A 72,089-nucleotide genomic window follows, 5' to 3' on the forward strand; every position below is an offset into this window, starting at 1 on the left:
GATATGGACTTGACCAACTACAACTATTATATTTGATATAGAAAAATATTGATTTAATCTAATTTAACTCTTGATTAGATTTAATTAATTTTTTTAATTAGTTTATATTATATTTGATTCTAATTTTAGATCTAACCCAATTAAAAGATTTGACTCAAGCTAACCCATTGCCCATAATTTATAAAATATCTTTAGATCTTTTATTCTCAAATCTAGATCTTTAATTTTTATAACTTAATTCTTAATTAAGTATATGACCATTAGATATTGAAATAGTTTCATATTATAAATTTTTTTTTAGATCTAATCTAAACATGATTTCACATAGAATAATTTCAGATTTACTTCTGAATTTTATATCATATAAAATATTAATTTTAGATCTAAAAATTTATGAAAATATTTTCAAAAATTTAAATCTGAATATGAATAAAAATTTGATTCTAAACTAATTTAAAAATTTATAAAAAATCTATGCAAAATAGAACCAAAGTCCGTGCTAAAACAGATCTGAAATCTGTTCAAAATTTTTTGCAAAATCTATTTAAAATAGATCTAAAATGCATGAAATATTTGTTCAAAATAAATTTAAAATTTATTTTAAAATAAATAAAAAATACATAAAAAATTTGATCAAAATCAATTTATGATTTCAAATTTCAGCATAAAAAAATCAGCATGTGAGATCAATAATTGATTAGATCTAAGATATCTTATATCGGATTATGTGACAATAAATTAATTAATTGCAGATCTAATGTATCAAATATCAGATCTAAATTAATCTAAAATTATTTTGTTATTCTTTTTCATAAGATATAATCACAAGGCATCCCAGCATGTCATAAGAAAATTCCATCAAATAAGAAGAGAGGGTCTTTAAACTCTACTTGTTCTTATGACTAAACGGCCTGGTGATCAACTAAATCTGAGTACTTGGCTACTCAGATATCTAATCTAACATATCATATATGAAAAATATTAATTTCAGATCTAATATGTATATAGGACATGTCATAACGAACCTAGACTCTGATACTACTGATAGAAACCGACAAAGGTTTTATGCATATATTTTTAAAATTTTTGAAACAAATCGTAGCAGAATAACTAAAGATTAATCATATTAATCAAATCATACATATGATCTGCTCATTAAACTATCTACACTAGGATCTATGATATGATATATTATGCATAAAAATTTAAAAATCGAAAACACAGATCAATTCTATGTGATCAAAGCAATACTGTAGATCATATCTATGGTAAACCTGAGTTCAGAACTCAATACCTTACGTGGGTTGTTGATCTCCGCAACCAAGTAAACATGGTATAAAGTTCTTCCTGAGCCTCACAGCAGCTGCACAGCATGTCCGACCTCTCCAGCAAGTCCACACAAAGCCCTAGTGCTGATCAATCTTTTTGAGGGTGCTAGCTTGCACAGAGACCATGGGATGATTGATTTGTACACCTTCTTCGAACCACTCGGGTTCTTCTGGAGGATGGAGAAGGGTGTTTAGGAGGAATAAGAGGTGGAGATGAGAACTCTTTCTCACTTTCCAGAACCTAAGGCCCTAACCCTAGAACCCTAGGTCTAACTCCACGTCAAAGAGATGTCGACCACCCCAAGAACCAACGCTCACAAGTTTTGTCGCACACCCCAAGGACCTCATGGTGAAACTCCTTTATCAGATATCTCTCTCAGACATCTGTCGCATGCCAAAAACAAACCCATAAGTAGATGGCATCCATGAGAAGTAAGGATAAGATTATGGTAGTTTAGTTTGAATTCGAAACTAATCTGAACTTGAATTCAAAATTCATGTAGAAATTAAATTCAAACCTAAACTACTCTAATCCTTATCCACTAAGGGGCGATAAAGGGAGCTTTATGTGTAAAAAAGCTTCATGCAAAATCAGATTTTGCATATAGACAAGAGGGGCATGAGTATGGGGTGGCGCATGGGAGAAGTCCAACTTAGTTTGGACTCTTTATGTTAATCTATTTAGGTCCAATCCAAACTAATTTGGTTAGAACCTAAAAGAAGATCAAACTTAATCATATTAGGTCCCCTAATTTACTCCATTAAATCTTAATCTAATTAAGAATTAATCAAGCACAAGTCCTGATCAAATCAGAAATCTATCTCCCTTAGCAATTAGGTTATTTTATAACCTAATCGGTTCAAACCTAATTGAATCCAATTCAATTAGACTTGATCCAAACCATATAGCTCAATCAAATTGAGCTAATCAATAATCTAATATCAATTAATCCTCATATAATTCACTAACCCTTAGTGAATTATTATATTACAACTTTTGCACAAGATTAATCATCAATCATATTGATGATTATACCTTTGAATAATTCTCAATCATTGATCAGCCATCAGATCAGATAAAAATTTTTTTTGTGTGTGATCCCAGAGGTTTGAATCTAAGTCGGTAGCATAGGAATAAATTTTTATACTAATCGAAGTGACCATTTAGTAATGGTACCCGATGTTTGGATAAGCCGAATGATTGTAAAGCAACATTCAAAAATCTTTGGCATATAGTTACCATATAATTCATCACTTTGACCCTCAGTGCCCAGGATGACTTCAGAGTTAAACTATCAGCTCTTAATCAGTACATCCATAATGTGTCTCAACCTCATAAGTCCCATGACTCCTCACAAGGACTATCCTGATCAAGATTTTGTTGAACTGAAATACAATATAGCACTAATCCTGAAATCAGAAGCGATCAATCCCATCTTGATCACACACTAACTTTGCAGATACTTGATTATACCTAAAAATCTTCTGTCACTAAATTAAAAATTCAGATAGTCTGATACCAAAGTACAGTGAGTTGCTTGTAAGTCACCATGATGATCTCAGATCGGAGGGACACTTATACCCATATCCTTCGCGAGCTACTCTTGACAGTAGAGTATTTCGAGATAGATCATGTTCAGTAAAATATACTCCTATATTTTATCTGCATGCCATACCAGTGTCTTCACACTCCTTGATTACGAGAACAACTAACCCATATGGCATACAATGACCTACACTTGATGAACGTTAACGTCCTAGTTAATAATGCATTGTTTAATCGCGAACTAGTTTAAGAATTACACAATAAATCCTTCTTTATCGATTGAAAGTAGTTCTAAGGACTTCATCATAACACAAGAGTTCAATAAAGAAGATGCATAATTTATGATAAAAATATAAAATAATTTTTATTAATAAATAATTCATATACAATTTACAATGAGCTAAATTATCAACAGATTGACGATTAGCTATAGGACATATTTTTTAATAGATGGGCTCCTATCCTGGAGAGCACCCTATCTGGCCATCCGACGTGTAAATGCTTCCATATCCAAAGCTGCAGCAACACCAATGGTCCAGCTATCTTATGCATATGTAGCCTGATGGCTCTATAGAGCTCATGATACAAAAAGACCAAAGTAGCGCTGTCCCAACTCATATGCCCATATATGTGGAGATCACATAGCAAGGATAAGTACAACAACTGCACATGAAAATCAGACTTATCGATGAATAGATAGCCACCGATAAGGCATAGAATGAATGCTCGAGTATGTCTCTATATAGTCTCATCATCTGTATCATCCGATAAGTAGTGAAACGTGTTGCAAAGCCAGTGAAATCTCAGCGAAGACCCCGACAATATCCTCTCTAACGGTCTAATCCTAAACAACTCCTCGTAGAGGTTCGACTAGATAATCTGTGTAGTACCGATGATGGCAAGCTCATGCATCTGTGATCCAAGGAGAACAGCAACGTCCTGTAATGTGATCGTCGTCTTCTCGATATGGAAGTGAAAAGTATGAGTCTCCTAATGCCATCATTTTACCATGACCATAATGAGGGTCCAATCAAGCTGTATGTCGCAAACTCTAAAATTTTCGTAAAAGTTAGCCGCACAAAGATACTCTATGATCCTCTCATGTGGCCATTAGGCATGCATCGCAGTCGAGCCTCTGCGTCTACAGCATAAGAGCCCCATGTCCTCTCCAGAATATATATGGTCACTACGGTGTCGGGTTTGGAGATACAGCATAGTAGGGTTAGTTGGCCCTGGATGCACGTCGGAGTTTGAACCAATCATGTCTGAGGCATAAAATAAAAAGACAAGCTAACAACAAAGATAATAAGGAACATCAAAGATGATAAGAAATATCAAAGATGATAAATAGCCAACATTAATAACATGATCATTTTATAAATTTTTTTCAAATATTTACACGATATTATTACATAATCAAAATAGTTTAAAAAGAACACAAGCGATACATAAAGATAGTCTACATGTTACATGAAAAAAAAAGATAAATCAGCATCATTGGAGACATCTGCTCTAATTGTGCTCCATCTGCTTGCACAATCTACAACAAACTACATTTTGGCTCTCCATTGCGTTCATATCATTTCGAATCCTCCTGATTGTGGACACCCCTTTTCATGTCACCTTATGAACGGATGCGGTATAAGTTTAGGTGTAGTTCACTCAAGCCAATAATGAGGGCTCTCTAGAGGGTAGAAAGTAGGTGCATAGGACTCCTCATAATGATCAATAGTATAACAGTCATCAACAAATTACTTTCAATCCAGATTCTTACTAGTACATACAGCGAACAAATGGGAGCATAGATAGTATAGTAACTGTCACTTCTGACATATGCATGTTTTCACTTCTAAGTCGACTGTTTGTATATAATCAGTTTCATCAGGGCTATAACACCTGCATTTCAATCGAATCTCATATAAATTCTGTTGGTTATTGTAATTAACTACACCATGCTCCCAAGACTTTAGCTGACGTTCATTTAACTTATATGTAATTTTATCAGTGAACACCCTACCAGCCTCCCTCTTTAGTGTTGCTATTGCACGTCGCACACTAAACTACTTCGACAAGCATTTAAAGAAAAGATGGATAAGTGCATTAATTGGCAATGAGCGACCTCTTTCAACATCTTATTAAAACTTTCGGATAGATTTATATTCATTATTCTATACCTATGTCCACTCGTGTCATGCGCTAGCGACCATTTACTCAGATCATCAAGTAGATGTCTTTTAAGGTATTGAAAGCAATTGGGCCATATTTTCTTAATATGTTGCATGCTTCGATCGAACTTTCAAGGCTAGTTTTGCTCTGCAGTTTGATAAAAATAAGTCAAAAATACTACATCATGAAATCGACCATTTAGATTTGCCTCAACATGTCTAAGGCACAATCTGTGATAACCATATGGCATTGTCCATCTAATAGATTCATCTAAAATAGTAGCTAGTATTTTCTTATGCCGGTCTGAGACTATGCTGATCCTCATTTGATGATGTGCCACATAATGGTGTAAACATCATGAAAACTACAACTAACTACCATAGTTCTCATCTTCACAAATGGCAAATGTCAGAAGATAGATACTCTCATTTTTATCCCTCTCCATGGCTATCATGAGTCCACCCTTATATCGGCCATACATATGCATTGCGTTGATACTAATCAATGGACGGTAGAATTGGAAGCCCTAAATGTATGGCCCGAATGCCTAAAAAACTTGATGGAACACCTCGATATTCGGCTCTGTCATAGAAAATTTTATAAAATCTACCATAGTCTCCTTGTTGGCATGATAAACTACAGCTAGCTAAGAACCTAATGTGTTATAAGACTCGATCCAATCTTCAAATAGCTTACTGATAATAAGTTGTTTAGCTATCCATGTCTTTCTGTAAGATGCCTCGCACTATCATATATTACGTACATAAGCCTGACAAACTGATATGGATATGGATGTCTCTGTTCTAACTGATCCTCTAATAATATTGGCTTTCATACATGCATCAAGCTATGAATGATCTCGTATCACATCTGTATTCAAGCATGTATGTGTCCTTTATATACAATAATCTCTCATCATTGTGTCTTGGTCCAACAATATGCCCGAAGATACTAGCTGCAACTCTTTGACTATTTACATACGACACTCCATTTAATTCTATCTGACTTGACAACTTTGAAAGGATGGTGGGTGCAAATGACATATTATTTCATGGCACGTTGGACTTATTCTTTCAATCTGAATACTATTTTCTTTCTTAACTCTTCATTCCTACCAAAAAATGGATATTCTGACAATGCTCCATGAGATGCGGTCTCATCGTCGTCGGATGCATCAATTAACCCGAATTCAAGAATAAGAGGTGCCTCATATGGTGGGACATCCTCTTCTACAATAAACTTTCCACTATCACTGTCATTAGACTCTGCATCATCATCCTCATTTTCATTATCAGTAGGATTAGGATCATAACTAATAGCGACTTCATTTCAAATAAAATTGTGTAGGCCATTATTGTTCTCAATCCTCCACGTCCGGCATGTGTTGTATGTGGCTGATTAAGTGGTATAGGATCATAAGATTTATACTCCACATGCTCCATGGTAGTTATCACATAATTAGGACCGGCCCCTATATCATCAAATACGGTGTTACATAGATATTGATATGCAGACTTTGCTTGTATCATATATTGAGGATTATTAATTACGAATATTGCTGGTCCACCAATGGTACATACAGAGATGCCTCCATACCTATATCCAACTCATCATCCATTGGAGCTGCATCAAATAGAGATCCCCCCATCTCCAACTGTGCAAGTCGGTCAGATACAATCTGAGACACACTCGCATGCTGCTCACCACCATCCGAAACTCCTATCGTTGCCGGCTCAATGAAAATCTCAACCACTAGAAAAACTCCCTATGATGGGATGTTCAAGACGGTGTTCATGTTCTGATCATCTTCAATAGGTACACTAAAATATTATCCAGTAATATGAATCAGAAATCTACATACTAAGAAAACTTCACAATGATTGAGGTTTCTTCCGGTGACAGCATAATAGACTCATACAAGTTCTTGGTATGTTATATTACGGTCCATCATGATCATCCGGATCCTTCTATCATCATAATATGCACCATTAGCATCACGAGTGATCCTCCCATCCCAATGAAAGATAACAGTGATAAGATTTGGATTCATTTTATTGAAAATTATTGTGAGAAGTAACTACATGAACATATGAACATTTTACTAGAAGGAAGTACTTAACATTTAAAATGGCTTATATAATAAATGAATCCTATCATCAACTAATAGGTATTGAAAGTCCTATCCCATTCAGAAATTACATTTAGAGCTGTCAAAATAGACTGGCCTGATTTGGCTTGGCCCTAACCCCATGTGGGTTGTGATTATGTGGGCCGGACTGGGCTCAGCCCACTTGTTAAAAGGGGCCATAAAAACTCATCTCGGTCTTAGCCCACGTGGGTTGTGGGTTAGGACCGGATCAGCCCATATCTTTTTTTCTTTTTTTTTCTAGGGCTGGAGTCCACACCGCCTGATGCGATATGCCATGAGTCTGCTCCCTTGTCATCACCTAGTGTCATTGCTTCTCTCCTTCAGGGGCCATCGGGAGGGAGGGTGCTTGGGACTGTTGAAAGGAGGAAGGAGGGGGTCGGGGAGGGGCATCGTGGACTGTCAAGAGGAGGAAGGTGGGGTGGTGGTATGTCAGGGAGGAGGGGGGCTGAGCCGAGAGGAGGAGGAAGGGCCGTCGGAGATCGAGAGGGAGAGGAAGGGGCTCGCATCGAGGATCGAGAGGGAGAGGAAGGGGGGTTTTCGTGTCGGAGATCGAGAAGAAATTTGAGGAGGAGTGCAGGGAGGGGCACGGGGATCGCCGACTGTCGAGAGGAGGAGAGAGAGATGGTGGTACGTCGGGGAGGAGGAGAGAGCAGGCTGAGGGGAGGGAGGGCCGTCAGGAACCGAGAGGGAGAGGGAGGGGGGTTCTCACGTCGGGGATCGAGAGGGAGAGGGAGGGTGTGGGTTGGCCCATGGGCTAATCTGGCCCTAACTCGATTCAACCCATGGGCTACAGGGGTTGGGCCAAAAAGCCCACTTGCACAAATGGGTCAGAATTTCTCAGTCCGATCTAGCCCATTCTTAGGGCCAAATAGGCTGGCTCATGAGCTCTGGCCCATTTTGATAACTCTAATTGCATTAATTCTATAGGTTAATTACAGTAATCAAATGATATGCAATAGGAACCGAAAAAAATTTCAGTAGTATTTTTTCTTAATTCTTCCCATATGGCTGAAGATGTATAAGGAGAACTAAAGAAAAATACTGTCCAAAATTTCTATCAAACCCTCAATATACCATTTGGTTACTGTAATTATCTATAGAATTAATTACAATTCTCAAACTATTCAAATTGGACATTCAATTGATCAATATATATAATTCTTCCATCCATGCAAAAATATATAAATGTACAGATGCCGTAGAATATATACATTAATCAAAAGATGGATCTATAGTTCTATACAATACAAAATTTTTAAAAATAAGCGACTGAATAGGAAAAAAAGAAATATAAAGAAGAGCAAAACAAGAGCAAAATGAAAAGCCAATCTAGCAAAATGTTATATTCCTTGATTTTGATGTTATGTTTATCTAACATTCTTCATCACATTTCATCTTATAATTTCTTGTCTCTCCCTTTTTGTTATATGGTTATTATAAAAGAAAAGCCTAGTCTAGCGAGATTAAGCTCTCAAAATCTAGTCTAGCAAAATTAAGCTCTCAAAACCTCAAGGGACCAACTTGCTGCCTTGAGAGAAAACTGGAACCTAATAAACCCCTCCAATCTCAAGCTCTCAAAACCTAATCTAGCAAGATTAAGCTCTCAAAACCTCAAGGGACCAACTTGCTGCATAGAGAGAGAACCCCAACTGGAATCTAATAAACCCCTTCAATCTCCCTCGGGTGCTCTCCTACCCCATATATCTCCAAAAAAGAGGATGAAATAAAAAGAATAAGAAGCGAAAAGAAAAAAATAAAGGGTCAATCTATGTGGGTAAAGTTCTTACCTTCTAAATTTTTCCAGCCTTCCCCTGCTTTGTTGATTTTTCCTATTGTCTTCCTCTGATGGAGAAGAGCTAAGGGAGGTTGCTGACGGATGGGAGATGGAAGGGGCACAAGAGAGAGAGAAGCTGAGGGAGACTCACAAGCGGCTGGAACCCTAGAGATAGAGAAAGGAGGGAAAGGGGAAGCCCGGTTGCAGTGAGAGATATAGCATGAAGAAGGGGAAGAAGATCGAGTGGGGATATAGCAGCTAAGTGAGTCGTCCTATGGTAGGGCGACTCATATAGTCACTTTATCATAAGGCGATTTATCGAGTCGGTTTATAATAGGACAACTCTTAGTTGCTAATTCAGTCTTTCATATAGCGAAAAATTTGCTGAGTCGACATAAAAAGTCGTGCTATAATAGGATGACTTTATTTTGAACAGTATTTTCATAAATATTTTGATCAAAATATTATTTTTATAATTTTTTTAAATTAATATTATTTAGATAAAATTATCATTTATGTGTGGTGAGGAGTTATATACAAATGCCCTTAAGTTAATTTTGAACCATTTCCAGGAATTCCATTGCCGAGACTAGTGTAAAAATTAGCATCCGATACGAGGACATTTACATCTAACCTCTCATCGAAGTTGAAATTACTGCATAGTGACACGTGTTTTGTACACGATATCATGGTGTCACGCGCGGCCGCGAACGTGACCCGAGGGCTGTTCGCGTGTCGCGACTCACCAGCGACTGAAACCTTGCGTACTTTTTTATCCCCCCTCTTTCTCCCTCACTCTCCCTCTCCTGTTCTCAGTCCCAGACTCGCTGGCCTCCCTTCTCCTAAGCCACAAAATGGCTCTCTCTTCCTACTTGATCGGAAGCCAAAGCCTCGATCGCTCTCTTTTCAAACCCTTCGCGCTCCCGTCGCTTTCCTCCTCCTCATCCTCTTCTCATCCTTCGTCTCCATTCGCCGTCGCGCGACCCCGCCCCTTGGTCTTCCCGCTTCCTCTCCCCCCGTGGGGTTCGTCTCGCCAGAGGCTCAGCTCCGAGAGATGGCGGGGCGCCGAAGTTATCACGCGCGTGAAAGAGAAATCCAAGAGCTCGTCCCATTCCCCTCTCGAGCCAGGAACAGGCCCCGAAGAATACGAGGTTCTCTTCCATCACCCCACTTTTTGGAGCTCCGGACGTTGGACTTATGTGTAGTTATATACTTATGCGTGCATCAAATTTCGTTTTTTCTCCTCTGTTGTCGATTTGCCAAAATTAGATGGTGCTCTCAATGGTACCATCTAACGGTGCTATCTATTCTTGATGGCTTCATTCATTATATTGGCTTTCATATGCATAAGACTTCATAGTTCTTTAGCTTTGTAAAGGCTTTGGTAGTTAGATTCTATGCTACACCTGCAATTTTCTAAAACCTATTTGTTTCTTTTTGTGGCAGTGAGGACTTGCCCGCTAAGTTCGCAATTTCTTCCTCATTTACGGCATTGTATCTCAGCTTTGTTGCCTTTGTGGCTCTAAATAATTTGAGTGGTTGAGCGCGAGTATGCTCATAGTTGAGTCTATTCTATCTCTCATCCTGGGTTGATTGGTCTTGAATACTACTTTATCAATTCCAGAACTTCATGAATTAGTATAAATATTTGCTTTCCATTGACTTTATTTTTGTATCCGCGCTGTATTGGTTCCTTTTGTCAAGCGTACCAAGTCCATGGCTTCGTCTGCCATGCGTGTCTTTCTTGTGGGTGCAGTCCTTAGCATAGAGGTTGTAGTGCGATGATTCCATGTCTTTTCTTCGATCAATTCTCCAAAGTTTGACCTTTTCTTGGTCCGTACCTTATTACACTGGTCCTTGTCCTCTTACATGACCCGCTTTCCTATTTTTATGGTATGTATTATGCCATTTAAGATGAGTCAACTTTCTATCCTCCTCCCACTAAGCATAGTGTGTTTGCCAAAAGGGCGTATGGTGATCCATCAGTCTACTGAGGATACTCTTGCAGATTCTGACATTCCTGTCGTGTTTTGGACAGATGATGACGTTGCTTCTCGTTTGTGTTCTTGTGAGCATTGCTATCTTTTTTATGAAAACTTATCACCAAATCCACTGCCTACTGCTTCTAATGTATATTGGCCTGGCATTTACTATTCGCCTATGTCCACCATATACCCTCAGTGGCAAAAGGCTCTCTATGTGAAGCTTGCTGCTTTCTGTTTCGATCAGAATCTTATTCTGTTCCACATGGGAAGAAGTGCTTCTCATTCAAGTTAGTTTTCAGTACAGAGACTTACTCTAGTGGTTTGATTGAGTGCACAAAAAGAGGAAGAAGAAGAAAATTGAGTTTGGCGGCTCCTGATTTTATGCGGGAGTATGGTGTTGAACTACTATGTAACTTATGCTTCTATAGCCAAGATGATCGCCAGTTGTTGTTTGTGTCATTCTGCTATGAGTTTTTTACTTAAGCATGTAAAATGCATTTATTCATGGTAAAAGGAGGACTTTATACATTTATTTGTGGTAAAAGGAGGACTTAATACATTCTATCATCTAAATTCCCTGCAATATGTTCCCTGTATGCATTGGGCAATTTATTGTATCAAAAAAGTCGCTTCAGCCAAACCCAAGCAATCATTAAAAGGTTTGTGCAGAGTAAGATGACCATTTTGTAGCATTTCTCTTATTCAAAATCTGGTTGAGCTTATTACATATCACAGTTTGTATTAGTAGGGAACTTCTATTTTCATTTCTTTTATGTAATTCTATGGATGTTGTAGCCACTTATGGTTGTATCATAGCCATCTTATGGCTCCTAAAGCATAAGGATGTCTAAATTATATGTAAATTGCTTTTGCAGTTTTGCATCTCTCTCTCTCTCTCCTCTCTCTCTCTCTATCTCTATCTATCTATCTGTCTGTCTGTCTGTCTATATATATATATATATATATATATATATATATATATATATATATATCCGTCTCATGCAACTTTGAGTCTTAAATGCAGTGAACATATTAATGTAAATTTGTACATTGTTATCCTCACTATTAACTTGGAACTATTACATTGAATTAGGAGTTGATGGATGGATCTGGAAGTTGTGATCCCTTATGTTCGCTTGACGAAGTAAGCTCCCAGGATTTTGAAGCTAGTTACCAGCCAAAGACTGATATACTGAAAGCTCTTACTATACTTGCATCAACTTTGGCAGGGGCAGCTGCAATCAATCATTCTTGGGTAGCTGCCAATCAGGTTGACTCTTTTTGCTTGTCTTGTATTTCTTGGGATGATTGTTTTATGTTCAGTCAGAAATGATAGTTAATTTTTTAGTGATTGAACCTCTTTTAGTATACACTTTCTTCACCCTCGTCTGCATGCAGATGATTTTGTGAACATGGTGGGACCATCAATAAAGATGTTTTAATTGAAGTTTCTCATGGTACAGGATGTTGCCATGGTGTTGGTATTTGCAATTGGTTATGCAGGCATTATTTTCGAGGAATCTCTAGCATTCAACAAAAGTGGAGTTGGATTGTTGATGGCTGTTTGCTTATGGGTTATTAGAAGCATTGGAGTGAGTCTCACCGGTACCCTTTTATTTTATTAAATAATCATTTTTTTCTTGCTTGGCAAGGCAGATTAACTTCTGTAACAGTATCTCCTTTTCTTATCTCTCTGTTCCTCTTCCCTCCTGTTAACATGTGATTCCTTGTTCTTGATCAGAGTGATAGGTTTCATAGGATATCTGCTACTGGGCAGATAATTATTGTGCATATCCAACAATATGCACTTCAGCTTCCCAGCTGGTTCAGTGTTGTTTTAATCCTGCTTTTGCATGATATGTTAATTTTATAAATCCATAAATAATTCCAAAGGCTGCTATTTTGTAAGAAAGCTGTCATCAGATATGGTAGTTCTGGTGTTGGAATCAGGGTTTTAAGTGCCAGCCCATGCCAATCTCTGCTGGACGAGTATTGACACAGCTTGGCTCAGCATGCTACTAGCAATTAATTATGCAAATATTTTTTAGATTGAAGGGTTCATGACTTTGATTAACCTTTAAGATACCATGGGTTATCGTGCTAGTATCAACTGTCTTCTTGTTGTTTTGATTTTAGTCCTTCTCTAAAGTTTTTTTCGACCTTGAAGTTTAGAATGAAGATGTCAAAGATAGCGTTATTAAGGCGCTCGCCTAGGCCTGCCTAGGTGCTCAAGCAAAGCGCCCTTGGCTGAAAGCACCTCAGCCTCCTCCAGGCGAGGCGTCTTCAGCTAGGCGAGCGCCTCTGCTGCCTAGGTGCTCGTCTAGAGCGAGGTGCAAGGCGCTCGCCTTTGGCATCCAATTAAAATTTTTTGTTCTCTTGGCTGTTCAACTTCCAATTTAATTGCTATTATTCACTTCAACTTGAAATTATAGCTATGGGTAATAGATAAATCCTTTAAAAGAACAAAAAAGAAGGGTACTTAAGTAATTTATAAAAAAAATTTAGAGACAAATAGGTTTTGAAAAAGAGATGAAAGAGTCATAACTACATGCATCCTGTACGGCTGTACCCCTTCAACTTCCCTGGACTTTGGACGGCTGGAGCAGTTTCCTTCCCTTCATTGAAGTTGACAGCGCCCAAGCAAAAAAAAGGTATGAAAGTTGTTCTCTTTTTCACCCTCTTTTCACAATTTATTTTCTTGTCTCCTTCTCTGAATCTCCTCTCCTTCTCCTTCTCTGTTCGTCTCTGTTTTTTATTCAATAAAACAGAGCATGTTTGTTTTTGTCTTCAATAAAACAGTTCACAAAGTAGGTCAGCAGTGCACTTGTTTTGCAATGGCACTATTCATTTTCTTAATCTCCTTCTCCTTCTCCTTCCCTGTTCGTGCCTATTTTTTATTCAATAAAACAGAGCATGTTTGTATTTTTTTCAATAGAACAGTTCTCTGTTCATCCTCGACTTTTTGCTTTGTGCAGTCAGCAGTGCACTGGTTTTACAATGGCAGCAGCAGAGGGTGCAACAGCCAATGCTAGCAATAAAAAGGGCTCTGGTTCAAAATATAATTTCTTGAAGGATCCTAAAGACGGCGCCTGACTTCAATCAGGCGCTCACTTTTTTAGCGCCTAGCGCCTCAGGCGCTAGACAGGGTCTAGCGCCTGGAGGGCACCTAGCGCCCTTAACAACCTTGGTCAAAGATAAAGTCTAACTAATAAATCAAAGATGGAAGAAACTTATCAAGTTAAAATACCTGGTTGTCATCAATTTTGATAAGGCATCATTTTTGTTCAATACCAACTACAATTGCATCTTGTATATTTTGTTTTAGTTCTACTTAACTTTCAATGCTTATCATGAAAAGCCAAAACATTTGTAATTGCAAATTTTTTTAAAATTATTTCATCAATGAACAGCTTATGCACCATAACACTTCTAGTTGGGAAAATAGTTAGTTAAAAAAAGACAAGCAATTCTACAACCAGTTTAATTAAAATTGCACCATGGTTCTGATCTCCAAATGCTGTATTCCTCAATGATCATCAGCAATATTACCTAGAGAGAAATAACCTAGACAAAAAAGCCTCAATTAGAGCTTCAGGAATCAGGATCAAAGGCCAAGATTTTAAATCTCGTGGGATGGAAGTGTCCCTGTATCTTCATGGAAGGGAACGCCCTGCTGTCCCATCTTATTTCGATAGCCGTCTTAGTCATGCATCCCGGTAGATATCCTCCATCTCTTTCTGCTTCTTTCCTTTCTTTTTTTTTTTTTTGCTTTCCTTCTTTTCTTTCTTTTTATTCCACCTCCATCTCTTTCTGCTTCTTTCCTTTCTTTTTTTTTTTTTTTTGCTTTCCTTCTTTTCTTTCTTTTTATTCCATCTTTCTTTCTTTCCTTTTTTCTTTCTTTTTCTTATGCCTTCCTTTCTTTTTTTTTTCCTTATCCCTTCCTCTCTTTTCTTCTTCTTTCTCTTTTCTTTCTTCCTTTCTCTCTTTCGTTTTTCTTCTTCTTCTTTCCTTTTTTCATCTTCCTTTCTTTCTTTCTTTCCTCTTTCTTCTTTTTTTCCTGCATGGATGTGTTTTGGAGCCTTGTCCCAGTCCCATTTTTTATCAAAAACGATATGGGATGGTTGGGATGCCTCCTGCCCTGCTGGGACATAAAAGTTTGTCAAAGGCTATGACAAATTTACGAGGAAAAATTCAAGCTAGAGAGAAATATTTATTTGATAGTAAGCATATTGCAAATGCTTTACGTAACTACATATCTTAATCTTCCATATAATCATTTGGGCAGAAATTGTGATTAATGATGCTACATGCTGTTATAAGTCACCATGCCATCCAGGTGTTCCTGGAATGTTTTGTTCCAATATTGCACATAATAATTGATCAAGGCTAATGCTCCAGTTTTAGCAGCCTCATATTGTCTCTCTGGATACCTGCACAATTGGTAGCCTCTAAGAGAGAGCACTTCATTTATTTCACAAATTTATCATTAGATCTGCCACCAACTATAAGCTGTTGTTAATACAAATTGTGCATGGTAGTTTGCAATTGTCTGAAGGATCATTGTATGCTAGTCTTAACTTCCATTTGAATCTCTGTGCACTGTTGTACTGGTTTTGCTTTTATGGTATCATTAATTTCTTCCGACATGATGAGGTTTATTCTCTTCCCATAACATAGCATATTTCTGATGTAGGCTCCTTCAACAGATATAGCTGTCACAGAATTAACCAGGGCATCTGCTGAAGTCAGTGAAATAGTCTTCTTCTTGCTTGGTGCAATGACCATAGTGGAGATTGTTGATGCACATCAAGGATTTAAACTGGTTACTGACAATATAACTACTCGAAAGCCTCAGATTCTCCTTTGGGTGGTGGGTAATATATTTCAGTCATTTGATGAGGTGTCATTGCTGGATAAATATGATGCCTATATAGCTCATTAATGAAGGTTGATTTGATGTTGAAATATAACTACATATTCTAATATATAGTTTCGGTAGAAATCCTAATTTGACATTCTTTCTGAATACCTAACTGGAGTAAATGTGCTAGGAAGCAAATGGTTTGATGTAAGAATAGTAGTATTTGCAACTGTATTTCAATGCATACCATGTTTTATCTAAACAAACTTTTGAATAAACCTATTCAAAGTAATATATCAGAAGAAGATGTTACAGCTGCTTTGTATTTTGACATTACCTTTACAGGTTGGTTTTGTGACTTTCTTCCTAAGTTCAGTCCTCGACAATCTAACGTCAACTATTGTTATGGTTTCCTTATTGCGGAAGCTAGTACCTCCATCAGAATACAGGAAGTATGGAATCCACTACCTCCTCTAAATTCTAATTTGCAAGAAGTTTCTGATTATTTATATTTTTTGTATTTTATGTATTATGAATATGTTTTCTGATGGATGTTTATGACTGTAATGGCGAACACCCAACACATACATATACACAAATAGTCATATTTTAGTAATTTTAAAAAAAAAAGCCATTAAAAATCTCATTGTTATAAAAATGTTCTTTAGGTAGCTAAATGGTAGGTAGCAAAGAGCGATTTGTTCCACTATAAATAGATACCCCAGTCATCTGAGTAAACTACAAGACAATATTTGAGCATTTGCATCAGGTTGTTATCCCACTGCTGCACTAAGATCATCATATGTGTAGTAGTATGAGAATATCTTGGTCGGTTTAAGTGAAATTAGTGCTTATAAAGAAATAATCATTTAGTTTCTAGAACTCAATATAATTCTCTACTCATACAATGAAACACTGAATTATGAAGTTTCTCCTTATTGATCATTAGGCAATTGCAACATAGGATGGTCAGCGTCTGGGCCAATCTGCTCAAAGACCCAGCCTAGAAAATTCAAGCCAGTACCAAATATTAGCTCTGTAAGGGTGCGTAGATGAGGTCAAAACCAAATGGATTTGTTCTGGAGTTGGGCTTGAGATTTTGTCCATTTTCAACAAAAGACTTACACATGGGCCAACTTGGGACTGACACGTACTGCTGACACCCTTGAGTAATTTTTATGAGATTTGAGAAGAATGAGAAACATACCATCAAAATGGAATACAGAGGGAATAGAACCAAATTTTCTGGTGGCAACACTCTGCAGTTATGTAAAAACTTAATCATATATAACTACTTGTTTCAGTTTAGAGCTTTAAACACATGCTGTTCTGATGAGAGGATGAAGGCCTATAATTTGCTTGCTGGTCCCAAGTTGACTAATCTTTCTTTTTATAGCATGCCAATAATACCCAGTTTTTATTGCTTTGTGTTTGGGAGACTTGTTTGCTGCACATAACACAGGTCACGAAAATTGCACGCCTATTTTAGCTGTAAGAATTATCAAGTTCAGCTGAAAGTCCATGAGGTATATCCAATTTCCAAGCACAAATAACTTAACCCAACTTCCTGTTCTTGGACTATTTGGAACATTATTAATGGTCTAATCTTTCTCTTGCATTAAAATCTTTTGTAGACATTTGGTATTGGAGTTGTCGGAAGGCCAGTACAGTATGGGCTGGTTGTAACTCTGTCCAGCCCCGTGTTTTACAGTTCAGCTCAACAAATTGAAGCAAGTGTGGTCAATTTTTGTCTTTTATTAAAAGAATGTAACTTAAGTAAAATTCCATCAAATTTTTTTATAGCTTGGGATTCCTATTAAATCTTTGTAGCTACTTATTATTTACATGGGATTTTACTCTGTCCTCCTTCTTTGTTGTTGCCTCATTAGGAATAGAATTTCTGAAATCTGATAAGGCTTTTTTGGGACTCATTTAACTGAAGTTCCCCCTAGATGCCTCCTAAATCATCAACTTGTCAGTGATTATACGCCTTGCATTGGTCTCCCAAGTACTGTATATGCAACAGGTTTTGCCATTACTTATGTTCATTGTCTCAAGACTGTTCTGCAATTTACATGGGGTTCAGTATCTCTATCCCATAGTCAACAGTTTCTATGACTTGCCATCGCTTTAGCCATGTATTCCTGTAGTCTCTAGTATGCTAGATGTATTGGAAATTCTGTTGATTGATAGATGCTTGCTTCTAATTTTCTGTGTTGACTCCTATTTTTTGTAATATATGTTTGAATATGTGTCTGTGTATCTATATATGTCTGTGTTATATGCATGTATGATATATGTGTATGTTTGTGTGTATGTATAGGGGATGATCATAATATATACGGGGTGTGAATAGGGGACTTCACCCATTACCAGATTCAATAATGGATGTTGAGAATGAAATTGTTAAATGCTGGATATTTCTACTAGGTCTTAAATGCTTATAGCTAAAATCATTTTTACAGAACTCTTGCTTATGCATCAACTTATCTCAAATGAATTGCTATAGAGGCACAGTACAGTTTGTTGATTCTTGGGTGACTTGATGCAAACAAGGGGTATCCAAAATACTTGATTTGTTGTTTGTCAGAAATTTAAATCTTGTAGATCATGTCTGTGGGTTTATATTTTCATTTTTCAACTCCCATGTTTGACTATGTATGTATACATATGTTTGTGTTTTTGTGTGCCTATGTGTACACTTGTATGCATAAATAACACAATTTATTTATGTATATAACCCAATGTTTTAAGTCCCAGTACTAGGCCCCGTATTGGTACCTCATTGATATGGTTTGGTGTGCCAGCTGTATTGACACATGGGACACCGCTGGAGCAATAACAAATGGTACCATGTGTTGTTATGTGGGGCCTATTGAGGCCCATACCAGTATTAGTACTCTTTCGTGTTGGTATGGTTAGCTTTGAACTGCATGGTATCGCACAGTGTGAATGGTATACACACATACATACGTATGTGTGCGTGTTTATACATATATATGTATGTATGTATGTATGTATGTATGTGTATATATATATATATATAGAGAGAGAGAGAGAGAGAGAGAGATTCACATATATGAGGAATGTGACTGACAAGTTGTATTTGTAATGCTACTAGAGTTGATGAGAACAAAATATAAGTCATTAGGTTGTTGTAGAGAAGAATCAAACATATCTAATGTCTAATTTAGTCATACGTGGAAGCTGTCTGCCTTGTTGAACCATGAATCTGACAGGATTCCAAGCATCAAGATTAACATCATTTTCTGCAATTACAAAATGATGCATATCAGTGGAACTGTATTTGGTATCCAACTTCCGTTTCTAACCTAAGGCTGATGCAGATTACCGTGATTGCAAGTCAGATGCCATCTATTGTCGGTGATACCCCTCTGATAGCTTCAACAATTTGTCTTTTGAAGCCTTCAAACTTCAACTAATTTCATGTAATAGTGACACTATTATCATTTGAGCCCCTAATTAGCATAGTAGCACTATGATTCTGGGTTGTCAAGGACTAAAATGCAGATTCAATTTTGATGCAACATAATTTTTGAGGTCATCGGATTCATGGATCTTGATGGTTCTCTCTATCCTCCTCCCTCTTGGCATCTTCCTGTCCCTCTTCCTCTCCCTCCCTTCCCCCCTGCTCTCTCTTCCTTTCTCTCCTTCTACCTTTCCCCCTTCCTTGCTGGATTTCTCGAACCAAGGGGCAGAACCCTGCTGGTCAGCCCTCGGTACAGTTTGGTATGCTTCGAACTAGGCAGTTCGAGGTGGTATGGCGTTCCTTGTTAGGCACTATAGTGTTGGTCATAGTCTACTGGAATTTCTGGGCTAAATGTTGGTCCAAAGTTTTAAGGAAATGTTCCTTTAACCATGTTTTGTGATTTGGTATTGATTGTGGCAGAATTTTAGGAGCTGTTGTTGTGATAGCAGCAAATGCTGGTGGTGCATGGACACCTATTGGTGATGTCACAACCACAATGTTGTGGATTCATGGTCAGATCTCCACTTTGCAAACAATGAAGGTATGCTTTTTGCGGTATTCTCGATATCTTTAGATAGAGTTCTCTTATTCATATGCATCCTTCTTTTGGTGTTCCATAACCTAAATTTGTGCAGTAAAATTTTATTTATTTATTTATTTATCTTTTGGCAAAGTGCATGTCTAAATAAAACAAATGTCTGCATTATATTTATTTGCTGTGTGACCCTTTTGGGCAGAGTTTGTTACAAAAGCATGTGATACATTTGAACTTACATGAAGGAGCATATTCTCACTCTACATTTCTTTCAAGTGAGGTCTCTTTTATGGTTGTGTTTTCGACAAGCATATTTCTTCCATGACCTTAACTAAAATAAATTCAACAACAAATAAGAAAATTCTAATCACAATGGCGGAAACAGCAAACCTTGTTCCATCTCTCAGCCATCATTGTCATGTCTATTTTGTTATCATTCTTCTGATCAAGGGCATCTTTTATTAAGTTGAGCTTTTTATAATCTTTATCATGTCTATGTTGCTATATTTATTCTTTCTCTTATCTGCTTATTGGAGACAAACCTAAGCCTCTCCAATGAATGGGTTTAGCTCTAGCCTTTGCTATTCATGAACACGACGTCTGAACAGATTTTTATCGTTTTACTTTCAACTGCTTCAGCTTTGAAGCTTCCGACAAAGTATTAAAGTTCAATATTTTGATGCAAGTGTTACAACTCATCTGTTATAATATTCTCATTGCGGCAATGCTTTTATAGGAGCTTGCACTTGCTGAATGTGAAAAACTATGATGCATGATTTCAAAAACTGCCAAGATGGGATGATACGATCGGTACTATACCATTCCAGCACAAAACCAGCACAGATACAGGTGTCGGATACCAAAATAGCTGTAGCAGTATGTATCAACCATACCAGTTTGTACTGGTACATATCGGCAGTATTGTACTACTGACCATAACATTCAATGCTGATGGTTTTTCAAATTTTTGAAAACTTTCAGTTTTAGTATGTACCTTTGGTGCCAGTCATACTAATTCCGTATTGTTCCAATGGGAAAATGGTAAAGGGTTCGGTGCCGGTATTTAAAATCTTGCTACAGTGCATGCCGTCTTTTATCATCTCATAAACTTTTCCTTCCATGCCAGCAAATAATTTCTAAAAAAACAGTTTAAGAGGTGCATCTCTACTTCGTGCACTAAGTTTTGTTTTTTCGTAGATGTCTTCATGCATTGCTGCAATCTGCTTTACAGATGATCCAGACTGAGTTTATGACCTTAATTCAATAGCTAAACTATAAGGCCCTTGGTACTAATCTGTACCAGAGAATTTGAGGCCCTTTTATTCTAACTCTTTTCCTTATCCTGGCAATATGGGGTTGGCTTTGATTATGAGGCTATCATCAAGATATGAGAGCATTTAAAGACTACTGTGTTCTTGAGATCAAGACTCCATAAAGGCATGATATTTCAAGCCAAGGTAAGATGGGATCTAATATGGAAAACAGAATGCCAGTTGGCTGTCGGAAGGTGCTTGGCCCTTCTTCCTGATCATGCCGTGTCAACTCCAACAACTAACCCCCAAAAGTTCCAGTAGACCTGGAAAGAATCTGGTGAAAGAGGAACCAAAGCTAGGTATGATGCAGGAAGCTGCATTTATCTCTTTGGCACATTGTACTAGATGTAGCCATGTTGGAAGACAATTCCCAGATTCAGCAAAGTTTGAGAAGAGTAAAGATTCGATAACAGAAGTACGGTGAATTATATGAGAAGTATGTGAACAAAAGAGAGATCCCTAATGTGGAACCTTCAAGATGATATGTGTGAACTCTGTTGTTGACAATCATGAAAAAATAATTTTAAGCCATATAATACTATAATATAAATTGTTTTCGCACTTCAGACGTGACTTTAACTAGAAATTTGTCCAAATGTGGTAATGACTTGATAGTAGGGACTAAAAGGTGGACACAGATGTAAGATTGGGTTGTAGAAAACTAGAAATTGCACAAATAATTGAGATAGGCAGACAGATAATATTACTATGCAAGAATAACTTGTTAGAGTAATTCTTTTTTTTTTTTTGTTTATGTGTTGTGCAAACAGGCATCCTACCCTGGAAGAAGGGGGCGGGCATCCAGGGAATTGCACATATAGGAAGAAATGGGATGCTAAATATGAGGGGGAAGGCTGATGCATGACAAAGATATTTCCTCCTAATTGAACTCATTGACTATTTCTCTTATGCCTTTGTTTTAAGCTCGGAGACCCAGGCTGAGGGGAAGAACCACATGGTCCACATCCTTATATTAGTTTTCCCTACGTCAAGCAGGATGCTCTAACATAAAGCTGTTACCACCAAGTCCCGAACCAGTTGTTTAACTTGCCTGACATGATAGTAGCAGCTTTATGCTAGTTCTTCATTTCCAAAGAAGAGCACCATTCCTGAATCCAATTTGGATAGATGGATTGAGAATGATTATTTATGCTATGTTCATGTTATAGTTCTTAAAAGGCAACAAAAAAAGCTGGATTTTATATCTAAAATAGTTTATTGGAAAACAACTTGAGCTCCAAGATATATGGCTTTTACTACCAACAGGAAGCATGCTTACTGAAATATTAACAAAAACTTGTCATGTAGCAGTCAACTTGGTTGCAGAAAAGGCCTTAAATTTTTCTTTCAGACAAGATAGCAAGCTTTTTACCATTGCAGGAAGCTGTAGTTATGTGGTATTATGCTAAAGAAGGAAGCAGTAGCTTCTGGGGTTATACTTGCTTAGCTTTCAGCAATGTGAGAAAGCTGAAGAATCTTAACTAGTGCAACTAGATTGCCTGTCAAAACATGGGGTCAACTTATATAGCTTGTTCTGACAACTTGTTGAAGATTAAGTTCCAATGGAAGCAAATTGTATATCGTAGGAAAGTTCGGAATTCACATTGAGATTACCAACTTGGACTGAGCTAGTCTGCAAAATTGAAACTTCGCTTCCTGTAATCTGAGAGAACTTCTGAGAGAACTGCTTAGTTGACATTGTCTATAGAATATTTATGTCTCATACTGGTGGCACCTCAGATAAAACTGTTCACCTGTCCTATTGAATTGGGTATAATTATTTAGTCAAGCCTCTGAAAAGTTACTCGGTCTTGTCCTTGGCAGTCTAATTATGCTGGTGAACGTCACTTGATCAAATCACAATGACTGTTTTTTTAAGGTAGATTAGAAGGCACTGTTAAACATACTTTTGTTGGTCACTAAAAATGTGGTGCAGTTTTTTAAAAACAAGATTTTTTATTAAAAAAATTTCATGTAGCTGTTGCAAAAAAGTAAAATGCATAGTTTGTTTATGGTTTAAAACAATTTCTGGCCAGAAAGAAGTCTCTCTACTTTGCTTGCACAATGCATCATATGGTGGCCTATAGTTGTTAGCAATAGATTAAGCAGAATCGCAAAACAAGAAATGTTCACATTGTTATTTTCAGCATCAAAATTTGGAAATTGTTTAACATAATGTTTTAATGCTTCTCAAAAAAACATCAAACAAAATTAAAGATTACTAGATAGACATTAGTGATAAATTGACAGAAAACTTCCTATTTAAGAAACACCTGTGATGCTGTAACCATTGCTCAACTCAACTAAGCCTTCATCCCAAACATGAATCCTTTTCCTTTGCTGCTCTGGTTAGGGGCATACTTTCTGAAAAATGTAGTCAATGCTGTAACTGTTGCCTTGATGAATTATTATTACAGTTTTAGCTATTCTATGAAAGCAGGATTCTTTGACTTCTGACATCATATTTAATGCTTACCATGATCTTCCATGATTATATGTGGAACAGATCCTCTATGTCCATGGGGGTATTACCACCCGTTTTATGCACATGCATGCCAGGGCCCATACACTGCATCAGCACCTGTGTGGGCCCCTGATGATGCAGCAAGCAGCCCCGTGACCGACCATGCCCATGGAACAGGGTTGGTAGCATCCCTGTGAGCACAGAGGATCCACACTCTATATGCAGGCATGAATATATCTTTAAGGATTGTAGATGCAGCTTTAGTTGGGTTGGCTTGTCGTCGATTCTTAAACATCATTGATTGACTTTGTCATTAATTACAGGATTTGTTTATCCCTTCAGCTGTTTCTTTGGCCGTACCACTCACTCTCATGTCCCTCACCAGGTACAAAAATATAACCAGCATTTTTAAAAAGCAACATAATTCAGTTGATGTTGCAACTAATATAACTAGTCCTTTTGATCTTCACATGATTCAGTGAAGTTAATGGAAAAGCTGAGAAAGCATCCAATGTTTTGGCATCAGAACAGATTGCTCCTCGAGGACAACTTGTTTTTGCTGTTGGCGTAGGGGCTCTAGTGTTTGTTCCTGTGTTTAAAGCTGTAACTGGCCTGCCACCTTACATGGGCATGCTGCTTGGGCTTGGTGTTCTTTGGGTTTTAACTGATGCAATTCATTATGGAGATTCCAGAAGGCAAAAGTTGAAAGTACCACAAGCTTTGTCACGGATTGATACGCAAGGAGTTCTGTTCTTCCTAGGAATTCTTTTATCAGTGAGCAGGTATCCATGGACCTCTTCCTTATCCATGACTAGCAAAATTCATTACACAACCAGCATATACTTTCTGATATAAGTTTTGTTAAATTTATAAATATTAGTACTCCTCAAAGCATCCACCTCTTCTTGATAGTGGGCATAGTTTTTCTTTATTGAGAGAATTCTTGATTTTACTGGGATAGTCAATGAAGAATTTTTACACATGAACACTGCCTGTGTGTGTGTGTTTGTTAATTCTAGTCTGACCTAACTGAGGCATTAGTTCATAACTGAATCTTATGTGATGATTAATTGCAGATATGCTTTAATTAGTTTTGGTTTTACGAATTTTCTTTTCCAAGATATTTTCAAATGGGAAATGCAGGTGTTCACTCCCACATTATATTCATTTATCTAATGCATGCTGTACTTGTAGATTAACTGCACTAAGTAATTTTCAGTGAAAAGATGAACCTTCTTTGTCATCAGTTAAAATTCTGTCTGACAGCAGATACCTAGATGAATTAAGGCTTTTTTATCAGTTTTTGTGCATATCAGTGATGCCCTTGCAGCATTGATTTGAATTTTTACATGTAGTCTTTTTGTGGACTCTTGCTAATATGTGGTCAATCAAATGTGTAAATGTGTATGTATTGTGTGCATGTGTATGCTAATCTGTCTATCAGTCAACTGTATCTATCAATTGATTGATCAATTGATCTATTGACCGATTATGTTGTTTTAGGCCTATGCATATTGGAAACAATAATCACACAATTTTAAATGTCTGGCTGAAGAACAATTGTCTTTCTGACAACTTATTCTGAATGGTCTGGGTTTTGTGCATTGTAGCTTGGAGGCTGCTGGGATTCTGAGGGAATTGGCAAACTACCTTGATGCCCATATACCAAATGCTGAACTGATTGCAAGTGCAATAGGTGTAGTGTCAGCTATTATAGACAATGTTCCCCTTGTTGCAGCAGCTATGGGAATGTATGACCTGACTTCTTTTCCTCAAGATTCTGAGTTTTGGCAGCTCATTGCTTTTTGTGCTGGTACTGGAGGTTCTATGCTCATTATTGGCTCTGCTGCTGGAGTTGCATTTATGGGAATGGAGAAGGTGGATTTCTTTTGGTATCTTCGTAAGGTAAAATTCTATTTCAGTCGTACTAAAAATACATGGTCACAAATACATCTGACATTTATGAGCAGACATCACATGTTGCACCCTCATGATAATGTGAACTGAAGATTGCATAAGTGCCCCCAATTATAGGTTATTGTGTCCTTATATTGTCTCCGATTTATTAATTGAAGGTCCTTTTCTTTTGCTTTTTGAAAGATCAAATTGACAAGGCATTGCTTATATTGTAGCTTGAGAGAAGTGCTTCATGAGTAGAAAAAAAGTAATAATTTAAACTGTTCATTTCTCATATTTTAGCATATCATGTATGAGACCCATGGACCAGTTTTTTCCATGTAATTTTCTGTTAACAAAGCAACAAACAGAAAGCAAATGAGCATAGCAATAAGATGATCCCTGGCATCAGCGAATCAAACTTTCCATGAGTATATCTGGAAGTTAGGGATCAGTGAAAAGAATTAGTTTATATTTTACATTCTAAAAGTTGCTTAGCTAGCATTTGCTTTATAGTGTAACAAGCTCAATTTTATGCATTAATTGCACAGGCAATAAATGTTTTTTGACAGCACTTCTTGTTTGCTATTTAATTTATTTTTTTCCATTTGCTGGGAGTCATGACCTGGCTCATTATTACAAGTACTTTTTTGCAGGTAAGCGGCTTTGCATTTGCTGGTTATACTGCTGGAATTGTTGCATACTTGGCAGCTCAAAATTTCCACGTCTTGCTTCCCACTTCTTTGGCTGAGCTCCCATTTCTTCCGGGCTCATAGATGTTTGACATTCTGCTTTGGTCAGTATGGCATAGTGTTTTTTTGCCATGCAGTGTTGGTAGTCCCACGTTTAGTCCCTATTCACATGCCAAGAACCAGTCTGGATGGTATTATAATCCTTATGATGATAAAAACATAAAAGTAATCAGATGATTATGTGAGGATACCAGGTCATTCAGATCTGCATCTGCCACACATCAATTTTGGTGCACAGCACATTTAATGCTACATCCAAGCAGGAGAATTAAAGAAAGGTGTGATCAACACAGGTGCAATAAGATGATGGTCAAGATTCCTACTTGGATTTTATCCCTTATTGTGATTGAGTTTTTTAATGTTTGTGATGTATGGAGAAATCATCCATTTAGTCTGTTCTTGGATCATGCCAACATGTAATAAGCGCAAGATAAACAATTGATGCAACTTTGTGCTGAGTTCTTTTTTGAACTCTTTTTAGAGATCCTATTTTTAACTTAATTTTGTTCAGCTTAACATGCATGTAATCTAATATGATGTGGTACCATGATGCAGAATCTTCAAGCCACCTAATCATCATTAGACTTTCTTATTCATTGTCATGGTTGATGTTTAGTTCGTGGTGACCATTCTGCATCACTTGTTCACAAGCTTTCAGTTATGTTGGATATCATTCATTTTGATCTTTTCTTTTGTTTGATTGGTTTGTTCGGGAAATAAGACAATCCCATGAAAATCCTTGCCCGTATTGTGTTTTAAAATTTCTCACTTAGATTATTCCTCGTTCGAGTATGGAGTCATGAATCGCTAATCCAAATTCTGTCGCAACTATAACAAGCAAATCAGAAAAGCAAAAAGCAAACTATTGTTGCTTGAAGATGGTTCCCATTTACTGTGTCAATGCTAAAGAAATTGCCTTTTTTTAATAACATAAGTGTTATTGAACTCAAATAAATCCTTCTTTAGAGTTAGATTACAAAATAGTACATTATGTAATCACTGGTAGATGAATTACAGGATTCTAAAGAATGGTATCATGATTCTGACCTTAATCTTAACTCTTATGAAATTCAGCCTGAAAAAAAAAAAAAGGCAGAGTTGAGCGTCCGGCTAAGCGCATGACTCCAATCCCTTTTTGTAATAGAGTTGCCATGTACTAACACATCAGTAAACAATCCTTATAACCTGTAACAAAAAAACAATCCTTATAACCTAAGTCGCATCTGAATTTTGAATTTATCTGTTGAAATAATATCAGTAAAAAGATAATTCTAACAAGGAAAGAGGATTAAAAACTTTTTTTGGTAAGTTAAACGATTAAAAATTTTATTCTTGGTAGTAGACTCATTGAAAGGCGGGATTTGTGTGTCAATACATAGAAAAACTTGCACCGTCTGATATTGTAGTTTCAATAAATCTAAGTGCCTTCACTGGATGCAAATTCGATGAAGATTCCTAAAGCTTAACAAAAACAAACTCTTCAATGGCTGGTAGATCTCCAATATTCTTCAGAGCCTCTTTGCATGGTTCCTCGTCGATGCTAATTTCCATGACTGCATGCTTCCGCGGGGCAGTCCTACCAACGCTCATAAAGTTCACGTTCACATTCTGCTCACCTAACATGCTCGCAACCGTCCCGATTATTCCTGGCTGATCAACCTGCCTGCTGAGGATTAGGCTTCCTTCCAAACTGGCATCCACTTGAAATGATCCGACCTTGGTCAGATGGGATATTCCAACCTTTACTCTTCCTTCAACACTGATCTCTCCAGTGTCTGAGATTGCACTCGGAAATTTAGACTCGACATTGGAGATGCGCACCTGTATGGACTCTAAGGGGTTTTCGGCTGAACCATCCAATAAAATTCTCTCTTCGATGATACGAATACCTCTCTTTTTTGCTGCGAGATCAGCATTCACGAGATTCACAAACACACTAGATACGGGCTCAATCAGACCTTTCGTGATCATGGCACGAAGCAACCTTGTCTCTAGATCATCGGGAGTCCTTGCAGTAGCATAAGTTACCTTCACCAACTTCACACCACTGCCACCAGCCACAAGTTGCACAGCTAACCTCCCAAGCTTTTCTGCCAAAACAACAAACGGTGCAACTCTGACAGGACCTGACAAAATACGAAAAAAGAAAATTTCATCAACTTTGTCACCAAAGGTGCCTATACCAAGAGAACTAGATCAAGTTACAGAGTAAGCTTATAAAAGCTTTTCACTTTGAAACACCCATAAGATTAAATCAATTAAAAGGCCTTTAAACACTAATGGTCGACAAAATATATGCATCTGTGACTTGTCTTTTGAGTATTGGCATGTCCTTGAGCAAGACACCAGATTAAAGTGACTGTTGGCTTGCCAGATAATGCAGAAAACAAACATAACTAACAAGCCTAGCATCTGCCTATATATGGATGGGCAATGCTAGTTTACATGGTCAGATAGGCAAGGCAACACTGAAAAATTGGGTTAGCAGGGCAAAACTATGCCAGCCCAGATGCCACCGCATACAGGGAGTAGACATGATTTTTCAGGGTCAAGTGTCTATTTTCACGTTAGTTTAGTGTTTTCCTGTATCGATCATGCTTCAACATTAGAAGTGTATCATCTTTTTGTCATGCTCATCATTATTATATAAACAAGCAAAAGTCTACTATTTCTTATCAATTGCTTGAAAACCAAGGTCGCATCCCTTGAAATGAAAACTGAAAGAGTACTAGTGTTACGTGTCTTTGCCACTTGGTCCCCTATAACATGATCTTTAGTTACAATTGATTTTCTTATATTTCCTCAGAAGTTACATTGTAAGAGGCATAAGAGGCTACCATACCTCAGCAGGAACCATTGGTGCATTTACTGCAGTAGTGGCAAGCTCCCCCTTTCAATGCTCCAACAACAGCTTCAGCTATTTCAATGGCCACTCCTTCCTGAGTATTACCATCCAATAAGAGAAGTTCATAGACATACTTCAATAAAAAATGAATCAATGCTTTCATCAGAACTGTGTCAGAGTATGTCATTCCCCTTACCTGAGCTTCAATGGTGCTAGCACCAAGATGTGGTGTTGCTGTTACTTTCTCATGGAGCACCAACTTGTTGTCTGCAGAGGGAGGTTCTTCTGTGAAGACATCAAGGGCAGCCTGGTTGATATAGAACAAGTTAGAAACAACGAACTTTCTCCTTTCTCAAACATATCACAGAATCCTACATGTCAAAGCAAGAGTGCTAAGAAGCAACAATAAGGCAACCTGTGCAACAATTCCAGAATCCAGTGCCCTTACTAGAGCATCCTCATCAATCACACCGCCACGGGCAACATTTACAATCCATACTCCTTTCTTCATCTTTGAGAAAGCTTCATCATTGAGAATCTTAGATGTGGAAGGAGAAAGAGGCATGTGCATTGAGATGAAATCTGCACTTGCTATAGCTTCATCAAAGGTTACCAACTCTACTCCTACCGCACGAGCACGATCTGCAGCAGCATATGGGTCATGTGCAATCACGTGCATTCCCAGCCCTTTGGCACACTGTGCAACTTCAGATCCAACTTTTCCGAATCCCATCACAGCAAGCATTTTACCAACAAGTGATACACCAACATGTTGCGCTCCCATTTACCTGGATTTAAGTGAACAGTAAATGTGATAAGCGCAGCTTGTTCAACAGCTAGAAATATAGATTCTTTCCTGGAAAATAAATCAAGCTTCTGCTCAAAGAAGCTTATGCAATAAAAAATGCATTTCTTTATACTTTCAGCTATATATCACAAACAACTCATGTTATTCTATAGAAGTGATGATGGTAAAGTTACATATTGCGATATGCTAACAGATTATTGGCAAGGCTTCATCCTGTCCTAGTTCTCAAACATACACATGGGCACGCAGAGAGAGAGGGAGGGAGGGGGAAAGAAAGCTGACAGATTATACTGCATATGCGTCAATATATAGAACTGTTATGAACTTCTAACATAACAGATTTGCAGATCAAAGGCCAAAAAATTATCCATAAAAGCAAAAACCTAATTACAATATAACTGCCACATGCATAAATTGTTGTAACTCCATGTTGATAAAGTAAAACAAACTGTCTACACGACCATACTTGCTAATGCTGACAAGGACAGTACCTTGGTATCTGACTGGACCAGTAAATGGCACAACTTCGGCAAGCCACAAAGTCAGGGACCTAAAATAATGGCCAAGATGGGCCAGTTATAAGACCTAGGTTAATTATCTAGATATGAATGTACCACTTTATGGGATTGCCAATGGTTTGTTGGACAGCTGTGACAGTCTGGGTGTAAGGAAATCCTAAAGTTCCTTCTTGATTCCTTGAGATCATCAGCAGGGCAGTAAATTTCAGCAGATAAAGCAAAAATTCCAACATGAAGATAAGAACTTAACTTCCACTATATCATGGAGAAATATATGGAAATTATTATATAAAAAGATGAGGGGAAAAAAGCGAAAGGGGAGTAGAAAAGAACAAGTTTCACATGGTCATCATCAGATCAAATTGCATTGTACAATAAGTAAAAGAGTTAGAAAACACACTAATATCCCTCATTATTTAACGTGGGGGTTGGAAGGAAACAATAAAGAAAAGTGGTCATTTGCCCTACCTACATTCTATCACAGCTTGCATTCTCACACGACACAATCCAAATAGCTTTCTATTTGCTAAAAAGGTTTCCTCTTTATCTAGATTGGTAAACAATGTGCATCCCCTAGTTCATCTCTATCTCTCTCTGTGTTTACATTTATAACAACCAAATCTCTTATCCATCTTCATCCTCTTCTTCCGATAGTATTCATTACAACCTAATTTTACTTCTTCAATTCCAGCTTCTACCAAGCCAGATATCAAGAAAATATCTGACCATGATCTGGACTGATGACCTCGCATGACCAACAGATTCACTGCAAACAGATGACACGTTTTCTGTTGTCTAAAAAGAACACCAAGATGAATTTTGTCATAAAGAATTTAAAACCTTTCATCAAACAAGAAGTGCGATATCCATCTGAGTTAAAGAGGAAACCCTTTGCTGCCTTGTTTGAAGCTACAACATCCACTTGCATTCAAGGTCTCATCCTTCACTTCTAAACTATTTGTTTGTTAAAACTGAATCATTAGTTTTCCACAAGCATTCATCAAGAAAATACCGATGGCTAAAAAAGATAAGATAAACAAGAACGGAACCTTGGTAGTAAAAATCCCTCCTGGAAACTTAGACCAATTTTACCAATCAAGAATCCATCAAAGAATTAGATTCAAGCCTTTGAAAAACTATAATCAAAAGTATTATAAAAGAGAGATGAGTAAATGGCATTGGGAGAGAGAACGTTACCAGCTTTGAGGGAGGCATCAGCCCGGGCAACGTTGCGAGCCATGGCCGCGAGCAGCGCGATCCCATGCTCGGCAGCCGCGACGGTGTTGGCGGTGGGGGCATTGACCACAAGACACCCGTTCTCGGTGGCGGCGGCAAGATCGACGTTGTCGATGCCGACGCCGGCCCGGCCGACCACCTTGAGCCGGCCGCCGGCGGACTCGAAGACCTCGCGGCCGACCTTGGTGCCGCTGCGCACGATGAGGGCATCGCAGCCGGCGACCTTGGCGCGGCTCCTCCGGGGAGAGGTTATAGGAGCAGTCAACGTCGGCGAAGTCCCTGAGGAGCTCCAGCCCCGCCTTGCCGAGCTTCTCCGCTACCAGCACTGTGGGCTTCGCCTCCGCCGCCGCCACCAGCCGCCCCCGGCGGTTGCGGAAGACGGCAGGGGGGCGGGACGAGGCAAGGAGGCGGCGTGAGAGGGTGGGAGGGCGGAGGGGTCGAGGGGAAGGGGTGGAGGAAAGGCGGCTGGAAGGAGCGAAGGAGGCCGCCATCTTCGTTCTCGCTCTCGTTCTTTCTTGCGCTCACGTTTCATATACCGCTATGAGTACAGGATGAAGACGAGAGAGAGAGAGAGAGATTTGGCAGGTGCGCAAAAAAAAGAGGGGGAGAGAAATTTTAAGGGCCCAGGTACGGAGTATCAGGAGGATCAGGGACCAAGACGTGAAAAGGCTGCAAATGGGTCGGATCACTCCGTGATCTGTTCCGATTTAATTCAGTTTATTTTATTTTATTTTAAAAAATTTATAAAATTGAATCGAATTTTAAAATTGAACCTGTTTGATATCCGGATCAAATCTAAATTTACTGAATTTAGATCCGATCTGATCTAATCCAATCTTATCCAAATTCAGTATTGAATGTAACATCTAAACTATTGTACAAATAAAATGGGATTAAAATTTAAATACTCTTATAGTATTATTATTTTTTATACAGTTTTACTCAATTAGTCAATTTGACTGTAAAATTTTAAAAAATTATTTATAAATTAATAGCTCAGGTAAAATAATATTTATTTTTTTTAATCATAAATTTCGTATATATTGGTTTATCATACGAACAAGATCTGATCAGAATTTGGATCAAATCGGACCTAAAATTTTTAAATTGAGATCGGATTATATATGAATCCGATCCGATCCAAATGATCTAATAGGACAGAGTTTTTGATTATGGACTTGACCTGATTCGATCTAATTTTCAATTGGATTGGGTCTGGGTCCGACATTAGGACCTAATCAAGAATTGGATCATTTTAGGATCACTTATGATCTGATCCGATCCGACCCATTTGCTCCCTTGTGTAGAATGCGGCGTCTGAGGGAGATGAGCCGACTTCTGAGAGTGGAGACATCCATAATCCATTAATACCTACCTCTAATTCCTATGATGTCTAACTATAGGTGGAAGTAGCATAGATATTATATATCCGGATTCATTTTTATATCCATATCAATCTGAATATGGATAAAAATTTGAAGATCTAATTAATATTTATATTCATACTTATATTTATAAAAAAAAAGATATGAATATGAATAGACAACCATCTGATCCGTAATCAAATATCCGAATTGATATGTAATCATATAATTTTATATAACACTTATTAATTTCTAAGAGAAATATACAATCGTATAAACATGTTGTTAACTTGATTTATCATCTATTTAGTAATATTTTTAATTTGTAGTTAAAATTTTAATTATCTAAGTTATATCCATAATTATATCCATACTTTCAATATTCGAATTATATCCAAATCTATTTAAATAAATATAAATATGAATTTTTGCATCCGAATAATATCCATATCCGTATTTATATTCATCGGATAAAACAAATATGGATATAGATATGCTTGTATCTGATCTGTACTTGATCTGATTTCAGCCCCATGCCTAACTATGAAATAAGTACTTGTATGCCTGGGGATATCCATAATCCATTGATATTTACCCTAGTTGCTATGGCGCCTAACTATGAAATAAATATTCTTACACTTGAATTATGCTTAAAGATGCAATCAAATTGAGTCGAATCGAATAGTTGAAAGTTTGAGCTTGATTTGACTTAAAATATTTAGATTCAAAATTGATTCGAGATCAATTGAGTCTTAATGTTTTAAATTCCAACTCAATTCAATGAAAATTAGACAAAATATCGATCGAGCTCAATTCAAGATCGATTCGATTTTACTCAAATATCAATCGAATCAGATCTAATCTCGAGATTAAACCTTAGTCTACTAATAATATATATATATATTATAAATAAAAATAATATGATTTAGAATATATATAAATTTGAGTAGGTTTGCAAACTTTCAAGCTGAGTATCTTGCTACTCGAGCTCGATAATATTTGAGTCGAATCAAATTGAGCTTGGATTTGAATCGAGCTTGAGTAGCTCATGAGTAATTCAACTTGTTTGTATCCCTAATTATGCTAATGGCATGGATAGTGTATTTGTTACGGGGTCATTCCATCTTGGCCTTTGTCTTTGGGGCTTATCCTCCGATATATTCGTTGGACAATATGATTGAGGTCCCTTGATAGACCTTAGTAGCAAACATCATTTAGATGTCCTATTCTTATAAGAGAGCCCTCATCGTTGTACCCCTGATTTGGATCAATTGGAGCTGGGAGGAAGCCAACAACCCTGCCAAACTTAATTCCTAGACAAACTCTTCGATAGACCACCAATGACCACATCATACTACTCCCGACCTCTTGGTCAAACTTATGTTGACGACTTCAGAAAACCTTCAGACATTGAGTCATTACAAAGAGAATGCGGGCCAGCCTCATATCTCTTAAATGTCAGATAGTTTCAATAAAGCTCTCAATGGTTACAATGAAATATGGTACATTACTTAATACCATTAATTGCTCATTACCTATAACTCATCGTGGGCCATAATTCTCTGCAGCGGTTACTGGTAACCAAGATAATATACATTTCCTCATCTCTATAGAAGAGGATAACAGAGGACCCTCCGGTAAGCTTTTTTGGGATTTAGAATCTATTCTCTTGTCATAAATTTTTTCTTACTATTTTCAAAGTTAATCTAGCTAACTTAAGTATCGGAGGATCCTCCATCGGAGAATCTCCTATGATCAAATTTTTCTTATAGATCCTAGGAGTGAAAAATCATTCTTGGATCATCGTTGACCACTGAAGTTCCTCATCAGACCACCATCGACTAAGCTACTCCACCTCGGTCTGGAGTATTGCAGCAATAGATTGACACTAGAAGAAGGACCTACCAACCTATTAAAGAGAAAGAACAATGGCAAGACATAACAACTCCATCACTTTGCACTAACAGTCTACCCAATGAAGCCAAGGTGGGGCCAACTAATTGTCTGCTCCTCATGGGACTGCGCAACCTGCACAGCCACTCGTGATAGTAGACCCCCAACAGTTCGATGATTTGGTCTGAGAGATCCATACATTGACCAGTGTCGTGCACCACCTGCAACAGAGTATGGAGCAATGGTAGCCACTGTAGCCTGCTCCCCAAACTATGCCCTCCTAGCATAGCCATCAGAACCACTATCCAATTCTCAAGAACCCCCTTTGGGGTGCTTACTAGTCTATCCTGCCTAACTGGCGATTACCATCCAGACAAAGGTCCAGACATGAAGAATGACGCCACCACTCCCCAACTTCCTCTGACAGAGACACACTATCCTGGGCTATTCTCCGCATCCTAGAAAGTCTCGTTGGGAGGAAGACCTCGAGCAAAAGTTTCGAGAGATCGAGCATCGACTGGACGAGATCTAAATGAGTAGCCGAGGGAATGATGAAGTCCTCAACTTCAATTCTCGATTGCTTTTCTCTCACTCTATTCTCTAGGAACCGATTTCGAGTCAGTTCAAGATGCCGCAGGTAGAGTCGTACGATATCTCTACTAACCCTTTAAATCATCTTGAGGGCTACAAGGCCCTCATAATACTTCAGAGCACCTCAGATGCCTCCTCTGCCTCGTCTTTCCTGTGACCTTGAAGAAGGCAGCAAGAGTTTAGTACTCTAGCTTTCAATCGGGATCGATTTTTTCTTTTGAGCAACTCAGACATTAGTTCATTGCTCATTTTGGCAACAATCGAGTTCAGCCCAGGAACTCAGATAGTTTTTTTTCTATCTATTAGGAGAAGGGCAAATCTTTGCGTGACTACGTGGCATGTTTTAATGTGGTTACATTGGAAGCGTGAAATCTAGATGAAGCCATCGCCATACCAGCTTTGAAGTGAGGCCTCCATAATGAGCGTCTCATCTACTCCCTCGATAAGATGTATCCGAGAGATTATGCTGACCTTTTGGTCTGAGTCTGCAAGTATATACAAGCCAAAAAAGGTTGGGTTGCACGTCAGCACGAGGGAGGTTGGGCTCCCAACAAGAAAAAATGTACATGGTAGGATACATGTCTGAACCAATCTGAAGCAGGTCTCTCCTGACCAACAAAAGTCTCTCGACCAAAGAGTCCATCTTGGCACTATAACAACTACGCGCCGTTGATCACCCATCGAGTTCAAATCCTTATAGAGATCGAGGGTCAAGAAAATCTTCACTGACCTCCATTAATGAAGTCTCCATCAATCCGATGGAACAAAAGAAAGTACTATCGCTTTAATCATGACTATAGTCTCCAACAAAGTGATGGCTATGGTCGGTGGTGAAGTCGGAGGATGGTGAGGCTGAAGCGGTCTTGCTCGTAGGGTGGCGACCCATGCAAATGTAGAGAAAGAAGGTGCAACAATCAGGAAGAGAGAGAAAGAGGAGGCATATCGACAAAAGGAGCAAAGGAGATGGAGGTTGGTTGGTGGGACATAATGGATTTGGATAAGTAGTAGTCATCAATTGAAGAAGAAGAGAAAGTGGAGGCTGTCCAAGCATCGGTGATTCGGATAAAAAATAATTGCCAGTCAAAGGAGAAGAGGAAATAAAGGCCAACCGGTGGGACACATAGCAATTACCAATACAAATGACATAGAGAAAAGAAGATGTAGTGAAAAGGAAGAGAAGGGCAGAAGGGGCACATAGGCAAAAGAAAAAGAAGTGGAGGCTGCCAAATGGACATATGGTGGTGATTGGTGGTGGGGGTGGACTCAGATAAAAAGTAGGTAAGAGAGCCATGCAAATGAGGTAGGAACAAGAAGGTATACATAGTAATTAATGGGGAAGAGAGGGAAAAGAGGAGGTGAGTGGATGATGCTGACAGAAAGCAGAGGAAGAGGAAGGCAGAAAAGGAGGGAGGCGAAGGTTGCCAATAAAGAAAGCTAGATCGAAGGAGAGGAGGTGGGCGACAAGGAGGAGGACCATCTCTCAGTCTCTAATTCTACCCCATCCTTTCACTTTTCATGATGGGATGGCGATGTTTTGTTAGAAAAAAATAAATTCCAACCAATTAACCTAGACATATCAGCTATTAGCAACTAATTCATATTTCCCAGTTGTTCCAAAAGATCTATCCCTTGTTTCAGTTCAAGTAGCATGTTTTTTAATAATGTTCACACATTTTCCTGCTCATTTGTAGGCAAATGGTAGTTCACAATATGAGAAAAAAATGGATAGGTCGATTGTTCATGCTTAATTTGCTTGTTGATTGCATATTAGAATTTTATTTTGATGCAAATAAATATAAGAGCAAGTGGGTGATGTTGGGGTAGGTACTCGTCACATAATCGATCTCAATCGGAGGCTACCTCGATAAAAGCCGACCCCATCAGAAGATCATGGTTTCCAGGAAGTCGATCTCATCCGGAGATCAATCTCGCCTAAAAACTGAGGTCTGTAAAAGTATGACCTCAACATCACCTAGTCGTAGCCACATTGTCTGAGTTGAAGACTACATCGGCCAACAATCGGCCTGTTCTTCATTGACTTCGGTGAGAAATCGATGTACTTGGCTTCATTGGCTTCGCTATCATCCGACCTGGTTCTTCAACTGCCTACAACACCTGATACTTCAGGTCGGTCATCTATATGGGATTGCTGGCATGTGGGTTACTCACCTCGAACCGATTCCAATCTCTTTCATTTTGCTCCGGCTAGTGACCGACTTGGATATCGATATCAGCCAAACAGCGAGCGGTCAAGTGAGGCTACCATATGTTCACATCGAGCCACATCAAGTCGCATCATCCTGAGATCATACCCTTAGCAGCCTGCTTCGCACTATGATAGGACACCACAAAATCATTAATTATGCTATATGCACACGATAAGGCCCGCTGCCATGGCCACCAGCATGCCAAACAAAAGACACGCTCGTTGATGGGGCATTTAAAGATGCCCCTATGTGGCTCCATATGATAGGACGTTATTGGAATACATTCCTATCCTTTGATCCTTCATCCTATTCTCTGTATAAATGGAGGTAAGAGAAGACCCCCAGAAGGTACGCATGCTCAAACACTCAGAGCTTGAAACTTTGCTTCACTCGCTTCTCTACCTCTTGAGCGAAAAACTGGCTTGAGTGTCGGAGTATCTTTATCGGAGCCATCTTCGATGTAGGCTTTTCTTACAGGTATCTCTGCTACCACCGGATGCCACTGATCGACTATTCTATCCAATTTGAGTCGACCTTGCCTCCATTCATCGCACCACGAGCCCTTGCTCTTGTTCTCGATTCTCTCGACTGTGCTCTCTCTTTGACGAGCGCTCCTTTGTCACCAGTTTTCTATCATTCTGCACTTAGGCACGACGATCCGACTACCCCACTAGAGATGAGCCGCAACAGTTTTGACATGCCAGGTAGGGGGAGGAGAAACATCCTTTCTGGAGGTATAATGGCCAAGACGAGAGCGCAAAATACTTTTCTTAGTTCTGCTCGATGCTCATCATGGTGTGACACACTTTCGACGACCTTTGGAGAGTCGAGTGCCTCACAACCTGAGGAAACAATGGACCAGCAACAGTTTGCTGCCTTGGTATAGTAGGTTAGAGCACTGATGGAGGCTGTTCACAGTCTCCAGCAGACTACGGAGCAGCAGCAGCAGTAATGGCGGACAAAGGATTCGGCATCACGGGATGTGCCCTCCAAGTAGAGTCTCCGACCCTGTTATCTGTCCTGCCACTTATCTCGATGCTCCCATCGGATGGCTTCTTAACCCATCCAGCGATCGTCACAAGCTGACTCCTGATGTACTCTGCATGCCACTTTCGGTGATCGTCGATCTCCTTCCCCTCAACGAGCTTCACACAAGGGAAAGAGGCCACGATCTCCGTCAAGATCTTCTTCTGGAGAAAGTTCTACCCCCGGATATTTCAAGCGTCTCGATGAATCTCAGCGGCTGCTGGATGAATACGACCTCAAGCTAAAAGATTTTCATCATCGCTTGAATCGGCTCCAAGCGAACAACCGAGATCCCACTGATGAGGTCGACATCAGCATCCATCCATCTTTTTCTCGATGGATCTCGACGAATCGATTTCAGATCGATTCAAGATGCACATATAGAACTGTACGATGGCACTACTGATCCACTCAACCACCTCAAGGGCTACAAAGCTCTCATACTTCTTTAGGGGGCGTCTGATGCCCTTCTCTGCAATGCCTTCTCGGTTACCCTCAAGAAGATCGCCTAGACATGGTACTCCAGACTTCAATTGGGGAGTATCTATTCATTCGATCAGCTCGAATAGCTCTTCTTGATGCACTTCGGCACCAATCGAAAGGCACCGTGGACATCTGATAGCTTTTCTCTATCAGACAGTAAGATAGAGAATTTCTGCAAGAATTTGTGGTGCACTTCAATGCTGCCATCCTGGAGGTCTGAAACCTTGACGAGTCGATGGCCATTATGGCCATGAAGCGGGGACTACGCAGCTCCAAAATTACCTATTCTTTGGACAAGATGCTTCCTCGGATATTTACTGGACTTTTCAAGCACGTGCAGAAGTACATTCAAGCCGAGAAGGGTGAGAACGACCGACATCGATCTGAGGGTCAGGACTCGAAAAAGAAGATCAAGAAAGAAGAAACCTCTTTAGGACCCAGTCGAGCCCGCGTTGAGAGGGAGGCCCCACCTTCTCGGCCAAGCTCGAGGCCAAAGAACTTTGACCCCAGGTACGATTCCTACACCCCTCTAACCACTCATGCATAGATCCTCATGGAGATAGAGGGGGAGGACTACCTTCGATGACTCCAGCCGATGAAGACAAGAGCAGCATTCCGTAATCAGAGGCACTACTGTTGGTTTCATCGTGACTACAGCTACGACATCGAGAGGTGCATCAAGCTGAAGAACGAGATCAAGGACCTGATAAGATAGAGATACCTTGAAAAGTACATGCGGGATCGATCTACATAGCTGTCGGGAGACTCTCAGTCTCAGCCGTGCTTCGATGAGGAAGTTCACACTTAACCCACGGTGGGCATGATCAACATGATCTCGATGGGACCAAGGCCTCAAGGAGTCGATGACTCAGAAAGCTCCCCCAAACATTGGTAATTGAACGATGATATCATTTTCTCTGAGGAAAATCTTCAAGGAGTCCAAACTCCTCATAATGATGCTATTATTGTATCAATGACGATAGTCAATTATGATGTAAAATGATGTCTTATTGATAATAAAAGCTCAGCTAACATGATTTTCTATGATTATTTTTCTCGATTGCGACTTTTTATTGATCGACTTAAATCAGTCAATACTCCTTTAACCGGGTTCACTGGTGACTCGATCAAGATAGAAGGAGAAATAGAAGTTTCTATTACTGCCAGACGACCACCTCGATAATCGATCATGTAGCTCAATTTTTTTATAGTTCGGATTCCTTCCACCTACAGCGTTATCTTGAGACGACCCGGGCTGAATGCACTCTGAGCAATCATCTTAATGTATCACTTGCTTATGCGCTTTTCGATGAGAAAAAGAACCAATGAGATGAAAGGAGATCAGTAACTAGCCCGATAATGTTACTTGACCATAGCCAAAGAAAAGAAGCCAACTGAAGCTCTTTCCATTGACGATGGACTGGATCAAAGAAAGGAAAAAAATCGAGGAGAACCCACAAAGCGACTCATCTTGGTGCCCCTCAACGTAGACTCGACCAGAACTGTTCAGGTCGGATATTCCTTAAGTGACGAACTGAAGGAGAAACTGATCAACTTCTTAAGAAGGAATGTAGATGTCTTCGCCTGGTCTGCCTAAGATATGTCAGGCATCCCACCTGATATAATTATCCATCGACTAAATGTTGACATCAAGCACAAGCCAGTGAGATAAAAGAAAAGAATTTTCGCTCCCCAGCGGTAGAAGGCCATTGATAAGGAGATCGACCGATTGCTAGCAGCCAACTTCATCCACGAGGTGACCTATCAAGATTGGCTCACGAATATTATGATGATCAAAAAAGCTAATGGCAAGTGGTGGATATACATCGACTATATCGATTTAAATAAAATTTGTCCAAAGAACAGCTTTTCACTGCCCTGATTGATCAATTGATCAACGCTATGTCGGGCCATCAGTTGCTTAGCTTCATGGATGCCTTCTTCAACTACAACCAGATTCGGATGGCACTGGAGGATGAGGAGAAGACGGCGTTCATCACCAACAGAGGCTTGTACTACTACAAAGTAATGCCTTTTGGTCTCAAAAATATCAGGGCTATATATCAGAGGTTGGTCAACAAAGTTTTTAAAAATCAGATCGATCGCAATATAGAGGTCTATGTCGATGATATGCTCATAAAAAGTAAAAAAACTGCTCTCTATATCAACGACCTAGAAGAAGCTTTCGACATCCTGAGGAGACATCGAATGAAACTGAACCTAACTAAGTATGCCTTCGGCATTACGTCAGAAAAGTGTTTTGATTTCATAGTGATGAAGTGAGGCATCGAGACCAACCTTGAGAAGATCGGGACGATTCTCAACATGAAGCCCCCGACCTCTCGGTGGGATGTCCAGAAGTCGACGGAACGTGTTGCATCTTTGAGCCGGTTCATCTCCAAGTCTACAGAGTGGTGCCTCTCCTTCTTCAAAACTCTCAGGCAGATGAGCTTCACTTGGATGGAGAATGTCAGAAGGCGTTCGACGATCTGAAGTGGTAACTGAGTTCTCTTTCACTCCTGACAAAGTCAAATATCGATGATGAATTACTCATGTATTTGACCGTGACTCCTGAAGCTATGAGCTCGATACTTGTCCGAGAAGAAAATAAGATGCAGAAATTGATCTACTATATAAGTCAGATGCTGCGTAGAGCAAAAGTTAGATACCCTCGGATTGAAACAATGGTCTTCATGATCATCACGATGACTCGAAGACTGCGATCTTATTTTCAAGCCCACTCAATCAAGATCCTGACTGATCCCCCCTGAGGACTCTACTTCAATGATTAGATACTTTAGGGAGGATGGCCAAATGGGTGGTCGAACTCTATGAGTTTGATCTCTCTTATGTTTTACGATCTTCGATGAAGGTTCAGATACTCGTCGACTTTGTTGTTGAGTGCACTTTGACCAATGACAGTCAAGTCGAAGACCTCCTTCGAGGAGAAACTTCAGAGCCAACATGAATTCTATATGTGGATAGAGCCTCAAACGTCCAAAGCTGTGGTGCAGGTCTCATCTTGACTAACATTGATGGGGTGGTGATTGAGTACGCCCTTCGATTTGATTTTAAAGCTTCTAACAATCAAGCTGAATATGAATCTCTGATAGCCGGACTGAAGATCGTCAAAGACCTCGATGTCAAATACCTAAGGGTGTTCACCGACTCGCAGCTGGTCGCCAGACAATCTCAAGAAGAATATAAGGCCCGAGATCCAATTCTCTTCAGGTATCTACAGAAACTCAGATCTTTACAAACAAATTTTGATTACTTCAAGATCTGCCATACTCTCAGCTCGGAGAATGTTCGAGCTGATTTTCTATCTCGATCGCCACATCTGACTGCAGCGAGTTGGAGAGAATCTTCATCGAGCATCTCAAAAATTCAAGTATTGACTCCAAGGAGGAAGTTCATCAGGTTCTGATCGGTCATGAACCGAGCTAGATCGATCCGTTCATTAAGTTCTTGATCAATAGAATCTTGTCGGTTGATCCTACTGAGGCACACCGAATGAGGAGACTGACGGTTTGGTACATGATCATTGATGACCAACTCTAGCAGAAATCGGTGTCTTTGCCCCTGCTCAAGTGCCTTCAGTCTTTCAAAGCCAACTACGCTCTTCGGGAGGTATACGAGGATAGTTGCAATAACCACTTAGGGGGCAAGTCACTGTCCTACAAGATACTGCAGCAAGAATATTATTGGCCGACCATGCAGAAGGATACAACTGATCTAGTGCAGAAGTGCGACTAATGTTAGAGGTTTGTCAATGTCCCAAGACTTCCATCAAGTCAACTCACAATCATTTCAGCACCATAGCCATTCGATTAGTGGGGAGTTGATATACTCGATCTTTTTTTATCTGTCAGTGGATAAAGGAGGTTCATTATCATAGCCATCAACTACTTCACCAAGTGGGTGGAGGCCAAGCCACTGGCATAGATAACAAAAAGGAAGACTACCGACTTCCTATGAAAATCCATCATTTGTTGTTTTGGTCTACTTCGAGTGATCATCATCGACAATGATCGACAATTCGATAATGTCAGGTTTGAAAAAATTTATACAAAGTACCACATCATCCATAGATTTATCTCGATCAGGCATCCGCAGTCTAATAGAGAAGTCGAGATGACCAACAGGATAATTCTATAAGGTCTGAAGATAAAAATCAGTCAGGCCAAAAGATGTTGAGATGACAAACTCCCCAGAGTCCTATGATCTTATCGAATGACTCCTAGGATCTCGATCGGAGAGATCTCCTTCAAACTGGCATTCGAAACGAAAGTTGTGATCCCATTTGAAGTTGACCTACTTTCGACTCGGATGGAGCACTACGACGAACGGACCAATTCAGGCAAGTGACTAGCTGATTTGGACTTGCTCGACGAAGGATGGCTTTTTATCAGCAAAGGATAGCTCGGTACTACAATTCTTGAGTTAAGTCTAAGATCTTCCAAGTTGGAGATTTGGTCCTTAGGAGAGCCGAAGCCTCCAAACTGATTAAGTAAAATTGTCTCCGAATTGGGAAGGTCCCTACAAGGTTTCAATGGTTCTACAATCTGAAGCATATAAGATCGAGAGCCTGGACAGCATAGAGATTCTTCGAACCTAAAACGTCGAGAATCTATGGATGTATTATTAATAGGAACTCCTTATAAATAAAGATTTTTTTTCTTTCCTGTAATTATGTGTTAAACAACTCAACTCTTGGAGGCTTAACCCTTGGTCAAATTAGAGGTCACCTCAGTTAGGTCTAAGGTGCGATGATGGGAACCTTTGGTCAAGGATCAAGGCCGTCTTGACAAAATTCAAGGCATAGCAAACGACGATGCTCCTCTGTGATAGAATAGCCTACAACAAAAATCCTCATCAAGGCATTGAGTCACCTCGGTGGTTTTCGAGGTGAAGTGCGGTTAAGGTCATTGACAGGACACGAGATCACCTCGATAAAATCTGAGGTAAAACGACCAGAATACTGATGAGGCATGAGGCTACCTTGACAAAATCCAAGGAGGAACTCGAAAAAGTCATCAAAAAGCCCCTCCGAAATAAGTCGACCATGACCTCGACGAGACCGACACTATGGGGGGCAAGCGACTCGGGATGTTCCTCCGACTCGAAAAATTTCTTCAGACGTTAGCAACTTAGTCACTGGTACCGGATGAGACGTTATTTGGATAATACCCATTTAATGGAGTCGTGGAGTCCGGCAACTGTTAGCATGCCAGATATAACTGAAGGACTGTTGGAGTATAAGCTACAATTCACAGTGTAGACTCAGGTAAAACCTAATATTATTCGACTAATATCCGTTTAATGAAGTCATGGAGTCCGGCAACTGTTAGCACGCCAACTATGGCTGAAGGGCCATTGGGGTACAAGCTATAGCTTACAGTGCAGACCTAGGCGAAATCCGACGTTATTCGGTAATGTCCATTTTTAATGGAGCAGTGGAGTCTGGTAACTATTAACTTGCCTGCTATGGCCAAAGGACCGTTGGAGTATACACTTCAGTTCGCAGCGTAGACCCAAGTGAAAAAAATTATGGTTAGTCAGCTTGTCCCTGATTGATCAAGGACCAGTTGATTCGAAATAAAGTAAAAATACGACCATGCTCTGTCTCAACTACTATGCTTCGAACTCGATGAGATGCTCTGCAGAATGATAACCTGCGCTCCGAGACGACAAGTCCGCTGCATGCAGCTTCTGGGGATGATCGTTAGGAAAAGCTACTCGGATCCACTTAACTCCTTTCACCTGATGAAAATTGTGTAATCGGACTCAGTAGTTGGGGGGCAACATTAGGGTAGGTCCTCGTCACATAACCGATCTCAATCGGAGGCTACCTCAGCAAAAGCCGACCTCGTTAGAACACCATGGTCCCCAAGAAGTCGGTCTCATCTCGAGGCCGACTTCATCTGAAAACTGAGGTCGGTAAAAATACGACCTCAATATCATCTAGTCGTAGCCACATTATTCGAGTTGAAGACTACATCCGCCAATGACCGGCTTGTTTCTCCATTGGCTTCGGTGAAAAATTGGCATACTTGCCTATCATGGCAGTTCTTCAACTGCCTACAGTGTCTGATACTTCAGATCGGTCACCTATCCGGGATTGCTGGCACATGGGTTACTCACTCCAAACTGCTTCTAATCCCTTTCATGTTACTCCAGCTAGTGACCGATCTGGATAACGATATCGCCAAATGACGGACGGTTAAGTAAAGCTGTCATGCGGTCACATCGAGTCACATCAAATCGCACCATCCTGAGGTCATATCCTAAGTAGCCTACTCTGCACTGTGATAGGATACTACAAAGTCATTAATTATACCACATGCGCATGATAAGACCTGCCACTACGACCACGACATGTCAGACAAAAGGCACGCTCACTGACGGGACCATTTAAAGATGCCCCCATGCGGCTCCATATGACAGAACGTTATCGGAATACATTCATGTCCTTTCATCCTTCGTCCTGCTCTCTTTATAAATCGATGTAATAAAAAATTTTCAGGAGGTACGTATGCTCAAACACTCAGAGCCTGAAACTCTGCCTCATTCGCTTCTCCACCTCTTGAGCAGGAAGCTGACTTGAGCATCGTAGTGTCTTCGCCGGAGCTATCTCCGACATAAACTTTTTTTGCAGGTCTCTCTATTACCATCGGATGCTGTCGGCCGACTTTTCTATCCGGCCCGAGTCAATCTTACTTCCATTCATCGCACCGTAAGCCTTCGATTCCATTCTCGGCTTCTTAACTGTGCCCTCTCTACGGCGAGCGATTTTTCTCTACCAGTTTTCTGTTGTTCTATGCTCAGGCGCGACGATCCGACTATCTCATCGGAGACGAGCTGCAACGGGTGACAATTTAGTGTGTTCTCCATAATTTGCAAAAAATTGTTTAAGCTAACAAATGACTGGGCCTAATTATTGAGGAGTTGAATTTAAGCATAGGCCACTGGACTCAATATTGTGGGTTGGGCTGATGCTTACGTTGGCCAGACGAAGGTTAGACAGGTCGAGCCTTCTGCCTTGTTGCACAACATCACTTCTAACCTCCGTCGACCAACCTAATTTTTGTCCCTACTTTTGGCGAGGTTGAGATTTTAAATATGAATTGGATGAAACCTTCTTCTGTGATGATTCGAGCTAGATGTGGGGATAGGACTAGTCGGCCCAAGCCTAGCTTATAGTCTTTATCCCGTTTTGGTTCGAATTGCGCCAGTAAGGCGACAGCCCCTTTGGTTGGCATCCTTCATGGCAGAGTCGCCACATCCAAATCCTTGTGTGGTTTGGTTAGCATGGCTGATGCGGTTCATGAAGCTAAGACAATCTGGAAATGTCTCATCACAAAGGGAACCAGCTTGATACCGCCGTGCCGGGATGTGGGGAAAAAAAAAAAAAAAAAGACACAAGAAAGCCAATGACTAGCACTTCAACAAACCGGTCGAAGTTGATCTGATCTCTTATTTGTCCTAGACGACCCTGATTGGATTGGCTTGGCTAGGTAGGCTGAAATGATGGCTATGTGCCATCTGTACCTATCCACCTTATGCAAGATCTAATATCCCTAAATTAAAGTCGCATGATCTGCCGAGACAGTCGCGGGACAGACATGCTTTGTAGTCACAGGGTTTCGGGCTTTGGGGTACCCAACAAGAGATGACCCAGAGAAACGAATGTTGGGGAATAATTCGGCTCTCGCCCACACCGTTAAAGATACGATAGATATTTGGCTGAGTTCGGATTCTTCCTAGTTTGTACCTAAACTGAACAGGACTAATTCTTTGATCATCACCGTCTATGTTTGGCGCAATAACCATGATTAGATGAACCGGCCCCTGTCATACGTCCTCTCACGGAGTCACGATGTCCTTGATAAAGGCCAGCCAGCTAAACTAGCCTGTATCCAAACCAAAAGGACGTTCTCCTACGCCAAGAATCTTCAACCAGCTGAGCTGCCCAACCCAAGTCTTTTCTCAAGAAGCTAGCCATAGGCGAGTTGGCACAGCCTAAATGCCTAATCTACTACAAAAATATTTCAACATCAGAGATGTTTATCTGTCTAGTGTTCTCCACCAAATAGGCGGGAATCCACTCAATCGTTTCATGAATGAAAAGAAACCAAGTGCTTGAGGAGACTGCAGATTTCCTTGTTTTGACTTCTGAGGAAGATGCAGCCCATCAACTAGAATCTGTTCAACGTAATTATAGGCTATCATGCCTTGGTGAACTACGAGAAAAAGAAGCTCAAGTGGGTTTCTTTCTTCGTGTGAAAGTGAAGCCAATCAAGAGTGGGTTCGTTTTCCTTTTTATTTTCCCCAAGTAGCAAATCATAGCCTTTTTTTTATTATCAGAAGTGAAATAGAGATCTTCCTTTTTCTTCTACACAGCGCCATCTATCTGAATTGAAAAAAAATGGCAGCTCCTCGAACTCGTACGACAAACATCAAGACGAGACATCACTTGTTTACGACACCAATCAACAGCAGCAAAATTGGAGGGCAGGTGATTACAAACTACACGAGCGAAAATAAGTTAAAAGAAAGAGAGAGAGAAAAAAAAAAAAAATCCCTCAAACACTTGAAAGCATATCGCACAAGAAACACAAACCAAATCAGTTGTGTTACGATGACAGGTTAACGGCAGCACTCCATTACTTAATTCTACAGCAGAAAATACCAAGAGCTATGGATATGTGGATGCCATTATTACGACTATTATCAGCAAGACTAGGAAGAGAAGCAGGTGACTGTTATCTTTTCCAACACCTGGACTGCATCCTTCATGGAAGGCCGCCTCTGAGGGGCAACGGAACAAGCAGCAAAACCCAATCTGAAGCAGCTCAGCAAAGCTTCCTCCTTGCCCTCCACCTCGCCTCTCAGCGCCGGATCAGCCATCCTCAGAATTCTATTCCTTTCCTCCACCACAAACCCAGCGTTCCAGTGGCAGAGCTCCACCTCCGAGAACACTCTCCCCGCAATCAGCTCCAGCAATACCATACCAAAGGAGTAAACATCCCATTTGGTGTTGGGCTTCAGATTCTTTAGCGACTCCGGCGCCTGATACGCAGGAGGAGCCGACGCCGGAGTGGAGGAGGAGCCACAGGGGCTGGCTCCGGCGACGGGCGACAGGTCCGGTAGGCTGCTCGTGGACAACGCCGACCGCTTGCTTCCAAATAGCCTGGCCGATGTGCCTGGTCTGTAGCTGCTGTCGCCCGACGCGAGCCGCTCCAGCCCGAAATCTCCGATCCTCGGCTCCATATCAGCGCCCAAAAGGATGTTGCTGGGCTTGACATTGCCGTGAACACACTTCTTCTCGTGGAGGTATGCGAGTCCCCTGGCCACGCCTCTCGCTATCCTCAGCCGGGCCTCCCAGTTGAGGTGAAACGGCGACGATCCCAGCTTCTCTGCAAGCAAATCAATCCATGTTCAGTACCCGTTCGACGTACGAATCCGATTAAGCGAAAGAGATAGAAATATAGATAGAGTTCTTACTGCTGAAAGAGATGTTGGCGAGGCTGCCATTGGGAGCATATTCGTGGATGAGGAGCTTCTCGTCGGCGCCCCAGTAGAATCCACGGATGCGGAGGATATTGGGGTGGCGGAATTTGGCGATGCTACGGACCTGGGCATCGAAATCCTTGAGCTTGTCGATGGTGCTGCTCTCCCCTATCCGGCGGACGGCCAAAGCGGTCCCGTCGGCGAGCACCGCCTTGTAGACGATGCTGGATCCGGTCGCTCCCAGTATATAAGCCGAGGCTTTCAGCAAGGTCTCGAGCTCGAGCTCAGGCTCTCCATCAACCGTGACGAGAGTAGCTCCCTGCTGCTTCTGATGTGCGTGGGTTTTGGCATCCCCTTCCTCCTTTCCTCTTTTGTGTAGCTCATCCTCCTCTGCGTCTGTTTCGGAGGATGCCGAGGTTTCGGAGCCCTCTTCGGTGTCATCGCTGTCCCCACCTTTCTTTCTCAAACACCATGACAAGCGACCTAACCCTCTAGATTCAGGAGACGCTGATGGCGGCGTTTCATCCCTGTTGTCTCTTTCGATTCGCTTCAGCCCGAGCCCTCTATCTCCTTTCTGCTGTTGCCGTTGGAGCTCTCTCTTCTTCCTCTTTACTTGGTAAACATAGAAGAACACTACAAATAGAAGCGCGATCCCGGTGAGATCTCCGACGGCGATCGCCACGGCTGCTGCTGGCCTAAGCCCCCCTTGCCCTCCGCTGCTCGCTGCCGATCCTGGCGCCGAAGTCCCATCCGGATTCTTGGGTATCGCGGCGAAGGCCGGAGGAGAATTCGGCACCGGCGGAGTTGCATTGGAGTCATTAGGGGGAGGATTGGAGAGGCTGGAAGGGATCATGCACATGTTCTTCAGTGGCTTCCCACAGAGATCCGGGTTCCCCGAGAAGGCCATCGGCTTCTGTGCGAGGAAAGCTCCGGACTGCGGGATCTCTCCACTGAGATTATTAAAGGATAGATCGATCAAGGCATTGGCCGGAATTCTTGATGCTACTTCCGGCGGGATCACGCCGGCGAGCCGGTTGGAGGACAAATTCAGGAACCGGAGGTTTTTCACGCCGAGATCCGGCGGCAGGGACCCATTAACAAGATTGGAGCTCAGATCCAAGACCTCAAGTTGCTCGAAACCTCCACTAGGGAGCTCGCCGGAGAGGTAATTGCCGGCAAGAGAGACAGTGGTGAGGTTGGGAAGCAGCGTCAGATTGCTTGGAACTCTGCCACCCAAGGCGTTGTCGGAGAGGTTGAGACACTGGAGGCTTTTCATCTCGCCGACGAGCTCGGGCAGCTCTCCGGAGATCACGTTGTTGGAAAGCGAGAGGATGCGGAGGTCGGAGGCGTTGAAGAGCGTGGATGGGAGGGTGCCGTTGAGGAAGTTTCCGGAGAGGTCGAGGTGGCGGAGGTTCTCGATGCGGCCGAGGTCGGCAGGGATGGAGCCCAGCAGCTGGGAATTGGGGAGGACCAAGCCAATCACTCTAGAAGCAGAAGAGGCGGGTATCCCAAACTCTGCATCACTACTAGTGTTCCAATTGAAACTCGTGGTCTTAGCGGATGGGAAGCCCATGCACAGGACCCCATTCCAGGAGCAGGGAGTGTCGTCTTCGTAGTTCCAGTCGCCGAGCACCGAGAGGGGGTCGCTGAGGATGGAGTACTTGAAGGAGAGCAGCAACGCTCCATCCGAGTTAAGAGCAAATATTTGACAAGGTAGGAGTAGAAGAAAGCAAAGCAAAAGAGTTACAGGAGAGACAGTATATCTCCATCCGGAATGGAGGCTTCTGCTTGGTGAGCTCATGCTGGGGCCTTGGAGCAAAGCATTTCTCAATGGAGAGGATAATAAGAGGAGACGGAGGGAAAGGAGAGAGAGAGAGAGGAACAGGAGAAAAGAGGAGGAGAAAGAGGAACGGGAGGGGAAGATGGGGGAAGGTGGCGTTGTTTTAAGGACCACCTGCTACCTTTTATTTGGAAGAAGGGAGTTGTTCACCAAATCAATGAGGAGCTGTGGCATAAAAAACAAAGCCAAGCCAGGAGAGAGAGAGAGTGAGAGGAGAGGATGGGGAAAAAATATACAGGGATTCGAGGAGGGAGCAATGCATGTGAGGCAGCGATGGGAGAGAGACCTAAGAAACGATGGGTTGGAAGTCAGGCTGTTGGGAATATAAAATAGGAGCACAGCTCATCAAAAGGTACTGAGCCCGCCATAAATTTTTAACCTGGAACACGGTTACAACCAGAGGCATGATTAAATACCCACCCAGGTTTACTTCTTTTTCTATCTCCGCCTCAGTCTTCCCGGGCGAGGCAAAGGGGCCGAGGGGGAGACCAAGGAATCTTAGTGCGTTAAAGAGGACACGGAGGTGAGGACTGGGTCCCGGCGGGATTGACCTGGGGGGATTTTTGGCAACCTACTGATTCTAATTGAGAGTGGACCCGAGAAACCAGAAGGTGGGGGTGGGAGAGAATGATTTTTTTCACTTCACATGGGGTACTTTTCTGACTTGAGTGAATTTGGTAGCAGAGGGTTTCTATAGACCTCTTTGCGTTGTGGTTTGGTTTTGTATGGGAAGAGAAGATTAAAGGGATTGCTGGGACCACGGGTAATTATAGCATTATAATGTGTGGATGGAAGAGAGCTAAAAAATCCGGGGTGTGTAACAATACAGGAATCCTATGAGAGCATAGGATTTTGGTAATCATGCAATGTAATTTTGGTTGCCTTGAGTTCTTAAACAAAAAAACTGAATATTGCCTGGAATTTGGAATAATTTTGGTACTGGAGAATGGCCGGTAGTCCGCAGCAGCCAAGGAATCTGAGAGAAAAATGCCTAGTTAACTAGCTTTGATAGCTTCGGTAGAAAACAGCATATGGTGTTAAGTTGGTTTGGCAGTGAAGTACTAATCAAAGCTGAACGGATATCCTCCGTATCCTATTGCTAAGATATGACTTACATAGACACGATTTTGATTAGTAAATTAATTCAGCAATCATCAAAGTGCATTCCTAAATCCGCTCGAAGAAATAGGGATCATCAACCTTCTCATGGTTCTAGGGTCTACAGCCCGTGAGGAATTCCCTAAAGGCATCTCACCTTCTAAGCTACACAAATACTGGTCTATAAATATTTATATAGGCTTCCACCCCTCTCAAAAGTTTCATGATAAGCTAAGACATATGCTTAACAAGATATGATTAGGCAATATAATGCACCGACATTTTTTTTGCTACTAGCTTGCTGCACCATAACTTTTGCATATTAATGCAAGACAATGAGCACATGTTACGCAGGGACCCTGTTACATTCCGTATCACAATTTACATCAGATGGCTCTAGTGTCCCAATATGTCAATTTGATGATCTGGTCTCCACTTCAAACTTGTGGATGTTGATGGTTGTTGTCTTTTGGATGGTTACTGGTCCTTGATCTAGTGTCCCTCAGGAAAAAAATAAGACTGTTGCGATTGGATAGTAATGAGACAACTGTCCCCTGTCTATTTCACATAGATGGCTTTTCTTTGCATGGGATATGTTTCCATTTGTGTGCAGAAGGGCTGAATCAACTCCTGTCCTCAAAGTCCTGTTGACTGCTCTTGCTGAGAGGCCCTTTTCTCCCAGAGAGTAGGGAGTTTGGGCTGTTGAGACTCCTTTGGTGATACGCTTGTGTTGAATAGTCTGCTCTACCCTTAAATTATCCAACTACAAACATGCGCAGCTGTGCAACCATTTTATTGAGAAAAATATTGGTTCCTTTATTTTCTAATCTAAAGAACATTTAGCACAGCAAAGAAACATTCTTCGTACAAGCGTGCTCCAAATTCCTCCCTGTAGGAACGGATTTGATGGATAACTTATGGGACTCTTGGGCAGAGAACCTGTAAATGAGTTGGCAATATATTGTGGGATCAGAAAATATGCTGAAAGCTAACAAGGAGCATCATGTTTTCCTTGAGCTGGTGTACATCAGAAAGGAGAGCAACCTCTGTATCATTGCATGGGTATCTGTAAATTAATTGACTGGATCCGTCATATGAATGCGTGCCATTCGATTGCTTGCACGTACTGATCTGACTGTTGACCACCGTAAAGCTGAAGACACCCTCTTTCGAGGCAAAAATGAGAGAAGACTGTTGTGTTGCCCTCATATAATTAGCTCTTGCCAAGATGATGGTTCTTAAAACAATATAACATTGGTGTGATGGAATCGCTCAATATTCAATAAGAATTTCACTGGTTCATCTTAAACAAGGCAGCATTGCGCTGCGATAAGAATTAGACGATCGGCTGAAAATTTCCCGAGATTTTTTAAAAATAAAAGCTCAAATGGTTAAAAGTATCTGATCCAAGTAGAAACAATAGAGAATAATACCTGATCGTAGTGCAAAGAAACTCTCACTTTGATCTGGTTTCGATATTGTAGACCCTCTTGATTAGACTTGCCATGACAAAATTTATGGATGTATATCGACATCCACTGAAGCTCTCATCTATGTGCCCTGCAAAACAGTTTCAGTCCGTGAACCTGATCCATAACACCTATTGCTTTTGTGGCAGCATTGCATGCACCTCGGGCATGAAGTTGCAATGGCTCTTAATTTGACAAAAAAGACAAAGTAATGCACAAAACACATATAGCTGAAAAAATGTGACTGATCGAGTTTAGAATAATAGTTCAGGCACCGACATACTATACATCTGGCCATAATTCATGCCTCATCATTGGGATGCTTATGTTTGATCGATGAAAGGCAGAAAAACGACCCCATGGAACCCAGAGTTTATCCTCACCAAATCTTATCGTCATATTACTATGCTATTTATTGGCGTCCATCGAATAGGTGAAGAATACTCGTAATGCTTACATACTCTCGGATCCATCCTCTCAACACCCGAGATTTTAGATAGAATCTTAACATGGTATCCAAGTCCACCGATCTTTACTTCCATTTACCAATCCATATGTCGCCCATCCCTCAGGCTTTACTCAAACATGGGAGATACCTAAGTTGATAGGCCACAGTTACCATTTACCGGCCTTGGTTTCTACTAGGATTGCTCAAGTCAGTTAGGCTAGATCATATGGTGGAATATGCCAGACAATGAGGTTTTTCTATTCTGACATTCATGTATATTTTCAACACCAGCAGGCATCTCCAGGAGTGAAGGGGATTCTGATCAGGGCTCTTTTTCTTTCATATAAAATTCCGACGAGGATTCCACTGCATATCTGGTAACTGTATGGCTGACCTATTTTGGTGCATTTCGACAGCAGCAAGATGTCGGCGCATCTGGACAGGTGGCCTACAACTTTTATTAGCTGTTTATGAATTCATTATGCAAACTGGTGTTTTCTTCTTTTTAATGGTATTTTGCTCTGTTTAAGGATGCTGATAACCTTGCTTTTTCAGTTACTTTTGGCGCTTGAGGTTTGGTGCTGGTCAAAAGTTGCCGGGAAAGTAGTTAGATTAAGGTTCTGTTTGGCGAAAATCAATTTATTTTAAAATTATTTATTTTTAAATAAAATTTTAGAAAAGATATTGTGAGAGAAAAGTAGTTTGTGTTTGATAAAATTATTTGCTAAGACTCTTATCATATTTAAGAAATATTTATATTTGATAAATTTTTCAAAAAAAATATTTTTGACTGTTAAATTACGAAAAAAGATATATATTTATGGTAAATAATAGGAGGTTAGGTAAAATAAATATAGATAGCTATGGTAAATAATGATTTTGAGTAAGATATTTTTATCTTGAAAAAATTAATATTCTGCTTCTGCTTCTGCTACATTCAGAAGCAAACTATTTTTTAAAATATACTTGACCAAATATTTTTTTTTTAAATAAATATTTTTTTAAAAATAAATAATTTTTTTCTCTTCAAAAACTTGACCAAACAAGCCCTAAGAAATAATTTTCAAAAAGCAGTCAAGATCACTTTTTGTTTAGGGACCATTTTAAGCATTATCGACCAAGCATAGTTGTTCATTATAAGCAGCACATATTCTGCTCAAAATTTGCCTTGAACTTTGATTTGCTTGGTTGATAAATGAGCAAAGGTGCATATAGACTTGACTCATTTGAACTTGATTCAATAAGTTTGAAATATATTATTTTATTTATTATTTGATAAAATATATTTTTAAATTCAATATATTTAATAGAAATATAGTTTAACTGTCATATTAAAAAAATAAAATCATTATAGATAGTTTAGAGTTAAAGTATAAAAATATCAAGGAACCCCACGCTCTCATAAGATTTGATAAACTATATATAAAACCACTATAGTTTGGTCTGAAATTAAACAAAAATAATTTAAATGTCTTGGTTACACTACGAGCCATGAATTAAAGCATGGTATGTTTAAGCTTGGCTGATTTATTACCTTGTCAGAACTATGGTTGCATTTTGATGGGGAATAAGCAGGGATAACGTCTTTTTGATCAGCACAATCATATACTTATCCCATCACCCAATTACCATAAGATTATTTCACATTTTTTATCTACTCTTGCATACATAAAAAATAAAAATGTAATTAATTTTTATTCAATAGCTGAAGTATTTTACCCAGACTTTTCTCTCTTTATCTCATCCATATATTCCTGTTGCATCAAGACTCCGGAAGTACTGATGTGGCGAGGAAAATCTAAGTGTTAGGATGTCAAATAAATCTTAAAAAAAATCTGCTTACACCAGAGATAGGGGCCTCCGATAGGGATCCTTCGATGCTTAAGTCAGTTGACGCTTGAGTACAAATAAAGAAAAAAAGGATAAGTATGGTGAGGCGTAGCTTAGCCTATCGTAGCATACTTCGGGGGTCTCCTTCATATCTTTTTATTATGAGGGAGTGTCGGCCGTCCCACTTGAACTCGGTAGGTCTTCAGGCTAGGCTACGATTTGTCGGGCTAGTGGGATAGAGAATCTGCACGTCAGAAATTGTTGGTCATAATTGGTGGGCATGGCCTGACATTCTGTTAGGAAATTATTGATGGTGGTCCATACGCTGAAGGAGTCATGGATCGAGGTCAGGATCGGGGTTAGCACACAGCCGACGTGTTGGCTTGGATATGCCTTATAGGCATTGGCTACGGGAGGCTATCATATATGGTCAACATGGCCCTGACCATATGGTCGGTGAGCACTCAAGTTGAAGGTCGGGTAGGAACCGGCAAGATCATTTTCTCTCAACTTTTCATGGTGGTCTTGGCAAGTTGTCATCGATGGCGGCTTATTGATGTCCTCGACAGATGGTCGAGGATGGCACCGGAGTTGAAGTCCCATGAAGTCGCGTGCTCCATTATCGAGACATCTGGATAATGCCCGATATTTGGAGTCACCTCGATATCTCGGCCAGATCGAAAGGTACTTCTAAAGATGAAGTTTGAGGACAGTAGCTGAGGCGATATGACCCATAATAATTTCAATATGGGTAAAACTTGGAAATGACTAAGGTAAATAGGTTAAAACTGGAAGGTTGTGTAGAATAAAAATTTTTCTTCTATCATGTTAGATTCTTCTCATCTAAGATCAATAAAATATAATCCAACTCACCAATCTGATCCATGTTTAACCCATCATAAATAAGTTTGGATTTAAGCTAAATAGATTTAGATCAGAAATAAATCGACTTATTTAATCCATTTGATATTTGGATCAAATTTGAATTTCAGATATATGATCCGTTAAACCTATTTAAGATCTGCTTAATTTATTTTTGACCTATTTAATCTGATCTGTTTAACTTATTTAATCTATTAAAAATTTATTTAATTTATTAATTTAATTTGATTCATTTAATAAACAGATTAAGTGGATCGAATTATCTGTTTAATAAATTAATTAAATTTATATTTAAATTTTTAATATATTTAATAAATAAATTAAATTTGAATTGATAATATTTTAATTTAATTTATGTTGATTTAATTTATATCTAATTCATATCTAATCTGATCCTATCCGGTTACCACCCGATTTTTTCCGTAGAGTGGGATGTTTTGATATATGTGCTTGGACAAGATATATAGCATAAAAAATTTCATTTCCATGCCATCACAAAACGACTTAGGTATGTACTTGGGCTTGGTAGGATGAAAAATTTTCTTCCCATCCCATCATGTCCTTTCCATCCTATCATCAAATTCTTTAAAATTTATACTTACTTTCCTTGAAAAATAAATATATAATATATATATATATATATATAGATCTGTCGAAATGCTTTGAGAGATGTGCTTGCTTGCAATCTAGATGTTTGAGTGCGTTTGAGAAAAAAGAAAAATAATGCAGATCATTCAGAATACTATGAGACAAGTGAATTGTGAAAAGGAGAGAGTTCATAACCGAAGAACAGGTGAAGGCTTTAGAAATCAAAATTTTAACATCAGAATTCTCAACCAAATTATAAGTAGACTTGCATAATTTTTATTTACTGACCTAGCAAATCGGTAACCAAGATCATCATTAAATATCACCTAAATAGTTGGAAATTTTTTAAATTATTTTACTACAATTTATCTGGATAAATATCTCTAATCAGTCCTCAAAGTAAATTTATCTTAATGATAAAAAATAAACTGTCATAAAATTCAGAGCATATTAAATGCACTCTATTCTCTTGTTTCGTCCTCTCTTATTTACTTTTAATTATATTAAAAAAAAAACTTTTTCCTTGTAGTATAAACCAATCATTTAGAGGACTTGGTTATTTATTTATTTATTTATTATTTTCACCTTAGCCTAAAGGCCTATTTGGTGCATGGATTATTTCTACATTTTTTATTCTTTCCATGCACGATGTAAATGCAAAGCTACAAAAGAGAAAAATAAAGAAGGTAAAGAGCGCAAAAGAGAGGCCACTTAGATGTGACACAAGCGGACTCCTCCCACAGCGACTTCTGTTCTTTTAGTTAGGCCCACTGGCTCCACCCTCTCAGGCTTCGCTGCTCGTTTCAGCAGACCGCATGCATACCTGTGACCGCCCGAGCATTATGTTAATGAGGCAACATCACCATCTGAAATTGTCTACTCTATAAGTACCTAATCCAGCTTGGCATAATTAATAGTGGATTGGTAGATCTCATTGGCCGGTTCTTTCAACAGTACCGTATATTGTCTGCTTCTTCTTAACCTTTCATGCTTGGCGAGTAGTTCTTGAACATGATGTGTCTGAGCCACTAGGGTCAACTCCCGGACGCTATCCATAGTGACATCTGTTAATCTACCAAGTTTAAATTGCACGGCTACAACAATTCTGTGCACATCCATATATGGCATGGTCCATGGAAGTAGAGCGAACAGCGGTCTTCGCAGCGATGTATCTTTTAGGGTTCGGATTGCATCTTTCACAAGAAAGAATAATTAATCTTTTTTAGTGGCATCAATTATTGAATTCTGTTTTGCATATTTTTTGAAATGTTCGTTTTGTGATCTGTCTTGCAAATTGAAGGAAAAGAACAGAATACTACAAATCGTATAACATATGATTAAATAATTAATATCATGAAAGAAGATGAATCATCATTTCATACGAAAGATACAATCAAAATCTGTCATCCAATGGTCGACGACACATAAAATATTCACAATGACTATTATAAATACTGCACTTAACCATGAGATAATTAAGATGGATAATTTTTTCAAAAAATAGTTCCTGAACTTTTTAATTAAGTCAACTTATATTGACATAAGACCATAAACTAAGGCTCATAATGGTTTGAGTGCGCACAGATTCCACAACCACATCGCCATTGTTTTTCTGGCTCTACTCTTAAGATCAACACTCTCTTATAATATTTGAGAAATTGATAAAAGTATCCATTCCGTTTCTTTTAAGACAATGATGTTTGTTTCCTCTGTCTTTAACATTAAATTACAAGTCATTAGCACAAAAGAGAGCACATCTGATCCAGTGTCAAAAAGGATTGACCTTGCGAGCCTATCTCTATCTAGAAAGGACCCACTAATTGTTAGTCTAATCCTAATCGTTCATTGGTGTACCCAAAGCATGAAAGGTGCATGCATGCCGACGTCCCCCCATAGGCAACCTTTGCTCACTCTCATCAAATAATAAAACAGTGAAACAGGTGAAAGGTCCCAGTAAATTAAATGATTAATAATGTTTGTTGGCTTTTCATTTTTTCCCCACAAACCTCTGCATGGGATCTGTTGGATGTTCTACGGCCAAAACTGGGTGGTCTTATATTCTGCAAGCGGGTTACTTTTTGTACAACTTGGTATTTATTCTTGATGGGAACTTTGCATAAGCTTTTTCAAGTATATATGCGATCGAAATGTTTAGCTTTCAATCATCTAATTCAAAGATGGACTCAGGCCCCAGCATAATAATATGCCCATTAACTCAGAGTAGTTGGATGGTGCTGTCTGCTTTTGAAAATAATATGCCTTTTCTAGTCCTTTTCATACTCGAATTGAATCAGAACAGAGATGGGAAGAGTAGTGGGAAAACAGCATGTGAAATGGCAATGAGAATTTTATTAATAATTTTGAGAAAAAGCTTTATGCTAACCATGGGTCCATCTATAGGACCATTATATATACATATATATATTGTGTGTGGTGTGTGTGTATTGTGAAACCTCTCCGAAATCAAATAATAGCTGACCAGCAATATTTGAGTCTGGCCAGACACTTGAGCAAGTTGGACTTGCTCTGCCATTGTTGGCTTGGATATCAAGTAGAAAAAAAAATAAAATCGAAATAAGCTATTAAAATTAGGTTGCAAAATCAAGTAATTATGTAAATTAATTTGACGATAGTCACAACGGACGAACCATAATCTTTGTCAAGAATTTATTGACTGAGATCATACTGTGGAAATGGGTTCTTCTTATTAGCAGTTTAATACTGCAGGTCCGCGGTGATGAGGGCTTGGCTGAAAAACCAGGGCTCAAACATGTTAAGCCTGACCAATTAGATTAAAAATTATTAACGTTGCATGGAAGATGTAGATGAAGTAGTATTGTTTTTATTAACAAACAAGCTAAACTCACAGAACTGTGCTGAGAGTAGCAATGGGGTGTCTTAATACTGCAGCAACCAGGGCTTGGCAGTGAAATAATAGACGTTTGGTCAGCAAACAAGATCACAGGCCTGACCGAGAATTGCAGAAACAGGGGCCTGGAACATGAAATAGGACTTGTTTGGTAAACTAATTAACCAGTGGAGCTCATACCATTATTAGAGAGTATATAATTAGGCGTCCCAACACTCAGCTACCGAGGCATAACAAATAAATACCTAGGATTCAAAGTTGCAAGGCACGGCCAAATGGATGACAATTGTAGTTGAAGTAGTGATGGTTTGGTTAACGAATGGTTGCTGGGTGCTGACTTAATTTCCAACACATAAAAGTCTAAATATTTTATGAAGGATATATAGATATGTCAACATCCAGTCTATTTAATCTTCAGAGCTCCAAAGTAGGTTATTTATTATGATTGTGTTTTAATGTAGTTGGTGCAACCATTTTATTGGGTCCACACGGGAAATTTATGCAAGCACCAGGATGTTCTTTTATCGTGGTTTGTTCTTGTTTCATTAGAGAACCAAAAAAAAAAAAAAAGAAAAGAAAATTGTTTGACCGAACAGAACCAAATACTGGAGTCATATTCAGGTTTATCGAAGACTATTTACAAACTAAATAAAGCCTTAAAATAAGGTTTTACATATGTGCATGTAATCAGGAACCCCTCTATGCACCATGACCAAATCCCAAAGTGTTGTTTTGTGCTTGGAGCCACCTACATCTCTGGTGAGACCCATTACATTCATGCACGCCAGTGTGACCTTTGCTCGCTTTCTTTTGTTCACACCTAGCTAGAAGTTCATGCACATAAAGCTGTCCTCCCTGTAAAGAGAGATCTACAAAAGAGTTAAGCACTGAAAAGAAAAGAAATCCAGCTACAAGATGTATTTAACACATATTAAGACTTTTATCTTAAACAGATCAAGCTAAAGCAGAGCAGCAACATGCACTTTTGAGGGCTAAAAGTTTGGGTACCAGATATGGTATTAAACAAGAAGAAATCATGTCAGTGGCCAGCTCAAAGGTGGACCTCTACCCCGTACTTGGTTCACAAGACTTCACTTTACCTCCATTGTTATCCTCAACGTGACACCGGCGAATGAAATGCTCGTGTCCGGTGCCTCGTCGAGACGCAGTAGCAGGGTAACGTGGTGGCTCCCACGGCGACAGAAGCCCGGAATCCTGCCGGAGCTAGCGATAAAAAGCCGCGTCCTAGACGGCCTTTTTCCCTCTTGTTGGCTTCGGAATTAAGCAAATGCTTTGCCGTTATTCCCCTCCACTTTAAACCGTGAGCTTTTTATCTCTTATCCGCGCCGACGCGGTTGCTCGATTCTGGGGATGCGGTGAATTGAAGACTGGAGTTCTTTTTCTTGGTGCAAATCTAGAGGAGCTGAGAAAGGAAGTTGCGTAACATATCTTTTTTTGGCCCATAAACAATGTGGAATGAGCACGATTCGTCAACTTGATCACTCCTTGTTCGAACTTCGAAGGCCATCTACAACGGCGATACATTGACCGTAGGATATGTGCGGTCCCCCCGTTCCTCGATTTCTTCGTGCTTCCACCTTGAGTTTTCTCACATTGCCATCCGTGCGGAGAGATATTAGATGGATAAGCTCCAGTGGGTCGCTGACTAAAATCAGGCTCAGCACAGATCATCTGTGGTGCACCGCATTGGCCATCCATCACCAACAAACAACTTGTGCATGGGCACATCCTGTGCATGCACACAGCACAGCGCATATTATTTGCTGATCGTCCATCATAGAATAGATGGCTATAGCACCATGCATCGCAACCTGCAGTGTACTGTAAAAGATCCGGCTTCAATTAGGATAATTTCTATATAAATACATACCCTCCCATGACCCTTCATTACGCTTGGACACAAACGAAAAATGACTCTATGGATGCAAACCGTGGAGTTTGATTTGACAAGGATTGAAAATCAGACTTAGAGTAAATATTCGTTGCAACAGTGATATCATGTCAAATTTGTAACAAATCAATCAAAAATCAAAAATCGATAAGACAATATAGGGTGTCTTCACAAAAATTGATAAAATACACGGCAAATGATGAAATGTAAGTATTCTCATTGGATTGTGATATTTTGATGTGGTATTACCGTTGCAACTAAGTTTTTTTCCAGCTATGAGTGGGTCCAGGCCATTGGACCACAGGTATAACGTTCAAGCCTTTCCTCGCAAAAGTTATCCATACCATGCAGTAGTTGGAGATTGCTTCAATATACGGGAGGCAAGTTTGTCGCCTGGTATCGGTCCAGTTCACATTTTGTGAATAAGCACTACTTGATGGCCAATTGGAAGTCCAAAACATTTTGCTAAAATGAAATACCTTACGATGGAATTGGATTTATGTGGTGCTCTCCGGACAGTCCTTTGGAAAACATGGTCCACATCCTCCTCATCCCTACCACACATGAGCACAAGGTTGGGTCAATGACCACCATGATAGACTAGGCGGACCAAAAATCTCGCCATGATTGATACTCGATCCAGAACATGTTGGCTCTCAGCTGGGCAGGGTTGGCATTGTTGAGTCTTGGATGACCGCCTTGACTCAAGAGGGAGTACCACTAAGTCCAATGGACCACAAGACGCAAGCATAAACAGAGGTAGCTTGTAGTTTAAAAAGTAGTACTATTTCTCACGAGCATCATATGCGTTCAGTGCTGGTACAATGTCTTACAGCAAGGGAACTATGAACACATAGCGACAGACCGACACATATAATGTTGTCTAACTCAGGTCCAAAGTGGTCATGATCAAGGGTCACCATCCAGTGCCAGTCTCCTCAAATCCTATACATTTCCGTAGTATCTACTCCCTTCACGCCACCCATGTAAAGGGGGCCGATACCAACATGGAGTACCAAATGGTATTTCTCTTTGTTTGCTTCTTTTTTTTTTCTTCTTCCTTCCCTGTGGTGAGCTCTCACATTTTCGCATAGTCCAGTTCTAGGAAGTAGAGGTAAGCATCCTGAAAATTTCAGTTATACTCAAAATGATACCTTGATAATATGACAGCTGATGCCAACAATAATATGTTGATCTTATTGAAATCATGTAGTCGACTGTTATGGCACAAATCCTGGGCTAGGGACTCCACCTCCGAGTTGACTCCTCTCCTTTCCTCCTTTTCATCCCAATCCCAGCCTCCCTTGGAACGCACATGCATTGCACGTGCTAAATACTAATTTATAGCGAAAGGCTCCACGTATCAACAAAAACATCGATAAATAGTTGTGCAATTCCAACCATTTCAGCAAAATTCTAAAAAAATGAGAAAAGACAAGAAGGAAGAGAGAGAGAGAGAGAGAGATGTTGATGCATTGACAGAAACACCTGGGATACCAGAAACAAAAAATATCCTGCCTCCAATGGTTCTATCGGGGCCAGGATAGCCTCATCGTCGATACACAACATCTAATTATATGGCATGAAAAATCTTATCGATAATCCTTATGATCATATAAATACTATCAAGAATGATAGCTATTGGTACAGAATTCCATCGAAGCCGGAGTTGCTAGAGTCGAGATGACCACGGTCACCGTCGGGACCTACAAGGGAAGTCTAAACCGGAGTTGGGAGTGCTCCAGCAAGACCCTCCGACGCTTAAGTCAGTACTCTGCTTCAACAGAAATGAAGTGCTCGAGTGAGAATTTTAGCAGAGTTTTGAGATAGAATTTTGAGCTTAGAGAAGAACGTATCTAAGGGTCCTTATTTATAGATGGAGAGCGTAACTGATTGACAGCGACGTCTGTAACCAGCTGGTAATAAACTGTTCAGAGCCATCTGGAGTTTGTTACGGAAAGTAGTGGCGTCAGGGGTCGTTTAAGACCACATGGAGTTTGTTACGGAGAGTGGAGTGGTGTCCGTTGTCGCGACTTGCCACAGAGTGGTGGAGCCACGCGGAATCCGTTGCAGAGAGTGGAGCAGGGTAGCGGCCCTCGTCGTGGCTTGCCAGAGAGTGGTGGAGCCGCGTGGAATCCGTTGCAGAGAGTGGAGTAGGGTAGCGGCCCTCGTCGTGGCTTGCCAGAGAGTGGTGGAGCCGCGTGGAATCCGTTGCAGAGAGTGGAGCAGGGTAGTGGCTCTCGTCGTGGCTTGCCAGAGAGTTCGGATCTGTCAGTTGAAGCTCGACTGGGATGTCTGATGGAGCGGAATGGCTCTCTGTCTCGTCAATCTAGGAGAAGTCCGGATGTTTTCGAGGTCGCTGACGAGTCTACTATTGTCGGAGGTCTTGGGCGCTGAGGCTACAGATAAGAACCATCTGCTGTAGAGGCTCGGATGAAGACTTTTTGTTGGCGAAGTCCGGTAGGAGTCCAATTGCTAAGGAAGTCTGTTTGAAATTTGCCTGATGTAGAAGCTCGTCTGAAGATTATCCGTCGGAGGAGTCCGGTTTCATGAGGAATCTGGCAGAAGGTCGATCGGTGGTGGACTTCGAATGGCGTTGGGGAGGCTCGTCTGCTGGAGGAGTCCGAGGGATCTGGAGGCGATCGATCGTTGTAGAAATCCAGCTGCTGGAGCCCGTCCATTGTAAAAGCTCGTCCGAAATCCATCCGCTTTAAGCTTGTCCGGAATCCATCTGCTGTGGAAGTTCGGACGGAGTCCGGTTCTTGCGGGAGGTCGAAAGGAGGCCGCTTATTGTAGGAGCTCGATCGAGGATCGGTTGTCATGGGAGCTCGGAGTAACGACCTGACCGGTGGATCCTGCCCCATGGTAGAAGCTCGTCTGGGATCCGGCTACGAAGAAACTCGGCTGAAGTCTGCCTGTAATAGAAGTTCGAAAGAAATTTGTTTACAGTAGAAGCTCGGATGGAATTCGCTTACAGTAGAGATCCGAAGTAGACCGCTTGTAGTAGAAGTTCGGAACAGACCGTTCGTAGTAGGAGTTCGGCTCTCGCAGGAGCTCAGTTGGAATCCTGAAGGTGGTCGACCGCCGTAGGGACTTGGATGGAGTTTGATTACTGTAGAAATCTCATTGTCGAAGAAGCTCGGATATTGACGAAGTCCGGAAGAAATTCGGAGAATAGTTGATCACTGTAGAAGGTCGACTGATAGTGAGGCCTAGAGAGCCTGTGGAGTGGCCCGGTAGATGGATGGAGAGGCTCCTTGTCGGAGAAGTCCGGAAGCTAGGATGGTCGAGGGGGTTCGGAGAGACGCCACACGAGGTCGGAAGCTGGAAGAGCCCTGGAAGGGTCGATCTTTTACAAACTTCGATCGGGGGTATTTTATACCCAACACCAGTCCCCCTACTTTTGAGTTTGGATTCCAAATGAAGGAAGTACATAGAAATTCTCACGACCGAAGTTGCTCCCCTCGATTTTCGTGCTCGATGGTTGCCAGATGTTTTGACGTTCGGCACGCTGGTACTAGAGCCTTTCCGAAAAAAATTTCTTCTTTTTGGAATTTTCGTCGGAGCGTGGCTCTAGGTGCGGCATAATAATGACTTTGTCAGCTGCCAGCCATTTCCAACAGTCTGTCAAAGTGAGTGGGACACGCGGCGAGTGCAGACCGGCTAGAGGAGATCCGCAATCATTATTGCGTCGAATCCCGGGGTCTATTTAAACACGTTCTCCTCCTTCAGGGGTTTCACTTTGCCTGAGAGAATCCCTCGGTTCCCCTCCTCTTCCTCGAGAGCTCCAGCTTCCTCTAGCATCCTCCTCGGCCTTAGGCATCCTCCGGGTCGACTTTCATCGTCCTTGTCGTCTTCCTGCACTCTTGGGGCCAATCTAGGTTAGTTCCGAAACTTCTTGTCATTTTCCTGCCCTTTCTTCTCCGTGTTCTGTTCGTTTAGTTTCTTCGAGGGCTTGTTTGCTATTTTTCCCAATTCTTTCAGAATTTTTGTGGCTTCCATTTGATCCACAATGTCTTCTGATATCTCCTCTTCTAGTAGTTCTAGGAGTTCGTCAGCCCCGGTTCTCCAAAGTCCTTGTACTGTAGACGAACCCGTAACTAGGACCGAACTTTGTCTAGCCTTTGCGCTGGACACCATCCCCGGCTCCTTGACTCCGGATGAACTCTCACTGATAAAGATTCAGTATGGAGTTCCTCCGGAGCACGAGCTGGAGTTCCCGAGCCAACTGACCGGGCCAGCGCCCCTCCTCCCGGCCGCTTCTATTTGTACCAGGAGGCCTTCTGTGCCGAACTTCGGCTTCCACTGTCGTCCTTTGTCGTCGCTCTCTTTCATTTTCTGAATATTTTTTTAGTTTCCGTCGTACCGAACTCCTTTAGATTTTTGATAGGGTTTCTTTCTCTTTGTAATTTAGCTGAAGTTCGACCAACTCTTTCTTTGTTTAGAAATTTCTACACCTTCAAGCGTCATCCCTCGGCAAAGGACTGGTGGTACTTCTCCCCTCAGTTCGGTAGAAAGGGGTTGCTGAAAGGTGCCCCCTCTTGTATCCACAACTGGAAGGAGAGGTTCTTCTATGTCCGATGCCTGGCCTTGGAGTTAGGATTACCTTCTTGGGGCTCTCTGAGGGATTTCGTCCGTCGGGCTTCTAGCCTGGAAAGGGACGACCTCGAAGCCTCCAGAAAGCTCGAGGCCTATCGAGCCCCCCTCCTCCCCGAACTTCTGAAGGAACAACTTTTGTTCAATGTCGGCTTGAGTTTCCTTAACCCTGCCGGTACCATTTTTTTTTTTGCTTCCCCTTCCTCTAGCGCCAATTCTGTTGGTGCAGAATTCCGCCGAAGCTGGAGTTGCTGGAGTCGAGATGACCGCGACCGCCGTCGGAACCTGCAAGGAAAGTCTAAACCAGAGTTGGGGGTGCTCCGGCAAGACCCTCCGACGCTCAAGTCAGTACTCTGCTTCAACAGAAATGGAGTGCTCGAGTAAAAATTTTAGCAGAATTTTGAGATAGAATTTTGAGCTTAGAGAAGAACGTATCTGAGGGTCCTTATTTATAGACAGAGAGCGTAACTGATTGACAGCGACGTCTGTAACTGCCTGGTAGTGGGCTGTTCAGAGTCGTCCGGAGTTTGTTACGGAAAGTAGTGGCATTAGGGGTCGTTCAGGACTACGTGGAGTTTGTTACGGAGAGTGGAGTGGTGTCCGTTGTCGCGACTTGCCAGAGAGTGGTGGAGCCACGTGGAATCCATTGCAGAGAGTGGAGCAGGGTAGCGGCCCTCATCGTGGCTTGTCAGAGAGTGGTAGAGCCGCGTGAAATCTGTTGCAGAGAGTGGAGCAGGGTAGCGGCCCTCATCATGGCTTACCAGAGAGTGGTGGAGCCGCATGGAATCTGTTACAGAGAGTGGAGCAGGGTAGCGGCTCTCGTCGTGGCTTACCAGAGAGTTTGGATCTGTCAGCTGAAGCTCGGCTGGGATGTCTGATGGAGCGGAATGGCTCTCTGTCTCATCGATTTAGGAGAAGCCCGGATATTTTCGAGGTCGCTGACGAGTCTACTGTTATCGGAGGCCTTGGGCGCTGAGGCTACAGGTAAGAACCATCTACTGTAGAGGCTCGAATGAAGACTTTCTGTTGGCGAAGTCCGATAGGAGTCCAATTGCTAGAGAAGTCTGTTTGGGATTTGCCTGATGTAGAAGCTCGTCTGAAGATTATCCGTCGGAGGAGTCCGATTTCATGAGGAATCTGGCGGAAGGTCGGTGGGTGGTGGACTTCGGATGGCGTTGGGGAGGCTCGTCTGCTGGAGAAGTTCGAGGGATCCGGAGGTGATCGATCGTTGTAGAAATTCAGCTGCTGGAGCCCGTCCATTGCAAAAGCTCATCCAAAATCCATCCGCTTTAAGCTCGTCCGGAATCCATCCGCTGTGGAAGTTCGGACGGAGTCCGGTTCTTGCGGGAGGCCGAAAGGAGGCTGCTTATTGTAAGAGCTAGGTCGAGGATCGGTTGTCATGGGAGCTCGGAGTAACGACCTGGCCGGTGGATCCTGCCCCATGGTAGAAGCTCATCTGGGATCCGGCTACGAAGAAGCTCGGCTGAAGTCTGCCTGTAATAGAAGTTCGGAAGAAATTTGTTTACAGTAGAAGCTCAGGTAGAATTCACTTACAGTAGAGATCCGAAGCAGACCGCTTGTAGTAGAAGTTTGGAGCAGACTGCTCGTAGTAGGAGTTCGGCTCTCGCAGGAGCTCGGTTGGAATCCTGAAGGCGGTTGACCACCGTAGGGACTTGGATGGAGTCTGATTACTGTAGAAATCTCGTTGTCGAAGAAGCTCGGATATTGATGAAGTCCGGAAGAAGTTCAGAGAATAGTTGATCACTGTAGAAGGTCGGCTGATTGTGAGGCCTAGAGAGCCTGTGGAGCGGCCCGGTAGATGGATGGAGAGGCTCCTTGTCGGAGAAATCCGGAAGCTCAGACGGTCGAGGGGGTTCGAAGAGACGCCATACGAGGTCGGAAGCCGGAAGAGCCCTGGAAGGGTCGGTCTTTTACAAACTTCGGTCGGAGGGTATTTTATACCCAACAGTAGCTTTGTGAAATTTTTTTTTGATTATAGACTGTCATTAATTATTTATTTTATTAAAATTAGACTGATTATATGATCCCATTTGATGGACATGCATATAAGCCCATTATTGTTAGTGATCTGTGTATTTTAGGTTATGCGGATTTTATGTTGGATGATGTGATTGAGATGGCACAGTGCCGGTCAGAACTTAACTTAAGCTCATGATGGGAGGACCGATTAGAATTTATTTCAGATTTGATTAGGTTCCCTCTCTACTTTCTATAAATACCATGAGATTAGTTCTCAGATTTGCCCTATTCAATAGTCGCCTATTGAGAGGAAGCTGGGAAGAAGGATTTGGCCTTCAATATTTGTCTGAGCATCCAAGTTTTAGGAATCAATGGTGAATACAGATACATATTTATAATTTTGTATTTTAATCTTCTGTAAATGATCTTGAAAAAATCCCTATAATTGGTATCATAGCTTAAAATTTTTTTTTTGTTGAAGATTAGAATCAGATTTTTTTTTTGGATTTATGCAAAGAAAAGGAAAAAGGGAAGAAGAGAGGGACGAATCTCTCTGAGGCCGTCCCTTCTTCTCTTCTTCTTCCCATCACCATTAGGGACCATGTTCCGACGGCCACTGACACTAGCCAGCAGTGAGGGGTCGATGGTTCCAATCTAGATCCCAAACAAAAAAAATAAAATAAAGGGGGAAAGAAGGACCATCGAATCTCAGTTGACTGACGGTTTTCGCTTAATCGCCAATGGCTGGCAGCAACTAGCACTTGGGAGACTACGACGGCTGGCGGCCCATCGATTGGTCGATTTTCGATGGCCGTCGATCAATTTTTTGAGGTAGAAGAGGTGCCAGTTTGGCCCTCTTTTTTGCCGCTAAACTGTGAGGGAGAAAACCCCTTAACGGATTTCGGGTTTTGAGTTTCAACCCAAAATCTGAACCCGATTTGTTAATTATGATTTTATGGCACTTTTGCATTTTAGTCCCTACTTAATACAATATCTGATTTCAGTATTTTAAAAAATTATTTTTTAATCCCTGTGATGTAATTTATTGTACAAAGATTCTGTATTATAGTTTAGCTGCTGCTGAAGTTTATATTCCATAATAAGTCCTACAAAACTTCAATTTAATCCTGAAAAGTTTTATTTCTGATGATAGTCATCAGAAAATTAATTTTTTGATATTTCTATAATTGTGATATAATATGCCATTTTCTGAAATATTTTATGAAATATGATAGTTTGAAAAATTAGTTTGGCATGTGATAGACCCTTTGATAGCATGTATTTTTTTCAGTTGTATATATATTTTATATACTTTCAGTTTCCTTTTAGGGGGTTAAATAGATTAAAATCTAAATTATTTATTTAAGCTGTACAAATTTATTACCGTGGCTTTGGAATGCGATACTATGTTGTAATATGATCGATAGGGTACATGTTATTAAGTATCCTATTCTGAACTTGATCATTTGTGGGTAGATATATTGTTAAAGTATGCTGTCTTATATATGTTTGGACATTTATTTTTTTATATAGATAATTTATGAATATTAATCATCAAAGTGGTTTATTTATGTTAGTTCTGGAAATTTTTTATCATGAGAGAGATATTTTCTAGTTATAGCATACAATTACACTACCTAAAGGGGGTTATTGTGTGTTTTAACTGAAAATTGCATAGAGCATTATATCATAAGGGTGCTCTAGCTTTTAGGGTCTATCTGCCTAAAAGGGATAGGCTTTTGAATGTTATGATATTTTTTATTTACGGCTTTATGTAAAGAGCACTTATGCATATTGCATATTTTGCCCAAAGGAGAATTTATGATAATGTATTTGGGCTCTTATTTATAGCTTATGTTGTTTATGTATATGTCCAATTGACTAATATTTTGCATTTCTACTATTTGATTACACAATCTCATTTGATGTTAATAATAATAATATTGTCGTTGAGGTCTTGATTGGGTCAAATATAAAAAGTAGAAATAAGATATGAAATTTGCTCTTGGGATTGCTGACATTGACCTAGCATTGTGTGAGAATAAATCTGATAATCTCAATGATCAGAGTACACCTGAACAAAAAGATTATTTTGCCAAATGAAAAAACTTTAATAGGCTTAGCTTGATTACTATTAAGAGGTCTATTTCTAAGCATCTTCTGAATGGCCTGCCAGAGACCAATAATGTTAAAAAACTGTTTGATGCAATAGGAAAGAGATACCTTATATCTGAAAATGTTGAGTCTAGATGCCTAATGCAAGAACTGATGACCACGAGATATGACAATGTTGGAGGTATTAGAGAATATATTCTGAAAATTATTCATCTTCAAATCAAGCTTAAGGATCTTAAAATTGATCTACCTGATTCTTTTTTTATACCTCATTCTTCGAATTCCTTACCTGCTGAGTTCTCCAAGATCAAAATTGCTTATAATATTCTGAATGAAACTTGAAATATTAATGACTTGATCACTAAATGTATTGCTAAGGAAGAAAAGCTTAAGAAAAAAAAGAGTGAGAGTGCCCTTCTTTCTATCCAATCCAAACCTCATTCTGGCAAAGATTCTGTAAATCAAAAGAGGCATAAACATACTGCTTCCAAACAGTCTCAGGGTGCAAAAGGACATGATAATAACCCTGATCAAATTCATTCTGTAGGAGGCTCCAAAGTTGCCATTGAAAAAAATGTCAAGTGTTTTCACTATAAGAAGAAAAGCCATATAAGGAGTCAGTGCTATAAGTTCAAGTCTTGAATAGAAAAGAAAGAAAAATAAGAAGATAAGCCCCCAGCTTTTGTTTGTTATGAATCAAATATAGTCAATGTCCCTGTTGATTTCTTATGGATAAATAATGGAGCCATAACTCATGTTGCCATTTCTTTATAGGGGTTCATAAGCAAGCAAAATCCAACTCTGAAGGAGGCCAAGCTAAAAGTAAAAAATGATTTTGAAGTTGAAATTGAATATATAGGAGTTGTCAAGTTATCTTTAGAGTCTGATTTTGTGATTTTTTTGGAGAACACCTTTTATGTTCCTTCTTTTAGAAGGATTTTGATTTCTATTTCTTCTTTAGATATGCTTAGATTTGATTTTAGTTTTCATAATGAAAAAGTTAATTTGATATTTAACTCTCAGATTGTTGATTATGGTATTTTGAATGATAGATTATATAAATCATATTTATCTTATGATAATCCCTATGCTTCATTAAATGTTGAGATTGTAGTTGCAAAGCATTCTAAGATCAAAGATAGATCCTCTATGTTGTAGCACAAGCACTTAAGACATATATTTAAGAAAAGAATTGATAGATTGATAAAAGATAATATTCTATCGACCTTAGATTTTAGGGACATGGAAACTTGTATTGATTGTATTAGGGATAAGCTGACTAAGACTAAAAAGAAAGGGGCAATTCGTAATTCAGATCTTTTGAAAATAATTTACACTAAAATTAGTGGACCTTATTCCTCTATGATCTATGGTAATAAATACTTCATCACATTTATTGATGACTTTTCTCAATATGGTTATCTTTATGTAATTAAAGAAAAATCAGATACTCTTGAAAAATTTAAAATTTTTAAACTAGAGTTGAAAAATAATTTGAAAGGTTATCAAGATCGTGAGATCTGACCATATGGGTGAGTATTATAGCAAACATGATGTAGCAAGACAGCATATGAGTCCATTTGCCATGCCCAATATATCATGCCTGGTAGCCTTGAACAGAATGGTGCGACGAAGAGGCATCCTTAAAGATATGATGAGAAGCGCAATGAGTAAATCTAACTTGTCAGAATATCTGTGAGATGAAGTTCTTAAAACTGC

General features: G+C 40.3%; 3 protein-coding genes across 3 annotated transcripts; 1 reads left to right on the forward strand and 2 right to left on the reverse strand.

Moving 5' to 3' along the window:
* The first annotated feature begins 9,748 nt into the window (after positions 1–9,748).
* LOC105060992 (sodium/proton antiporter 2) lies at positions 9,749–26,760 on the forward strand. The gene is made up of 10 exons (XM_010944899.4): positions 9,749–10,114; positions 12,042–12,218; positions 12,412–12,540; positions 15,642–15,818; positions 16,155–16,261; positions 19,720–19,840; positions 23,935–23,996; positions 24,091–24,393; positions 25,222–25,516; positions 26,164–26,760. The coding sequence occupies exons 1-10, from the start codon at positions 9,818–9,820 to the stop codon at positions 26,281–26,283; spliced, it is 1,788 nt and encodes a 595-aa protein (XP_010943201.1). The 5' UTR covers positions 9,749–9,817; the 3' UTR covers positions 26,284–26,760.
* Positions 26,761–27,458: 698 nt separating this feature from the next.
* Positions 27,459–32,243, reverse strand: LOC105060991 (D-3-phosphoglycerate dehydrogenase 1, chloroplastic). The gene is given in 8 exon segments (XM_073243821.1): positions 27,459–28,375; positions 29,073–29,152; positions 29,154–29,198; positions 29,301–29,411; positions 29,520–29,872; positions 29,875–29,892; positions 31,628–31,899; positions 31,901–32,243. Coding segments are annotated over 8 exon segments (1,797 nt in total). The 5' UTR covers positions 32,158–32,243; the 3' UTR covers positions 27,459–27,714.
* A 15,560-nt stretch (positions 32,244–47,803) lies between these two features.
* Positions 47,804–50,598, reverse strand: LOC105060989 (probable LRR receptor-like serine/threonine-protein kinase At4g37250). The gene is given in 3 exon segments (XM_010944896.4): positions 47,804–47,974; positions 47,976–48,649; positions 48,738–50,598. Coding segments are annotated over 3 exon segments (2,559 nt in total). The 5' UTR covers positions 50,545–50,598; the 3' UTR covers positions 47,804–47,896.
* Positions 50,599–72,089: the final 21,491 nt, after the last annotated feature.

The sequence above is a fragment of the Elaeis guineensis genome, chromosome 1 (genome assembly GCF_000442705.2).
Source record: "Elaeis guineensis isolate ETL-2024a chromosome 1, EG11, whole genome shotgun sequence".
Taxonomy (NCBI): Eukaryota; Viridiplantae; Streptophyta; class Magnoliopsida; order Arecales; family Arecaceae; genus Elaeis; species Elaeis guineensis.

Coding starts and splice junctions, on each gene's coding strand:
- LOC105060992 (XM_010944899.4), top strand. CDS start 9,818: ATGGCTCTCTCTTCCTACTTGATCGGAAGCCAAAGCCTCGATCGCTCT. Junction 15,819..16,154: donor CTCAGATTCTCCTTTGGGTG/GTGGGTAATATA, acceptor TTACCTTTACAG/GTTGGTTTTGTGACTTTCTT. Junction 23,997..24,090: donor ACTCTCATGTCCCTCACCAG/GTACAAAAATAT, acceptor CACATGATTCAG/TGAAGTTAATGGAAAAGCTG.